Consider the following 72,089-nt stretch of genomic DNA (forward strand, 5'->3'; position numbering starts at 1 on the left):
ACATAATCATAGTTACACTGTACAATAAATAATGAAAGTAGACAGAGCTTGACTCTCAAATTCCTTTGCAAAGTAGTTGCTAGGTGATGGATTCTTTAATCCTCTATATTCATACATACCAGCACACCCTCCCACACCCCAAAATCCATACTCCAACCTCTCTATCTCTCCCCCTGAGAATACAGATTATGTTCTACTTCACTAATATTGATCAAGTGGATGGTATTTCAAATTCTAAAGACCATATGTAAAATGATTTGCCATTTCTCTTGACTTTGTGGAGTAATTGTGTTTGTGTCACACTGCTTCAGATTCTAGAATATGAATAGGAAAACAATCTTGTTTATTTACTTTTGTCATGAGTTTCACACAGTAATCTTCTTATTTTATAGACAGAGAAAGAAACATAAAAAAGTAAATAGGCCACATGTTTTAATATATCTGCTTTGCTTGTGGCTCAGGCAAATTATTGAGGCCATCAAAGCGTAATGCCAATGCCACTTTCCTGTTTGCCACACCCCCTCCCTATAAGGAATTGATGACATTCCAACAGGCGGGGGTTGATGACCTCCTCATTTGTGAATGACGCTTCCGCGAGCTCAGCGTTCAGTTGAGCAACTAATGTGAGTGTTGAAGTATCCCAACCTAGCCTAGAAATAAGAAGAACACTTTCCCAAATGGATCCCCGTGGAATTAAGCTCTTGTTGTTTTCCTATGTATTTATTAGCTTTATATTTATTACACTGCAAACTAAAGAAGGTAAGCGAAGTACTACTTTTACAAATATAATTTCTCCTCTTGCAACAAGTCTATCCTCCTATGCCCAGGTTGTGGGACCACGAGGAAGTTGAACGTATAAAAGCGCAGCGCAAGAACACACTGATACAATAACGCAACTTGTAGAAATGTTTGGTTTTTGTTGTTGCATTTTGACCACAAAGTTAAAAAAAAACAAAAAACATTCGATTATCAGCTGTCTATCCCTGATCACTTTATCAACATGAGGTTGGAATTTTGAATTTACAGATTGTCTCTAGATCAATAAGGTTGCAGTATGACATTGTATGAACATATTAAATATAGCACAGACTCTTAGACAAAAAAAAGACTATGCTACTTTGCCATAGTTGTCCTACACTGAAATAAAATGATCAGATACTTTTCCCCAAAAAAATATTAAGTGGAGATTTCTTTCGATATTTTTTCAAAAGGAATTAAAAAACGATTTCACACTTGTCAGTGCAAGGTAGCCTAACAACTACATATGGGAGACGGATAATTATCTGCATGGCTGGGCTGAACATTCATGTCTGTTACTACTTAGTGCACGCTGAATGATAGAATATACTAACTTTATCATCTATTTCATCAAGTTAATAACTACACCCTAAGCTTCCTTTTTATTTTTAAGTCACTGAGATATGCCTATGTTTAAGTCTCAATTTAGGAAGTGTAAGGGAATACAAAGTTAAATGGAGTAAATATTAGAGTGGCAATTATAATACCAAGAAGCAAATGAACTTCAAAGTGTACTTGTCCCAGCTCTCTCTGTTACAGCAATCACATTAAGACAAGATTACATCAAAAATAGTCTGATGGGTGACAATATTAGTTTATCACTTGTGAATTATATATTATCACTTGTGTATGATGTCCAGCAATAAGAAACAATGCCCTTTGCGACTGCACACCTCATGTAGCCTAGCCCATATGTTTTAATAAGCTTTGTATCACAACTAAAGTGGCCAAATACCATCTTAAAATGAAGCACATTAATCTGCTTTACATGGGGTGTAGAGCCTAACTGGCATATATTAGCAGCGCACGAGTTTCAAGTTTGGGGAAGATACCATAAAAATGCACCCTTTTATAATAATAGTATTACATGCATAATTGCATTTGCGGTCACGTTTGATAATGGTGTTTTCTGCTAATGGAACATTTGCGCTTATAGCCTACTACCATGTGCGCATTGCTGCGCTTCACTAAGTAAAGTGGTTGAATTAGACTTAATTTGGACTTTTTCCCTTGTGCAGAGGTGCTGTTGGATATGAGGGCATCAGGGAGTGAGCTAGGCTGGCTGACCGGGCCATATGAACAAGGAGACAAGCAAGGGGTAAGTATCCATCCACTCTTTTCTATGCCCTGTTCCTGTACTCTTCTCTTTGGGGAAGTAGGGCTGGAGTAGCACATGATATGCCATGTCTCACCTTCACACTACTTTCACAACTCTTATTTGCCAGTATCTGCCTTTACAACTTGGTGCTCAAGTACAAATGTTAGTCATTGTAATGTCAAGTTAAATATGTGAAAGGGTCATATTATTCTAATGGGGGTTGGGTTTTAGTGCGTATCATGTCTGGACTCTCCAAGGGAGAGACAGACTGGAGAGAATGGCAGTTATAGCAAGCGTGGTAGAGAATACTTGTGGTTTTAAGTCCCTCGCTTCAGAAATGTATGTAAGGGTGCAATTAACTTAAGTTTGGAGCATATGGTACCTTTTGGGGAAAATTTGATGTAGCGAGTTAAGTTATCTGTCGTTTCCCATAAGTAGAAAACGGGTTGTCTTTCATCACAGTAAAACAGATTGTTGTTTTTTTTCTTATCGTTTGCTTTTGTGTCATGCGTGCTTGGGCCCAATTTTGTGTCATTAACATTTGAGTGGTCATTCAGTTGCATGCAAATAATTACAAGTTGGTCTCTTTGATGGGTTGATGACTCAAAGGCAAATTTGGGCATGCTGAACATACATAATCCTTAAAATCTTAAAATTCCTCAAAATAGTGTCTTCAATTGTGTACTAACAGTTATGTTGAATTTCACCTGGCACAATCTTGCTGAAGTTCAACTACTGTATAGACCAGGAAGATAAAGTTAATTGAAAGCCTGAATAGTTGTTATTTTACAATATTTTATGTTTTTATAGCACTTAATTGTAGACCAAATTGACACGTATCAAGATAATTATGATATCATGTATTATAATTCAAAATGTTTCTACCACGTTTGAATCACCCATTAAAACATTTTGTAATAGTTTTATGGAGCTTCTTGCTCTTGTGTTGCATGCCTCCGTTTTATATGTGATGCCACACAGTCAGCCAACAAAGCACATTCCTTTAATAAATAGCATAGTGGAAACATGCAGAGAACAAACCACAGGCTCAGCCACCCGTGGGGCCAAATGTATTTGAGCCTCCACTATTACGCTGAAGCATGTTAGAAGTAGGGCTGTTGCGGTGACCGTATTACCGCCACACCTGCGGTCACGAGTCATAAAGGCAGTCAAATTCCATATGACCACTTAGTCATGGTAAATAGGCTTCTCTAAATTAAGCATATAGGAGTACCTATTTCTTTGTTAACCGCTCAACACAGAATAGCCGCATGTGCGCACTCCCTCAAATCGCTTAGAGAAAATATATATATTTTTTATACAGGTTTGTTCAATTGTATCCTTCATACTATAAAATAATGCCATGGAATTATAAACAAATCTTGTCTGCTAAATCTACTAGTCTAGCCCACAGCCATTTGGCATAACCACATCAGGACCTAACATAAGGACAACTCGGAGTATGCTATTCTTTTCTTCTGAAATGAACTACATTTCTTCATATCATGCTTCTTTAGAACGGTCCAAAATAAATAAAGGATTTATTGTGAAGGTGTAGGCTATATTACATGGATTTATTCAACTTTGTTGTGTGGAAGCCAGGAGATGCTAAATGTGTTTGTTAATTAACAGTCAATTACCGTGAGACCAACAGGTATTTGCTTGACAATCCCCGGCTGATGAAATTTCGTGACCGCCACAGCCCTAGTTGGAAGACTTCTCACTAAAATGTCTAACTGCTGTGGCAGCAAGAGTTGGATACATGGGTCAACATCTTGCTTAAGATGCCTCATTGTTGACAGGCCTCAGGGGTATTTCAATAGTATTGTAAAAATCAGTGGGCTTCATTCCTTCGCTAAGACCTCTGGACTTTTTTCGCCACTTATGTCTTGATATGTTCCTTTGGGGTCTCCCTCACTTACTTTCCCTTTGCCTCCAGGGTTAAAATTACAGGGGTGCTAGTCACTCCTATAACAAATCAAGGCACCCTCATTAGAATTTAAGATGTCAACATGGGCAGTAGGGAACCCCAATAAGCATTGAACATTTTAACTTTGCTTAAAATGTATCCCACAGAGTAAGTGTTTGACTGAATTCCTGATAGTCTGTCTGTGTGGTTGTTTCAGTGGGAGGTGGTCCAGAGGAGTCTCAACGGCTCACAGTTCTATACCTACTCGGTGTGTAACGTGGGCGAGCGTGAGCAGGACAACTGGCTGCGCACCACCTTCATCCAGCGCCGCCCGTCAGCCTCTAGAGTCTTTGTGGAGCTGCAGTTCATCGTGCGTGACTGCAACTCGTTCGACGGCTCATCGCTTACCTGCAAGGAGACCTTCAACCTGTTCTCCTCTGAGTCGGACGCTGATATCGGCACCAACTTCCGCAAGGGCCAGTTCAAGAAGGTGGCAACCATCGCACCCGACGAGATCACCAGCCGCAATGAGCTGCACATCAACACAGAGACGCGGGTGGTGGAGAGTCTCAGCAGGAAAGGGTTCTACCTTGCCTTCCAAGACATCGGGGCCTGTGTGGCGCTGCTCTCTGTCAGGGTCTACTACAAGACCTGCCCGGCCACTGTCAAAAGCCTGGCAGCCTTCCCCGAAACAGTGGCAGGGGGGGGGGAGAACCAGGCCCTGAGGGAGGTGGCAGGGGCCTGCGTAGAGAATGCTGTGAGCGAGGAGACGCCCCGCATCTACTGCACGGTGGATGGAGAGTGGGTGGTGCCCGTCGGACAGTGCCAATGTAGGCCTGGCTACGAGGCCGTCAACGGCACATGCCGAGGTAAGGTGTATGTTCCTTTGTTGGCTGGTGGTCTGAGAATCTTTCCTCTCTCGCATCATGGATTCTAATGCTGTGTATGTGTGTGGGGGCTTGTGAGTGTGAGTTATGTTTTTTAATTTGTGTTGGCTATAAAAAATGCAAATATTTAAAAGACACAGTAACATAATGATGCTGAGACTCCGATTTTTCACTTGAACATTTTTTTTTTACAATTTCCACAGAATTTTACAAAATACATTTACTTAAAGAACAGCGCAAATGCAAAGTTTGGTAACAGAATGACGGAACAAACAGCACAAACAGCCATTCTGTTCCCAAACTTTGCATCTGCACTGTTCTTCATGTAAATGCATTTATGCTACATTTTTAATGGAAATTGTTCAATGTCATCCTTGTGCATATTTGGCTGGTTTGTTTAACTTTGCAATCATTTGTTTTTGTTTGACATGCATTTTAAAGTGGAAAATCTGATTCTCGGCATCATTCCATAACTGAAAAGTGTTTGCGGTCACCCACTCTTGTTAGTAGCCATTTTTATCAGGACCTTTGGCCCTTGTAAGCTAGTATCCTGCTAATTTATTGTCATTCATTCATTCTCTTATCTTAAATACTCATACATAGTCTTACCTGGGCTTTGTAGTCATGTTGCCACCATGTTGCATTCAAGTCCTCATCAGAGGCCCTCTAGTCTACATCTCCTCAGTCCTGCCAAAATGACAGATGTTGCTCAAAGACTGGAGAGGCAGAAGTCACTCTGAAACTGTACTGGTGGTGTATTGACTTCTGCAAGGTAAGATGAGGGTAGAGAGGTGGAGGAGAGAAAGCCACTCTGGTTATCAATTCAATTTCAATTCAATTTCAGTTCTCTGGCTTTCTTCGTTACATGCATCAGAGAAATTGTCATTCCTTAAGTCATTGGGCATTCCTTCTCTCCCTCTCTCTCTCATATCTGCTGTAAGAGACTAGGTTTCACCATGTGAGTGTTTTTGTGTGTGACTGCAGCAGGGTGAGAGAGAGAGAGAGCATGTTGGCATGCTCAGGCCTGTTAGGAGCTGTTCCGCGATGTGGCAAACTCCCATCACTGGAACATTAAGCATGTTGCTACACCACTGATTCTGGGAGACACACACACACACACACACACACAATCTGTTTCCCCTCCATTGGTAGTGTGTGTGTGTGTGTGTGTGTGTGTGTGTGTGTGTGTGTGTGTGTGTGTGTGTGTGTGAGATTTTTTTTTTTAAGTGAGGAATGGAATGTAAAGGTAGGAGAACAATGAGGTGCAGTGTTGAGCTGTAGGCACTGGCTCCTCTCACCCTCCCCTTCCCATTCTCCACTGCATTCCTCTTCCATTTACTCCCAGATTACTGCAGGTCTGAGGAATTCCCTATGGAAAACTCCTGGCCTGTGTCCCAAATAGGACCCTATTCCCTATATAGTGCACTACTTTTGACCACAGCCCTATACATAGGGAATAGGATGCCATTTGGGACGCACTCCTGCTCCCACCTTACAGAAAAAATGGATTGAGGCTGAATACAGGTTGAATACAGAAAGCTACCGTGTAAGGTGAAAGTGAATGAGCTTGGCATTAGGAGTGGAAACATACACAGATAAAACTGTGCATACAGTACATCAAATGCACACGCAAAGACATACACACACACACACGCACCCTCTTCCCCCCCATGCAGTGTGCTCCAGTTGACTCACTGTTGACATTGACAGTTTTCTTCCTTAAAGGGTAGGTAGCATAAATGTAATCACATGTAACATATGGATTAGCATTAGAATGCGCATCAAAAGTCCCAATGCAAAGTTACACTTCACTTTTCTATTTTTCGAGTTATTACATAAAACTGATCAGAATGCTTATGCTGGAAAAACATTTGCGTGGTGTGACGTAATATGGATAACCTGGCAAGCCAGACTATTCCCTATAATATAAACTCCAACAGAAATAATTTCTAATTAAACAAATCGTTTGCACTCAAATTTTCTGCCTATTTGCAAGCTACTACTTTATGAATGTATTGTTACATATCAGCTTGCAAGGTTGCTAGCCAACTAGCCTACTTACGCTAGGCCTACCAGCCTGCTAACATTACGTTAGCACTGCGTGAGTCGGCCAGTTGCTATCAACACCTAGCTTACAGCTATATTAAAGTAAACCAAAGTGTCCTAAATGCATAACGCCATCTAACCAATTATCAAATAATGTTACCAGTACATGCCGTTATCTTAGCTAGCAAGCAAGCCATCCTGCTAAAGTTTATTTTAGCCTGCTAGCTAGCCAACCACCACATTCAACATAGCTGAGTAGTAAGCCAGACAACAACTAGTCTAGCACAGGCTGGAACCATAGAACACAACAACAAAAATTGCCATCAGATATAAAGTAGAGAGAACAGAGACTTACCAATTGACGCTAAATTAGCTACCTAAGTTAAAGAGCCAATGAGAGGCCTTCAGAGGGAGAGGCCGTTTCACCAGCCGAGGGAGAGTCAGCTAATCCACATTGAATTTAACCGGTTTATCTCCATCACTGCAGACTTTCGCGATGTACCAGTAGGTCGGTAGGAAATAGAGGTTGCAGGCTTCACGCTCGGCACAGCACCTGGTTTCAGTCAGTCTCATTCCAAAACCGAATAAACCGGTCCCGCTTCAAAGCTAGCTTCTCATTTCTGAGTTGTAACTCCGTCCTTGTGGATATTATGGCAATATGTGGGTATTACTGCACTAGCTACGAATGACGGAAAACTACTACATTGCTCGCTTGACTACCACTACTAAACGCACAGGAGAAGAGATCTTTCGCATGAAGTTATATGGTTTCTTTGTAGATTTTCACCAGCAACAACACTTGGTTTGGAATGTAATTACATGCTAGCATAGCGAGTAGCTAATGTTAGCCAGCTGGAACTAGCTAGGTAGCACCGGTTCTCCATATGATGTTGAGAAATAGTGCATTGTGGGTAGTTCTGAAGCTATCCGGAAATAAGTTAAGAAATATGTAAAAATTCTCAAACCACTGTGTGTACACTAAACAAAAATATAAATGCAACATGCAAAAATTTCAAAGATTTTACTGAGTTACAATTCATATAAGGACATTTGTCAATTGAAATTAATTAATTAGGCCCTAATATATGGATTTCACATGACAGGGAATACCTTAAAATAAAAACAGTTTATCTGGTGTGGCCATCATTTGCATCATGCAGCCGGACACATCTTCTTCGCATAGAGTTGATCGGGCTGTTGATTGTGCCCTGTTGAATGTTGTCCCACTCCTCTTCAATGGATTTGTGAACTTGTTTGGTATTGGCAGGAACTAGAACACGCTGTCGTACACGTCGATCCCGAGCATCCCCAACATGCTCAGTGGGTGACATGTCTGCTGAGTATGGAGGCTATGGAAGAACTGGGACGTTTTCAGCTTCCAGGAATTGTGTACAGGTCTTTGCGACATGGGGCTGTGCATTATCGTACTGAAACATATGGTGGCGGATGTATGGCACAACAATGGGCCTCTGGATCACTTCACGGTATCTCTGTGCAATCAAATGGCCTTCGATAAAATGCAATTGTGTTTGTTGTCCATAGCTTATGCCTGCCTATACCATAACCCACCGCCACCATGGGGCACTCTGTTCACGTTGACATCAGCAAACCGCTTTCCCCCACAAAGCCATCTGCCCTGTACAGTTAAAACTGGGATTCATCCGTGAAGAGCACACTTGTCTGGCATACCAGTGGCCATCGAAGGTGAGCATTTGCCCACTGAAGTCAGTTACAATGATAAACTGCAGTCAGGTCAACACCCTGGTCAGGATGACGAGCACTCAGATGAGTTTCCCTGAGATGGTTTCTGACAGTTTTTGCAGAAATTCTTCGGTTGTGCAAACCCACAGTTTCATCAGCTGTCCAGGTGGCTGGTCTCAGATGATCCCGCAGGTGAAGAAGCCAGATGTGGAGGTCCTGGTCTGGCATGGTTAAACCTGGTCAGTGGTTGTGAGGCCAGTTGGACATACTGCCAAATTCTTTAAAATGACAGTGGCTTATAGTAGATAATTGAATATTAATTTATCTGGCAACAGCTCTGATGGACATTCCTGCAGTCAGCATGCCAATTGAAAACTCCCTCAACTTGAGAAATCTGTGACATTGTGTTGTGTGACAAAACTGCACATTTTCGAGTTGCCTTTTATTGTCCCCAGTACAAGGTGCACCCGTGTAATGGTAATGCTGTTCAATTAGCTCACTAACAGGGATGTAAATACATTTGTGCACAAAATGAAGAAATAAGCTTTTTGTGGATATGGAATATTTCTGGGATCTTTTCATTTCAGCTCATGAACCATGAGACCAACACTTTACGTGATACGTTTATATTTTTGTTCAGTATAGTTATAGGTTACCAGATCGTGACTACAACTAAGTCTTTGACCACACCGTGTTGAGTAAAAACTCATGCTTCCTACCCTCTAAGAATGCCTTTCTTTACACATAATCTTTGCTGGCAGAAAGGAACACAAACTTTGTTACCACACAAAGACACACATTTGACCTGGCTGCTCCTTGGATTGTGTCGAGCTGACCGTGCCCACACCCTGTCACCCACATTAAAGGCACATGTACACTCATCCCAGAGCTGGGCAAATATGTCTTAAGGCCAACTTGACCTGCGTTCCAAATGGCATCCTATTCCCTATGAACTGCACTATTTTTGACCAGGGCCATTTGAGACGCACACTCAGTATCTAAATGCTCTTGTTTACACACAGTCTGAATGTTGTTGAGCTCTTTTTTTTGTCTGTGGGAAAAATCCTGAGGGAACCAGTAAATTAGTTCTGTTAAGGTTATTTTCTCCCAAAGGAGGATTTCCCTTTTCCAGTAATCTAGGCCTAGTTTTCCTCTCCCCTAAACTGATGTCGGTGACTAAGTTGAAGCTGCATGACTGTGCCTGCCGTGTGGTGAATGACTTTATGGGTAGTAATTGACTTGGGTGTGTGTGCTTTATGTGCAGTAACTACTGGTTCTGCCTGCGTCTTTGTCTTCCTGCCCTCATTTCTTTTGCTCGTTCTATTTTCTTTTTTCCCTTTCGTAATCTCTTTTATTGCTCCCAGGCTCTACCCCCCTTTCTAATCTCCATTTTCCAACTCTCCTGTAAGTTTTATGATCAAAAGTAACATTATTACTGACTATTCCCTCATGGAACCAGCTACAAGACAACATTTTTCTATTGCTCTCTGGATGATGAAGATATTATTATGGTTGGTCTGTGTGCATCTACTGAATGTGACACCAATTGAATCGCAACATTCCGTTTCACACGACCCAGATGTGACTATTTAGACTTTGTGCTGTTCTGTGTATGCCAGTAAATAAAACAAGTATGTTTTGCTTATTTGACAACTGTCTCCAAAAATAATAAACAGACGCAACATTTGAAAAGTATGCCTGATCTGTGTACCGTAGTTTGGTGGGGATACACATACTGCACATCACAGGAGGCTGCTGAGGGCAGAATCAAATCAAATTTAGCAGATGTTATTGCAGGTGTAGCGAAATGCTTGTGTTCTTAGCTCCAACAGTGCAGTAGTATTGAAAAACTATTCACAACAATACACACATGTAAAAGAACAGAATTAAGAAATATATAAATATTAGATTGAGCAATGTTGGAGTGGCTTTGACTAAAATACAGTATATACATATAAGATGTGAAAACATTATTTAAACAATATTGAAGTGGCCAGTGATTCCAAGTCTATGTATACAGGGCAGCAGGGTTGTGGAAGCCGGCTAGTGATGGCTATTTAACAGTCTGATGGCCCTAAGACGGAAGCTGTTTTTCAGTCTCTCGGTCCCAGCTTTGATGCACCTGTACTGACCTCGCCTTCTGGATGATAGTTGGTGTGAACAGGCCGTGGCTTGGGTAGTTGATGTCCTTGATTATCTTTTTGACCTACCTGTGACATCGGGTGCTGTCTGCGTCCTGGAGGGCAGGTAGTTTGCCCCCGGTGATGTGTTGAGCAGACCGCACAGGAGAGACCTGCGGTTGCGGGCGGTGCAGTTTGCCTTACCAGGCAGTGATACAGCCCGACATTATGCTCTCAATTGTGCATCTGTAATAGTTTGCTGGTCTTAGGGGCCAAGCCAAATTTAGTTGAAGAGGTGCTGTTGCTCCTCCTTCACCACACTGTGTGGGTGGACCATTACAACAAGCCTACAAGCCCTCAGTCCAGCCTCTCTCAGCCTATAGCGGACAGTCTGAGCACTGATGGAGGGATTGTGCATTCCTGGTGTAATTCGGGCAGTTGTTGTTGCCATCCTGTACCGCAGGCGTGATGTTCGGATGTACCGATCCTGTGCAGGTGTTGTTACACGTGGTCTGCCACTGCGAGGACCATCAGCTGTCCGTCCTGTCTCCCTGTAGCGCTGTCTTAGGTGTCTCACAGTACGGACATTGCAATTTATTGCCCTGGCCACATCTGCAGTCCTCATGCCTCCTTGCAGCATGCCTAAGGCACGTTCACGCAGATGAGCACGGACCCTGGGCATCTTTCTTTTGGTGTTTTTCAGAGTCAGTAGAAAGGCCTCTTTGGTGTCCTAAGTTTTCATAAGTGTGACCTTAATTGCCTACCGTCTGTAAGCTGTTAGTGTCTTAACAACTGTTCCACAGGTGCGTGTTCTTTTAATTGTTTATGGGTTATTGAATAAGCATGGGACACAGTGTTTAATCCCTTTATAATGAAGATCTATGACGTTATTTGGATTTTTACAAATTATCTTTGAAAGACAGGGTCCTGAAAAAGGGCTGTTTCTTTTTTTGCTTAGTTTACATATTCCTCTTGTCCAAATGGAATAGGGCAGTGTGCAGTGTGATGGCGATTGCATCGTCTGTGGATCTATTGGGGCGGTAAGTGAAGTGGATCTAAGGTATCAAGGAAGGTAGAGGTGATATGATCCTTAACTAGCCTCTCAAAGCACTTCATGAAAGTTATATTCTTGGTAGTAATGCTGGGGATATCCAAAAGTAATTTCCAGTTGTATGCAATAACACAAAAATCTTTCTGGCCTAATAATGTAAGAAATATCACACAGAAAAATGAAATACTGCTGCTTAGGAGCTAGAAGCAGAGCTGCATATCTGTTGGCACCGTCTCATATCGGCTCATAATAATGGCCGGAATAGAGCAAATGTAATGGCATCAAACACCTGGAAACCATGTATTTCATACTATTCCGCTCCAGTCATTAACACAAGCCCATTCTCCCCAATCAAGGTGCCACCAACCTCCTGTGCTGTACATGCAGCAAAAACAGTTGCCGTTCTTCACATATTGGACAAGAAACGTCCACATTTTGTCCAGATAAAGTGTCAACTGAAATGTAAAAACGTTTTAATGTTCTGAATATGTCTACTGGGATCACAGCATTGATATGACACAGGTGATAGTGAATACTTGACAAAAAGAGAGGATTCACCCCAGTTTACTCCCTAGAGAGTCATTATGAAGAGCGGAACAATTGTTATTTTGGTGCAACATATCAGCAGTGCAGTCTGGTGCTGGAACCAACTTGTTTATTGTAATCAGAAAGAAACATCTCTGGGACTGGTTTGTGACGTTTTGTTCTTTATCAGATGGGGTGCATAGGCCTACAGTGTTACATATACTATTTTCCGCTCCATGGAATCCATAGCTTAAGAGGAGTCATCATTATGGATACTGTGGATTTACTTGGCCTATGATTGCATTGTGTTGATAGTCAAAGAAATCCTCATTAAGGGCTATTTTTGGACTTTCAGCAGATGTTCATATCAGTCTTTCTTTCTTAACCTTTTGAAAATGGGGAGGTTTCAGGAGATTGACTGTGATTACATTGAATGTGTTTCTGTGATCTTGTGCCAAGTTGATATCGACCTCTCAAACTGAGGTTCAGAGCGTGGGCTAGATAATGGAGGGACTCTGAGTAAATTGCCTCATCAGTGTCATGCGCTATCACGGTGAAGCTCCATTTGGAATAAATGTAGGACCCGTCATTATTCCTAAAGAAATTCACGGCATAGTGGCCAATATTTATCTAAATTGTGAATTATAAATATGTTTCACTGATGCTGTTGAATAATGCATTTGAATTGATGGCGCAAGTTTAGCCTTTGCTTTTACATGAATTCAATAGGCCTATAAGGTGTGGTTACAATGTCACATCCTATTGATTTTAGGATCCAGCGGTAGGTACAGTTAAAGGGGCAATCAGCAGTTAAAACTAACAGCCACTCAAGGACATTGAGACTTGTCCTGAAGCCACTCCTGTGTTGTCTTGGCTGTGTGCTTAAGGTTGTTGTCTTGTTCGAAGGTGAATTTTTGCCCCTGTCTGAGGTTCTGACTGCTCTGGAGAAGGTTTTCATCAAGGATCTCTGTTTACTTTGCTCCGTTCATATTTCCCTCGATCCTGACTAGTCTCCCAGTCCCTGCCGCTGAAAAACATCCCCATAGCATGATGCTTCTACCACCGTGCTTCACCGTAGGGATTGTGCCAGGTTTCCTCCAGACGTGACGCTTGGCATTCAGGCCACAGAGTTCAATCTTGGTTTCATCAGACCAGAGAATCTTGTTTCTCATGGTCTGAGAGTTCTTTAGATGCCTTTTGGCAATCTCCAAGCGGGCTGTCATGTGCCTTTTTTGCTGAGGAGTGGCTTCCGTCTGGCCACTCTACCATAAAGGCCTGCTTGGTGGAGTGCTGCAGAGATGGTTGTCCTTCTGGAAGGTTCTCCCAACTCCACAGAGGAACTCTGGAGCTCTTTCAGAGTGACCATCGGGTTCTTGTTCAGCTCCCTGAACATGGCCCTTCTCTCCCGATTGCTCAGTTTGGCCGGGCGGACAGCTCTAGGAAATCTTGGTGGTTCCAAACTTCTTCCATTCAAGAATGATGGCAGCCACTGTGTTCTTGGTGACCTTCAATGCTGCAGAATTGTTTTGTTACCCTTCCCCAGATCTGTGCCTCAACACAGTCCTGTCTCGGAGCTCTACGGACAATTCCTTCGACCTCATGGCTTGGTTTTTGCTCTGATATGCACTGTCAACTGTGGGACCTTTTTATATAGGCAGGGGTGTGCCTTTCCAAATTATGTACAATCAATTGAATTTACCACAGGTGGACTCCAAGTTGTAGCAACATCTCAAGGATGATCAATGGAAACAGGATGCACCTGATCTCAATTTTGAGTCTCATATCAAAGGGTCTGAAGCTTCTGTAAATAAGGTTTTTCTTTTCTTTTCTTTTTTTAATACATTTGCAAGCATTTCTAAAAACCTGTTTTCACTTTGTCATTATGGGGTATTTTGTGTAGATTGATTACATTTTTTATTTTTGCCATGTTAGATTAAGGCTGTAAAGTAACAAAATGTGGGGGAAAAGGTCAAGGGGTCTGAATACTTTCTGAAGGCACTGTAAGTGATGTTCTTGGTCCCAATCGATCAACACAAGCCTTTGCGGCCCATTAAACTGAACATGATAAGTACCTCCATATCATTTAGCGCTGTTTTTGTTTTAAACTCAAATTTGCTTGTTTTCGCTTTGTCGTTATGGGGTATTGTGTGTAGATTGAGGAAAATGTTTTATTTAATCCATTTTGGAAGAAGGCTGTAAGAAAATGTGGAAAGGAGGAGGGGTCTGAATACTTTCCGAATGCACTGTATATGGTGCTCTGGTGGTCTTCCTCTAACATCTGTAAAAAATATATTTTCAATGGACGCTCAATAACCTATAGAATGATATTTATAGTTGGCTTCTTCCATTTTTTTCTGTTCAAGACTCACGCTCCCATGATTCCATTCTTCGAAACCACTCCCACCATCACCGCCAAAGTTGCAGCTCCGGCAGCCATTGCTCCCTTCCAAATAGCCTATATTTGTGTATATTATATATTTTCATTAGTTCCAATAGGTCTACAGTGTTGTTGCTTGGACAATTGTTAAGGCTGTCACGAAAGACTAGGATTTTGTCGTGATTTCATAGTAAATGTTGAGTTCTAACAGGACTATATGTTAAGATCGTCTCTAAGATTAAACTGCTGTTATTGTTGCAAACACTATTTCGGATGTAGCACTAGCGTGCTAGCAAACCATCAGACTAACATATAGTTAGCATTCGTTAGCATCTAGATTATAATTTATTTTTGAGTGTAATGCAATGGATTGGTGACAATGACATTTGGATATATTTGGCAAGATATTCATGCAAGCATTATATTATTACAACCCAAAAGTAATGTGAAATGCACTCATAAGTTATGACATAAGCTTTGTCTAGGCTTGCTAGCCATAAGATAACTGCAGACAGGGTGGAGCATTGCATCCTGGGAGGTGAAATGGACTCTGGGAATTGGACTATACTGTAGATGAGGACAATGTAGAAGTAATGGAAAATGAGGTATCGTGCAGTATGACTGACAAAAGCGCTAACTTAAATGTCTATCAAATCTTACAGTAGTGCATATATACCAACAGCATAATAACTGGTTATAAAGTGGTGGAATTGTCCTTTAAACAAAACAAAGAACAATAAACATTTGGTGTCTGTGTTGAATTTGTATGAGTCAAAGACATTTGTCCTATTATTCTACCAGTATCCAGCCATATAAGTACTCCCAGGTGCCACATAGCTCCATTTCCAGGGCAGGTTTTGGGTGCATATTTCCTCTGTATGGCATTCCTGTGCAACGGGGTGGTGGTGGTGGTGGGGCCGTGGAGATTTGTGCATTGTGCTGCTGGTGTGTGAGCTCAGCCCCCCCCCCGGACAGGACGGGCTCCAGCGGAAACCGGACGCCACCTAATCCGCAGCCACTCTCTATTGTTTTCCATTGTTGCCCGCAGTCACTCCTTTTTCACCCCACCGATTATAAGTAATTTTGTTTATTGGTTCATTTGGCCTCTCTTAACAGGAAGTAGACATGTTGTTGGAATTCAGCATGTACTGCCACCTGGATGTCTAGCCTGGACTTTAAGGAAAGACAAAGGAAGTGTGTCCTAGATGACCGTGGTGGCTGTTGTTTGGGCAGTGTAGTTGAAGTACAGGTCACGGGACATCTATTTAGTGTTAGACCTCTGTTAGTTTGTGTGATGGTTGTTTTAATGGCATTGTTAGTTTACAAGCATTTCGCTACACACGCAGTAACATCTGCTAATCACGTGTATGTAACCAATAAAATGTGATTTGATGGCTTCTTTCTTCCTATTTGTACCTCTCTCTCTCCCATTTGCACTACTCCCTGTTCTGTGAGCAGCCCGAGGGAGGAGGAGTGTGAAGAGAAAGGGATTAGGGAATGTATTGTGTTTGTTAAAAACCAGATGCAAGCCTAAGTGGAATTGTAAAACAGATGTAATTCCCTTACATCTGCTCCATTGGTCAGCTAATCCTTTTTACTATTTCCCCACACCTTAACCCGCACACCCCACACCTTGACCCCCACCATCCCCCTCTCTCCACCCCCCTCCTCTCTCTGTGAGCCCCCTGGCTTCATGTTACTACCATACCTCCCCCATCAGAGAGACACTTTGTTCTACTCAACTACTCCTCCACCACCCCCTAATACACCAATGAGACGTTGTCCTGCTCATGCAGCATTAGTGGCAACACGTAGAAATTACAGAGATGCAAAACAACTGAAAATGGGAGCCAAAAATACATTTTAGTCAATAAGCACGCTTCTCATCTGAAAAAGTTCAGAACAGTTCGTGCAAATATTATGACATTTTGTACAGTTTTTGTTAGTTTTGGCTTTCAGCAAGTTTTTTTTTTTTAGCTGTTTGTGCACATAAAAAAATTCTGAAGCTGAAGTCTACGCCCCTTCGTCGGAGATTGGTTAACAGTAGGGATTCTTCAATGGCGTGTTAGTGTTCAACGATAGACAACTCATTTTCACATGCACATTTTTTACTTGAAATACTGCACTTAATGTCTTAGTTAGATGTAGAATTGTGCGACTAAGATCTTGGAAGAAATGTATGCCCGATTTCTTTATTTTTTTTATTAATTCAGACTATTTTGAGGAAGTATATACAGGCTTAATTTTTTAATCGAACCTTTTATTTAACTAGCTAAGTCAGTTTAGAACAAGTTCTTATTTACAATGACGGCCTACCAAAAGGCAAAAGGATTCCTCCGGGGATGGGGGCTGGGATTAAAAATAAAATAAAAATGTAGGACAAAACACACATCACGTCAAGAGACACCACAACACTACATAAACAGCATGGTAGCAACACAACATGGCAGCAGCACAACATGGTACAAACATTATTGGGCACAGACTACAGCACAAAGGGAAAGAATGTAGAGACAACAATACATCACATGAAGCCAGAGGTGTGGACTCGAGTCACATGACTTGGACTCGAGTCACAAATATGATGACTTGCAACTCGACTTTGACTTTAATACCAATGACTCGTGACTTAACTTGGACTTGAGCCTTTTGACACGACCTGACTTGATACCCTCCCCAAGCCCAAATATTAAAAATGATGCGGGTGAATTCAGATGGAGCTCTTGGAAAGATGATACCCAAAATTATTATTTTCGGATATAAAGACGACGCTCTATAAAAAACGGATTGCAGCTTGCAAGACATGCATGGAAAAAATTACAGACAGAGGCGCAACAATTTCCAACTTTGTTCGACGTTTGAAGCTGCACAAAGAACGGTAAGTCGTGGCTAATATAGCCGACAGCTATATAATTTATAACATTACTAGTATAGCATGTAGGCTAACATAACGTTAAATCAATGAGCCTCCACACAGTCAATTAGTGTGGGAACGTGATCATTGCACCCAAGATTGAGCTACAACTGGCAAGGCAGTTGGTAGCCTAAATCCTGCCTGATGTTTCTGCTGTTCCTAAAACCATTGACACACGTTAGCCTACTGTAACCACACAGAGTGTGAGTGTGTGTTAAGGTTGGGAGATTGTGTACAAGCCTACATCGCCCGATTGCGCCCCATAGCGGTCCTCGATAGTTGATCACTAATGGGGGGAGGGGCCTTTCTCATGGCTACCCATGTATTTCCATGGAAATATAACGTTTATTTGGAAAGTAATAAATATATAGATTTTTAAAAGCATTCATGATTTGTGTAAATGTAATATACTAACTATTACTCTTGTTAGAAATATGAAATGGTATTACATTTGGTGAAGAGCACATTATGACTTGTTTAGGACTCAAAACTCAAAGTTTTGGACTTGAGACTTGACTCGGAATTGCCTGTCTTGACTTGGGACTTGTGACTTGTAAAACAATGACTTTGTCCCACCTCTGCACGAAGCAGCCGCAACTGTCAGTAAGAGTGTCCGTGATTGCTATGGCTCTCAAGATGGACAAACCGTACTATTGCCGGTCTTTTAAGGGTGTATGCGAGCTTGTTCACCTAGCCGATTTCAGTTAGGCGCCAGCCGACCCAAAGCATGCGGTAGCCTTTAGCCATTTCCCCTCTCTCACTTCTTGCCCTCTCTCTCTCCTTTGCTCACTCCTGTGTTTGTTTTAGTTGGCTATTGACTCCAGGTAGTCAAGGACAGTTTAACTCACTACTACCCTGAGGCAGACATGACCCTCATGTGCTTTAAAAGCTAAAGAGCCCAGGACTTGAATTCAGCCTTTTTTCTTCTTCTCTAGAGCACCCCCACTTAACTCAAGTCCTTGGGGGATTTTCTGTTGTCCAACCACTGAGTACCCATTCAATCATCCATCGGTCCGTGCATTCATCACGGTCTCCATCTCCATCCATCTTAACTCCGGCTGACAAACCAGCCAATTCCACTTCCAGAATCCACCAGGTCCTGCCAGTCACTCACTATAAATAAACGCCCAGGCTCTTTAGACACAAGACCTCTCAAATGACAACAGGGCCTACCTCCCAGGGGACCCCGAAGGGCAAAAAAGACATTCTCACTTAAGTTTCTCAGTGGTCTGGCTCTTAAAGAGCTTAACAGACTTTTATTTAGTTGAGAAATGCACTGTGTTTTTACTCCCAGTTATGTTCTCTTTGAAAACAACAATGTAGCTCTCTCCCATATTCTTTCCCTGGACTCTATTTGTGGCTGTGACCACCTTCCCTCGCATGCTTTGATTGGCTGCTGGATGAAGGAAGCTCAGCGTCAGCCTCATGCTTCCTGTTGTGTCCAGCAAAGATTAAGCCCCCTCCTCCTCCCCTCTCTCTAGCTCCCTTTAGAACATTATTTTACCCTTCTTCAGTTTCTATTCTTCTTAAACTCAGAAACTGGTGGTCACTGACTCCTGGTCATCACGTATATTGTATTCATTTCCTGTGATGAAAGGCAGTAAATGGGCCTGAACCCTATGGTTCACTGTTGGGTGGTGTATTCTGGAATGACTGTTGATTACAGTCTCTGACTCTTACAGGCTGACTACACCACTCACGTCGCGTGGGCAAGCGTTGCAAAATAAATTTAGACATGCATGTTATTCAATTATTGCACCCACTGCCCCTGTCTGCATTGCTAAGGGCTAAAATTGAAGTCTGTTCTATTTCTGATGCAGATCGCGCTGCAAGTCCTGCCTCTCCCATCTCCTCATTGGTTTATAGAAGCAGGTACCCATGTGCCATCACCTCATTGGTTATACCGACGTGGGAGACTGAAAGACTAACGAGGTCAGTGGCGGTAATGCACCTAATTTATGAAAGTTGCCAATCGCAACATAAAGTCAAAAGAAGAAAACGCCTGGGTGGAGAGATGACTAGAAATGATTCGGTTGACCATTTTATGTGTGGATTAATTGGCAGAGTAGAGATTGTGAATTTCAAGTAAAATAACTCAATGTTTATATCCCAGGAAAAATTAGCTAGCAACAGCAAGCTAGCTAAATAGGACAAATTAGCTAGCAAGTGCAAACTAGCTAGCTAAATTGCCATAAATGCTTTTCGACCTGTCCTCAAATTAATATAATTGGTTCAGATATATAATTGGTTTTGATATTTTAACCTGCGCGTCGTGATCGCTTTTGGTGTGGGGGGACAAAATGCATTTATGCATGATGACGCACGCGTGTAGCCGGTATGGGTTCCGTGTTAATGTATTTGTATTTATTAAGGATCCCAATTAGCTGTTGCCAAGGCAGCAGCTACTCTTCCTAGGGTACAGCAACATTAAGGCAGTTATATACAATTTAAAATGTTACATTTCATAACACTTTTCACAGGCCACTACTCTACTACCAGATATCTACAATACAAAATACATGTGTACGTGTGTGTAGAGTGCTTGCCTTGTGTGTCTGCCTTACACCATCATCCCAGAAACCCTAGATCCACCATAATTTGCATACCGCCCCAACAGATCCACATATGATACAGTCTCTATTGCACTCCACACTGCCCTTTCCCACCTGGACAAAAAGGAATACCTATGTGAGAATGCTATTCATTGACAACAGCTCAGCGTTCAACACCATAGTGCCCTTAAAGCTCATCAATAAGCTAAGGACCCTGGGACTAAACACCTCCCTCTGCAACTGGATCCTGAACTTCCTGACAGGCAGCCCCAGGTGGTAAGGGTAGGTAACAACACATCCGCCACGCTGATCCTCAACACAGGGGCCCCTCAGGGGGGCGTGCTCAGCCCCCTCCTGTACTCCCTGTTCAGTCATGACTGCACGGCCAGGCACAACTCCAACACCATCATTACATTTGCCGATGACACAACAGTGGTAGGTCTGATCACCGACAACAACGAGACAGACTATAGGGAGGAGGTCAGAGACCTGGCCGTGTGGTGCCAGGACAATAACCTCTCCCTCAACATAATCAAAACAAAGAGATGATTGTGGACTACAGGAAAAAGAGGACCGAGCACTCCCCCATTCTCATTGCGGGGCTGCAGTGGAGCAGGTTGAGAGCTTCAAGTTCCTTGGTGTCCACATCACCAACAAACTAACATGGTCCAAGCACACCATGACAGTTGTGAAGCGGGCACGACAAAATCTATTCTCCCTCAGGAGACTGAAAAGATTTGGCTTGGGTCCTCAGATCCTCAATCTTCAAATGGTTCTACAGCTGCACCATCGAGAGCATCCGGACTGGTTATATCACTGCCTGGTATGGCAACTGCTCAGCATTTGACCGCAAGGCCCTACAGATGGTAGTGCGTACGGCCCAGTACATCACTGGGGCCAAACCTCCTGCCATCCAGGACCTCTATACCAGGCGGTGTCAGAGGAAGGCCCTAAAAATGGTCAAAGACTCCAGCCACCCTAGTCATAGACTGTTCTCTCTGCTACCACATGGCAAGCGGTACCGGAGCGCCAAGTCGAGGTCCAAGAGGCTTCTAAACAGCATCTACCCTGAAGCCATAAGACTCCTGAGCATCTAGTCAACTGGCTACCCAGACTATTGGCATTGCCTCCCCCCCTCCCGTCTCCACACCACTGCCACTCTCTGTTGTCATCTATGCATAGTCACTTTAATTAACTCTACCTACATGTACATACTACTTCAACTAACCGGTGCCCCCACACATTGACTCTTTACCAGCACCCCCCTGTATATATTGTTATTTTTTACTGCTGCTCTTAAATAACTTGTTACTTTTCGCATATTCTTATCCATATTTCTTGAAACTGCACTGTTGGTAGGGGCTTGTAAGTAAGCATTTCACTTTAAGTTATACACCTGTTGTATTCGGCGCATGTGCCTAGTAAAATTAGATTTTTTATTTAATTTATGTGTGTCTGTGCCTGTGTGTCTCTCTTCACAGTCCCCGTTTTTCCATAAGGAGTATTTGTATAAAAAATGTTTTAATCTGATTTTACTGTTCACATCAGTTACCTGATGTTCCATGTAGCCATGGCTCTATTTAGTACTGTACGCCTCCCATAGTCTGCTCTTGACTTGGGGATTGTGAAGAGACCTTTGGTGACACATCTTGTGGGGCATCTATGGGTGTCTGAGCTGTGTGCTATGTGTTTAAACAAACAGCTCAGTGCATTCAACATGTCAACATTTCTTAGAAAAACAAGTAGCGATGAAGTCATTCTTTCCTCCACTTTGAGCCATTCGAGATTTACGTGAATATTATTGTTAGCTCTTCGTGTACATTGCTGTAATCTCCCCGCAGCCATGACCAGATGCATCGCAGCCGTTCTCATTCCCCCACCATTGCTGCCGCACAGAAATAGCCTAGTCCCCTCTATTGTTGCCATGTGACATTTCTACTATTTGCAACAAGTGTTTATTAAAAATAAAAATAAAATGTTGAATGGCTTGACATTCTTCTGCCTGCTGGTTGCTTGTGAAAGAATATGCTAATGAGTTAGCTGGGAGCCTTTTGGTGAGGCTTGAAGGGAAGGGACAGAGGTATTTGTCGATTACCAGTGGGGAGGTCAGAGAAGACGGAGGCCTATGGATTGGGATTCGAGATGGCAGCTGTTTCGTTTGCCCACTCGCAATAGGATTCGATACCCTTCTTTCTTTCTATCCCTCTGCTGCCCTTCTGTTTCTCTGTCCCGCCATGTCTTTTCGACCTTCGAGATCTTGTTAATGAGTAGTCATGAATGTTATAGAATCAGCTGGCAGAGAAAGAGAGGAAAGGGGATGTGAAAGAATGAGTAACAATCCAAAATCTTATCATGCTTCGATTTTTCTCTCAACGAAGAATGCACTACTGTCATTCATGTTCACCATGTCATCCTACTGCCGACAAATGGCAACTGTAACTTGTAGGCCTCAATGAGGCAAAAGACGAATGGAGCGAAGGGAACGTCTCATAGTTACTTGAATAAATGAAATGTGGGTGATTTTCTTTCAGGAGAGTGTGAGGTTACTTGCGTGTTCCAAGTAAACTTCAGCGAAGGCGGTAACTGATCAAAGCTGATATTTCTCTGAGAATAGACATCGGTGTCCTTCTTGACTCGCCCCTGGTGTTACCTTTTGGATGCAGACACTGGAACCATATATCATTGATTCTTTACATATTTCACCTTCTTTCTCAGGTCATTCCTCCATTGCCTGTAATCAATTTCTCTCGCCCCCCCCCCTAATGTCTGATAAAGCAATGATGTCAACCTAGGAAAAGAGAGCTGGCTGAAGAAAGGATGCTATTTGAGATAATTGGAATAAAGACCCATATTGCAGGGCCTGGAAATAGAAGAACCAAAGCAAACAGTGTGTGTGTGAGAGAGGGCAGGGGAAACAGGTGAAGAGAACAGTAATCCTTCCTCTGAAGTCAGATTTGCTCGCCGTGTGTGTGTAGTCATGTAAGGGGATAGAGCACGGACATGACCAGAAGCCATTGGAATGTTTTTGGAGCATTTAAGGGTGGCCTTCTCATTTTCACTTTCCTCCATGAGACCCTCAGAGATTTCACGCCGTCTTACTCTGATTCCAACTACTGTTGGTGCACAGCTTGAGCTTACCTGTATCTCTCTCACTCTATTCTCCCATGTGTGAAATCAGCAGACATCTTATCTAAGCGATACAGTTTCATATTTGCACAGGGGTCTTTTTAAAAGATGGTATGCACATAATGGTTTCACTTATTCATTTTCTCTCTTTCTGATTTCTTTTCCCACTTGATTCTGGCTTGCACTCCTCTGTTTTCTCTCCTCTTCTCGTGGGGTATTGATGGCTGACTTACTGTCCTGGAAATGCGGGAAGACTGGTTGTATTGGTTTAGAGAGAGAGAGCGAGAAAAGGTGGATGGTTTAAAGGTTTAAAGAGTAGTAGTATGGCTGTTGTTTCTGCACCAAACACCCACTCAGATGTAGGAAAACACTGTAATAATCATCTACATAAACACTTGTTTTTTTTCATCCAAATGGGACTCTATTCCCTTTATAGTGCATTACTTTTCATCAGGGTTCATAGGGATCTGGTCAAAAGCAGTACACACCATATAAGGAGTAAAGTGCAATTTGGGATACACACCATGTTTTCCTTGCCATGTTTTAATTTCCCATTTCTTAAGTAGTTCCCTTCAGTTCCTAATGAAAGTCTCCCCTGTGTGTGTTTGTGTTTTCAGAGTGTCAGCCAGGCTTCTTCAAAGCCTTCGTGCCCAGCGACACGTGCAAACTATGTCCTGCTAACACCCAGCTGCTGGGCTCCGGGGCGCTGCTCTGCCCATGTGCAGAAGGCTTCTACCGCGCTCCTGACGACCCGGCAATAGGGCCCTGCTCAGGTTAGGAGGAGGAAGATGTCCATTTTAGGAAAATGACTTTAATGTGCACTGTCACCATTGGTGGATCCCACACTGACAACTAATGAGAGTTTTTATTGCGCTCATAGTGCTCTCTTAACCAAAATAATGGCATAATGACACTAAATAGAAAATCACAGAATGCTACAGTGGTTGACATAATGATGACATTAATCATACATCGTGAACTAACATACTATGCATCCATTTTCCTGCTCCTGTTGCCTTAGGCCTGCCCTCAGCGCCGCAAGAACTGGTCGCCACGACCACCCAGCTGGCCGCGGGCAAGCTGCATCTGTCATGGAGCCCGCCGGAGGACACGGGCGGCCGTAGTGACATCACCTACAGTGTGGAGTGTAGATGCTGTGATGGCGCCACGTGCCAGCCGTGCGGGGAGAAGGTGCGCCTCGAGCCAGCCAGCTTGGGCCTGATGCACACCTGGGTGGCGGTGAGCGAGCTGGAGCCCCACCTCAACTACACTTTCACCGTGGAGGCCCACAGCGGAGTGTCGCTGTTTGCCAGCCAGGTGGCACCGCGCTCCAACAGGCCCCCGTCCACAAGCACATTGACCACTGCCCTGCACTACACAGGTGAGTCACCATCAGTGTTGGGATTTATTACCTGAAAAAGTAATATATTACGTATTACTCATTACATTTACTTTACAGTATTACTTTGTGTTACTTTTATGAATCTAGGTGAAAGCTATGATCCCTTATTGTTGTCACCTGTTAAACCCACTTCAATCAGTGTAGATGAAGGGTAGGAGACAGGTTAAAGAAGGATTTTTAAGACAATTGACACATGGATTGTGTATGTGTGCCATTCAGAGGGTGAATGGGCAAGACAAAATATTTAAGTGCCTTTTGAATAGTTTATGGTAGTAGGTGCCAGGCACACCATTTTGAGAACTGCAATGTTGCTGTGTTTTTCACGCTCAAGAGTTTCCCATGTCGATCAAGAACGGTCTACTACCAAAAGGACATCCAGACAACTTCACACTACTGTGAGAAGCATTGGTGTCAACATGGGCCAGCATCCCTGTGGAACCCTTTCGACACCTTGTAAAGTTCATGCCCTGACGAATGAAGTCTGTTTTGAGGGCAACTCAATATTAGGAAGGTGTTTCAAATTCTTGTACCCTCGGTGTATACTCTAAGCAAAACATCTGTACAGATTTCCAATCTTTTCATTCAAAATATTTATCTCGAGCCGCCAGCTCTGTTTATAGACCGCACGTACACTGACCCATAGAGATGTATAGAGGGCCCACTTGCCACAAGACGGGAAAGCCCTCTATGGGCAAAGATCAGAGGTGCGTCCTCTATAAATTTGTATGGACAACAGCTGTCATGCTTTTACTCAAAACAGCCTTTCTCCGCTCGCTCGAGAACTAAATGAGGAAACGAGACAAGTTCGGATCATGGGTTTTGACAAAAATAACTGTAAAAATATTACCCAATTTTTTTTTTTGTTAAGTACCGTTACTTTACGCCATTACTCATAAAGTAATCTGATTGTAAAACATGTTACTTTTGTAACACTTTACCCTCAACACTGGCTACCGTACTTAGGAGTAATGGTAGTAGAAGTAGTAGAAACCTTTTAATTATGCATGATCAAATGGGATCTGAAATGTAGTTATGGCTTTTCATACAAGCATGATAACTAAATACTCTCACACATATTGCAATGAAAGCATTTCAAAAGCTCTTGGTTGGTTGAACCTGTGAAGGATATTGCACAACGTCTCGGTATTGTTGACATCTCCCCTCCTTCCTTCTCCTTAGACCCCCCCAAGGTGACGTCCATGCGTCTGGTCGAGCGAAGCCCCACCAGCCTTTCCCTGTCCTGGGCTGTAGCCCCCCACAGGCCCCTGCCCCGGCCCAGCCGCTACGAACTCAGCTACCGCAAGAAGGTACAGTACCACCCACGCTACCACTAGCGGGTGCATATTTTTGCACTGTTCTATTGTATGTCTTTTGTTACATAAGGACTTAAAAATGTAATGTTTTGATAGTGCACAAAGGAAAGAAAGAGTAAAAGAAAGAAAATGAGTGGGGTTTCATGGAGGATAAACGCCACATAAAGGGAGCAATATCGCATAACAAAATAATTATTATTTTGAGTCCTTACTGAAATCCAGTGAATCAATCATGACTTATCTCATCTTTCAATTCTCTCCCCCCTCGCCAACTCTTCCAGGATGACAATCTGGATGTGACCACGTACACTGTTCTGATTCTGGAGAAGAGCTCTGTGCAGATCAGTGAATTGTCCCCAGCCACGGCCTACCTATTCAGGGTCAAGGCCCTGAGCCCCGAGGGCAGCCCTGGAGGATCCATGGAGGATGAATTTGAGACCCTGCCTGATAGTAAGGACGATGGCCATATGAGGCTAATAAGGAGAAGGGAGAATGATAGGATGCTATTTGAGATGATTGGGACACCGCCCCATACTACAGGGCCTCGAAATGAAAGAACCAGTGTGTGTGTGGGTTTTTTGTTGTTGTCGGGGAGTGTGTGTGTTTTTTGTTTTTTTTTGTCAGTGTGTTACCATTGTGTCTCAGGGTTTGTTGTTGATGTGCCACAGTGCCCCAGGGCAACACGGCGGTCATCTTCGGAGCGGCAGTTGGCGGAGCGGCCATGTTGTTCATTGTGGTGGTCGTCCTGCTCGTACGCAAACGGTTAGCAGCAACCTCCTTTCCCCCCCTCTGCCCCTCGCCCTTTGCTTCTCGCCCCTTTTGTTAAGCACCTCCATAACACTCACCCCTTCACTGGTTTCCTTTCTCATTCTTCTTTACTTTTGCCCTTCTCTCCCCTTCCTTTTGCTACTATCTCTCTGTTTTCCAGCACTCACTAGGGGAGAATTGGCATTGAGTGCAGCTTGTCATTGCTCAATGAGTATACTCTAACAAGTAGTGGCTTTGAATGGAAGCGGGCCCAAGTGGCACATTGTTTTGGAATAAGAGCTGGTCGGCTCTTCTTGTGGCATACTGTAGCAAATCCTTCAGCACAGCAGCACACCGCTATCTGTCCATCGATCCGTCCATCTGTCTTTGACACGGCTTAGGAAACACAGACAGGCTCCAGTCTATCAAAGCTTTCCCTCAGTGAATCGAGGCGGCACACACCAATGACTAGGCGTCTTTTGAAACTAGCTGGAAATGGAAGGATAAAAAGAAAAACGGATCATTCGATTTTGGATGATAATTACTGATGATATTTCTTTTCTGTTATTCAGGAGAAGGAACTCCCATACAAGACAAGAACCAGAAGATACTTACTTCTCTAGCTCAGGTAGACAAAAGAAAATAAGTACCCCTCTCTCTCTCTACGTATTTGTATCTTTCTTTCACAAATGCCCATCTATTCGTATTCTTCTCCAGAGCAACTGAAGCCGCTAAAGACCTATGTGGATCCGCACACGTACGAGGACCCCAACACAGCCATCCTCAAGTTTGCCAGCGAGATCCATCCCAGCCACGTGACCAAGCAGAAAGTCATTGGAGCTGGTGAGTTCAGAACTAAGTTAAAACAATGTACTTAAGGGCTAAGGATGAAGGAGTTGAAGGGTTTTTTCCATCCCCTAAGTCCCAGTTTATATATTCTTTTGGTGTGTTAAGGCTACAACTTGAGCCCTTGAGTGACAGTGGGTAGACCATTCAGATTGGTATTGATGGATTGCGTCTTCGACTTGCATGTTTAGACATAATTCAGTGTGGCAACTCTGCTTGGCTTCGGGGACCAGTGCTTTATCTCAAAATCCACATTAAATAATAATAAGATAAGCAAAAGTAACTGGAGCAGAAAACTGAGTATTTGAGAGGCTATAACCCCTTGAGCCCAAACTCCTATTCTGCAAATGATAGTTTTATTGCAGTGTGACAACATCTGCCATTCTGCTCTTTGAACCCCCAACCCCCACCTCCCCTTCTCCTCCCCAACCGTGCTCTGTCCTCTGTGACAGCTGATTCCCATGCTCCCACACAGGCCGCAAGCCTCCACCAATGAGAGATTAAAATGTTTAATGTAACCTTTGTATAACTAGGCAAGTCAGTTAAGAAGAAATTCTTATTTACAATGACGGCCTATCCCAGCCAAACCCAGACGACGCTGGGCCAATTGTGTGCCGCCCTATGGGACTCCCAATCATGGAGAGAAACACATATTTCTTACGCAATCCCACAATAACACACCTCTGTGAAAGGCCCAGAGCAAAACAGCTCCGGATGCTTCCTTGTTTACTTTCTCCTTACACAATTTCCATAACCCTCAAGAGACACTAAAGGTAGGGCTGGGCGATATGACCTAAAAATCATATCTATTTTTTTTTTTCAAACTTATGGGCGATTCACAATATAATTTTTTTGTTGTATGTTTTCTCTAAGTTTGAACAAAGTGAACAGGCTAGCATCCTCTTCAAACAGTTGGAGACAGAGTGAAGTGATGTGTTCAATACCAATTCAATTTGCTAGCTAACAAGGTAGAACGGTTGAATTGGTATTGAACACATCCCTTCACTCCATCTTCAACTGTTTGAAGAGGATGCTAGCCTGTTCAGATGTTGGAATCAGGTGGCCTACCTTATTTCTCAGAATGAGATACGAGAGAACAAGTTGCCAATTCCTTATGGAATTGTGTTTAATGCTTATTTCACATTCATAAAACAGACTAGACGGCTAGTATATGTCTTTGGCTAAAATGCTGCTAGCGGTATGCGATACTGCAATGCCACGCTCAACAAACTGAGCATGAATTTTTCAGAATCAATGTTCGTTGAGACTCCTGTTTTAGTAGTGTCTGTTCTGCATGCAATTTGAGGAGTTGAGACTTAAAAGGGTATTGTTGGAAAGGTTAACTTCTCTATTACAGTAAAATAATGTGTCCGTGTGTTTGTGTCCATATGATTGATTCAGTTCGACCAAACCTTAAATGCAAATAGTGAGTTGAAACTGCTTGTCAGAGAGGATGAAGTGATCTCTCGTCTTTGTTGTTGTGAGTGGCAGGGGTTGTGTGTGTGTGTGTGTGTGTGTGTGTGTGTGTGTGTGTGTGTGTGTGTGTGTGTGTGTGTGTGTGTGTGTGTGTGTGTGTGTGTGTGTGTGTGTGTGTGTGTGTGTGTGTGTGTGTGTGTGTGTGTGTGTGTGTGTGTGTGTGTGTGTGTGTGTGTGTGTGTGTGTGTGTGTGTGTGAGAGAGAGAATGGGAAGGTGCACAAAAAGAGCAAAGGAGACGAGACCAAAACAACATGAGAACAAGTGAACATAAATGCAAAAAAAAAAAAGGGGGGGATTCTGCACAAAAACATTTGAACTAATTGAATTTTGATATCGCCCAGCCCTAACTACAAGCCACAACCATATAAAGGATAGGGCTTGAAATATTGCTCAATCTTGTCTTTGGGTTTTAAAACTGTTTTCTTCTGTGCCTCTAGGGGAATTTGGAGAGGTGTTTTGCGGTATTCTGAAAGCGCCAGGGCGGAAGGAAGTGGCAGTGGCCATTAAGACGCTGAAGCCGGGATACTCGGAGAAGCAGAGGCAGGACTTCCTTTCAGAGGCAAGCATCATGGGACAGTTCTCCCACCAGAACATTATTCGCCTGGAGGGAGTCGTCACCAAATGTAAGAAGGCTCTGTTAGTCTACTGGGCGCTACCTGTACCTAGAACAGTATGCTCCTGTCAAACATTCACTTACCCGGTCTATATATCAATTCCATCTGTATACATTTCCTGCCTGTTTTGGGCAGTAGTTAACATTTATTTATTCCCTTTTTTGATTCCAGTCAAACATGCCATGATTGTGACTGAGTATATGGAGAACGGAGCACTGGACAAGTACCTAAAGGTGAGTACAGTACATCGTATGCAAGTTACCTATATAAGTGAAGGACAATGCGTTGCCACTGAGTTACCACAGAAACTTCACATGATGTCTCTCTAACAGTATGTGTGTGTAACCATATGTGTTTCCTCCTCAGGATCACGATGGCGAGTTGCCCTCCTTCCAGCTGGTGGGCATGATGCGTGGCATCGCCGCAGGCATGAAGTATCTTTCCGACATGAGCTACGTTCATCGGGATCTGGCTGCCCGCAACATCCTGGTCAACAATAACCTGGAGTGTAAGGTGTCTGACTTCGGCCTGTCCCGAGTGCTGGAGGACGACCCTGAGGGCACCTACACCACCAGTGTGAGTTATCATTGGATGTTAGAATGGTTGGCTTTACTTAGCCCTTGCTTATGCATTTGCCTTGTAAACACTGTATTTCAGTGTAAACTGCTCACAGAGGACTTTAATTTAATAAAATATAATTGAATTGAGCAAAACTGTATTTTTTGGGCTTTGACCTGAGTGTTGTCCACTTGTTTCCCCTCCAACAGGGTGGTAAGATCCCCATCCGCTGGACAGCCCCAGAGGCCATTGCCTACAGGAAGTTCACCTCGGCCAGCGACGTGTGGAGCTTCGGCATTGTCATGTGGGAGGTCATGGCCTTTGGCGAGCGGCCCTACTGGGACATGAGCAATTGCGAGGTATGCTACAATTCTAATGCTAACCAGGAGTTGGAACCAGTTCAGGGAACAGAACCGAAAACAGTAAAATAACAAACATTTTCAAGGAACGGAAATGAATGTGATCCATACTGTTCCGGTACAGAACCGTTATTTTTAAAGCATGGGAACCGGTTAATAACGTTCTTTAACGTTCCAGGCATTTTGCTCTAGTCCCACAAAAAATGCAACAAAGTGTCTATGCAAAGCCCTCACTCAGAAACTTATTCCAGGATCTGCCTGCAAGCTGAAAATCCTTGTGTGTGTTTAGGCTACCTGCCCTCCAATGTCTGAAGCATAGGCTACTGTACTGACGTTACCATAGGCTACTGTACTGACATTACAAGCGTGATTCAGAAGAGCTAGCTAGCTAGCTCAAGCTTGTTAGCTAGCGAGCTCAAAGGACATTCAACATTCCTCCATAGAAGCCGCTCCTCCTAGGTATAATTCTGTGGACCTAATTCAGATAATGCGTGTCATAACAAGATGCCCAGTGCTTCAAGCCTCCTCAACTCTCTCTTGCTCTCATCCCACCCGCAAAATTTCTGTCACATCCTGCGCCATAGGCTACACTGTCGATCAAACATGTAAACAACTAGCTTGCCTGCTCTATCTGCACTGATTGGTGAAGTAATTTAATGCGCTAGATGTAAAAAAAAAACTGATTTCACAGGTTAAAAAAGAACAGAAAGAAATTATATAAACCAGTATTTTTGGAGGGGGTTCGAACTGAGTCAGAACATTTATTTTGCTGGTTGGAAGAGTTGGGGGGAAAAAATGTGGTTCTGTTCAGAACGAATGATTGTAAAATAATTTTGGTGCTAATTACCTTAACATCTCATTGAGCCTCGTTTCAAGTCTGAGATCTCAAAGTGACCTCTAGCCTCTGATTGTCAGGTAATGAAGGCCATCAACGAGGCGTTCAGGCTGCCGGCGCCCATGGACTGCCCATCAACCGTCTACCAGCTCATGTTGCAGTGCTGGCTGCAGGAACGCTCCAAGAGGCCCCGTTTCCCGGACATTGTCAGCCTGCTGGACAAGCTGCTCAGGAGCCCTGAGTCCCTGAAGGCAATCGCAGATTTCGACCCCCGGTAAGTGTTCTTTAATCTCTAGAAGGGAATTAAACAGCAAAACAGAGTGGAGTGTAAAAAAATGCAGATTTTGTTAAATTCTTGGTAGGATAGTGTGGCAGCATAATGTGTGTCTGAACATGTTTTAAACACATTTACATGTTGGTCATTTAGCGAAATATAAGAGCAATTAGGGTTAAATGCCGTGCTTAAGGGCACGTCAACATATTTTTCACCTCAGGGTTTCGAACCAGCGACCATTCGGTTACTGGCCCAACGCTCTTAACTGCTAGGCTACCTGCCGCCCCACAAAAAACAAAGAGCTGTCAGGTTCCTACCTTAATCAGTTTCTCCATAGCTGCACCAAATGCTTTTTATCTCACCGTTTCCTCGCAGGGTTATTACAGCCTTTTCCTTGTCTTCATTGTCGGCCGGCTGTTGATGATTATTCCTTGCTCTTCTCTACTTTCACTACTCCAGCGTATCCATCCGCCTGCCCAGCACCAGTGGTTCGGATGGCTCACCCTTCAGGTCGGTGTCCGAGTGGCTGGAGTCCATCAAGATGAGCCAGTACAGTGAGAACTTCACCTGTGCCGGAGTGTTCACCATGGACCAGGTGCTGCAGATGAAGAACGAGTGAGTAGTGTTTTTTTAAGCATTTAATTTTATTTTGGGGGGACATTGTCTGTTGCTAGATGAGATGTTCACCATAAAAAATATCTAATCTGAGAAACTATTGATTGCAAATAATCTAAGATTGGTTGAGAGTGTTGGAATAGAATAGAACAAATATATGTATAGAGTATCTGCACAATGGAGAACAACTGGTTCCCAAGCTGGGCCCTTTCTTAGTTTTCCAAAACATGTTATGGATATGACTTCTGCAGAGTATTTTGGGTTTTTGTTCTTGAAAAAGTTGCTTTCAAAGCCAGAGAACAGTTTACGCACAATATAAGCTCTGGCATTTCTACAACTCGAGAAAACAAGTGAGATGGAAGAAATTATGGAGCGAAATAAAGACAGGGCTCATTTGTGGTGGCCTGGTGGTGGCTTGTGGTTTGCCCCCTCTCTTCCTCCCTCTGTCCTTTTTACAATTCTTTCCCTCCTTTGCCCACACCAGCAGCCCAGGGCAGCACTTCTGCAGCAGATCGAGGCTGTGTAGGGCAAAGGCCAATGTGACTTATGCATCATAAAAGGAAAGGAGAAGGAGAAGAAGACAGAACAGCCACTAGAGTAGAAGGGGCAATGTGGAGATAAGGGAAATGAAGGCAAATGTAGTGTAGAACAGTTGTGGATGAGGAGAGGACTTTAGGGCAACACACACCCCAAAAAGATATTCAGACGAAAGCACTGTCCCAAAATATCATATCAGTCTTTCAATAATTACAGTATCTGGGAGTTAGTTAGTCTTCAGACAAAACACATGAAAATGAGCGCTGTGTGGAAACAGGGAAAACGTCTTTGAAGTGTGTGTCATATATTCCCTGGTGAGATTTTCGGTCCCATGCTCGATCTCTTGTCATCTGGTTGCACTCGACCTAGCCAGGAACTATTTACGACACTCCCTCTGCTCGCCAGAGAAGTGATTGATGGGCGAGATGGGAAATCCTCATTAACTAATTAAAAATGTAATTAAACCTGGTAATGAGTGACTTAGATGTGGAACACCTTTGCCAGATTCTGGCACGTGTGGACATGTGAGGGGTTTGCCCTTTCTTGAAAATGTGTAATTGTCCTTCCATCCTCCCAGCTAGTCTCTAGAGGTTATTCTCAATAGGTTGCTATCTTTGCTTTGCTAGTGCCTAGTGTCTGCAGGTTTTAGTTTTTTCCTTTCAATTAATACCTAGGCAACCAAGTGAGGGGAGTTTCTTACTAATTAATTACCTTAATTCATCAATCAAGTACAAGGGTGAAGCAAAAACCCACAGACACTTGGCCCTCCGCGGAATGAGTTTGACACGTGACATGAAAGGAATCTGAACCAAGTCAAGACGTGAATTCCCCCGTTGCTATCCAATGACTCTCTCAATCTCTCTCGTCTTCTGTTTCAAAGGGATATCAAGAACATTGGCGTAAGACTGCCCGGCCACCTGAAGAGAATTGCATATAGCATCCTGGGCTTGAAAGACCAGACCAGCACCCTGAGTGTATTTGCAGTGTGACTCAATACTAGTGGTACAGGAATTTGAATCGGCACTAAAGCGGGCAACACTCTGACTGAATATTGAACTCTGTGTTGGACTGGACTGGAGCGGAGCTGCGGGAACGGCTTTGGACAGGCAGAACCAAACTGAACACGTCGTAGGAACATGGTCCAGCCAAAAGAGACTGACATATTGTACATTCTTAGAGATTTGTAACAGACTTGTTAAGTGATTGCTAATATTTTTGAATTTATACAGCAATAGATGTATTAATTAGACTGTGTATATTATACTGTATATATTTTTTATTATCCATCTCCATTGTACAGATACAGTTCATTGCTCAATCTTTGTTTTATATATTTTGGGGATGCATGCTTCCATCTCTAGCACCCAATATTTAGAAGAGAAAATGAAAAAAGTGACACAACCACTTATACTTAGTTCAACTAATATGATTCTTTGTGTGACGTAGACTGCTGTGCCCTTTTCGGAATGAGTCTGGTGTTGCCGATGCCATTGCAATTCACTGAGTGAAATGCATTCTGGTCGGCGTAATCTCTTGCTAAACTAATGAAAATGGAATCGAAGCAGAGAGTGGACCTGAAAGGGGCTGGCCATAGGTTAACATGGGGCACTGGTATATGCCAGTCTTGAGGTTATTGTCTTAAAGTCCAGGTTGGGCTGTTGTTGGCTACTGTTATGCTTTATGTGGGCTTAATTCAGATGTTAAGCTATCATATGAATTTGAATTGATATAAAAACAGTGTGAAAAGATATGAGGTACTCATCATGTTCAGTTTAACATGCTGTAAAAGCTTGTATTGATTGATTGCAAACAAAGAACATCACTTACAGTGCCTTCGGAAAGTATTCAGACCCCTTGACTTTTCCACATTTTGTTACTTTACAGCCTTATTCTAAAATGTATCAAATATAATTTTTCCTCTACAATAACCCATAATGACAAAACGAAAACCCTTTGGAAACAGGATGCACCGGAGTTCAATTTCGAGTCTCATAAGACCCTGCCTTTCTAAGGTCTTTGAAAGCCAAGTTAACAGATTACCGACCATTTCGAATCTCACCATACCTTCTCAGCTATGCAATCTGGTTTCAGAGCTGGTCATGGGTGCACCTCAGCCAGGCTCAAGGTCCTAAACGGTATCATAACCGCCATCGATAAGAGACATTACTGTGCAGCCGTATTCATCGACCTGGCCAAGGTTTCTCAAATGACTGCCTCACTTGGTTCACCAACTACTTCTCCGATAGAGTTCAGTATGTCAAATCGGAGGGCCTGTTGTCCGGACCTCTGGCAGTCTCTATGGGAGTGCCACAAGGGTTCAATTCTCGGGCTGACTCTCTTCTCTGTATACATCAGTGATGTCGCTCTCGCTGCTGGTGATTCTTTGATCCACCTCTACGCAGACGGCACGATTCTGCATACCTCTGGCCCTTATTTGGACACTGTTAACTAACCTCCAGATGAGCTTCAATGCCATACAAATCTCCTACGGTGGCCTCCAACTGCTCTTTAAATGCAAGTAAAACTAAATGCATGCTCTTCAACCGTTCGCTGCCCGCACCTGCCCGCCCGTCCAGCATCACTACTCTGGACGGTTCTGAATTAGAATATGTGGACAACTACAAATACCTAGGTGTCTGGTTAGACTGTAAACTCTCCTTCCAGACTCACATTAAATATTTCCAATCCAAAATTAAATCTAGAATCGGCTTCCTATTTTGCAACAAAGCATCCTTCACTCATGCTGCCAAACATACCCTCGTAAAACTGACCATCCTACCGATCCTCGACTTCGGCGATGTCATTTACAAAATAGTCTCCAATACTCTACTCAACATATTAGATACAGTCTATCACAGTGCCATCCGTTTTGTCACCAAAGCCCTATATACTGCCCACCACTGTGACCTGTATGCTCTCGTTGGCTGGCCCTCGCTTCATACTCATTGCCAAACCCACTGGCTCCAGGTCATCAACAAGTCTCTGCTAGGTAAAGCCCCGCCTTATCTCAGCTCACTGGTCACCATAGCAGCACCCACCCTTAGCACGCACTCCAGCTGGTATATCTCACTGGTCACCCAGTGAGTACAGAGATTCTTGATGAAAACCTGCTCCAGAGCACTCAGGACCTCAGACTGGGGTGAAGGTTCACCTTCCAGCAGGACAACAAACCTAAGCACACTGCCAAGTCAACGCAGGAGTGGCTTCGGGGCAAGTCTCTGAATGTCTTTGAGTGGCCCAGCCAGAGCTAGAACTTGAAACCGATCAAAACATCTCTGGAGAGACCTGAAAATAGCTTTGCAGCATCGCTCCCCATCCAACCTGACAGATCTTGAGAGGATCTGCAGAGAGGAATGAGAGAAACTCTCCAAATACAGGTGTGCCAAGCTTGTAGAGTCAAACCTAAGAAGACTCGAGGCTGTATTCGCTGCCAAAGGTGCTTCAACAAAATAAATGTGGTATTTAATTTTTTTTTTTAAACATTTGAAATAAATTATATTTGCTATGTCATTATGGGCTATTGTGCTTAGATTAATGATGCAAAAAACTATTTAATCAATTTTAGAAAAAGTTTATTACGTAACAAAAAAGGGGAAAAGTCCAGGGGTTTGAATACTGTCCGAATGCACTGTATATTGTAGCACTTAAATGAGTAACAATTGGGTTAAGTTGTCTCATCTAAAAGATCTAACTTGCCATTGTTATTGTCATTATGCCATAGGAAGATCACATTTTAAATAAAATGATGCAGAAAGAATTATATTAATAATGATGAATTTAATTTGGAAAGGTATTGTCGAGCTTCAAGTCAGGAATACATTGAGTGTGTGCCTTTTTTTCAAAGTTAGTTGAAGATACAAATGCCTAAAAATGTAACATTTCGGAGGGTTAGAAATGCGTTGTGAGATTTCAGACAGTGTAATGTGTAGTTTGATATGCAATTTCAAAGTGACAGTAAAGTAGTATTTAAAAATATTTTTTTTTACAAAAATCAGAACTTGGAAACTATTCTTATTCCGATTGCATTATCCAGATTTCTTATATGGTGTTCAGTAACATTTTTGTGGGATTAAACTATTTGCTTTGACAATGCAGATATACTAGTAAGCTTGGTGTATTATTTTTCCTCTGATTGCATTCCATTGATAGTGGCTGTTTCTGATAATGCCAAGAAAGTATACATTTCCTTCCGTCTTTATTGACCAGCTCATGCATATCCGCATTTTCCCCCCCAGATCTGCTTGTGCTCGTCAACTCACATCAAACAATGACATCAATGGAGTTGGCAAGAGCACAAACAGGTCTGGGACTAGTCTATATCCAAAAGACAGTGTTCATAATGTACCCCAATGCTCTTAAAAGAAGACTGAAAATCAGTTTACTCTCTCTTCACGACTTTAGTTTTTTTATGTAACATTTTGGACTGTCTAATTTCATGAAAATATGATGGTCCTTGTTTCATATGTCTTCTGAACATTATTAGATTACTAAATTTCCATTTGTAAAAGGGATTTTTTTTCCTGGTTTATTGACTTACATTTTTGTCTTTTGTATAATTTGCCTTTTTAAAGCCCCCAATACAGCTGTTTTATCTCAATATCAAATCATTAACTGTGGTTTTCAATTAAATATTTTGTGGGTTTTTTTAAAGAAGAAAAAAATGTATTCTTAACAAAGAGCAATATCTCAACCAAAAATGTTGATAAGAATGTCTGGGAGTGGTGAGGGGAAAACTAGCTGTTAATGGCAGAGATATTTGGAATTCTTATTGGTCTATTAACTAGTTAACTGCCTTGTGATGTCACCAGGCAGGCCAAAACTCCATCCCACCAAAACAGGCAAAAATTTCAGGCGGTCTTTTCAAACAGCTCTTACGCTAAATGGGCATTATCATTTTCAATGTCATAGTATTATTCCAACCACATAGTGTGGAAATTTACACTGAGGATACCAAACATTAGGAACCCCCTTGTGCACTTCAGAACAGCCTCAATTCGTCGGGGCATGGACTCTACAAGGTGTTGAAAGCGTTCCACAGGTTTGATGGCCCATGTTGACTCCAATGCTTCCCACAGTTGTGTCAAGTTGGCTGGATGTCCTTTGGGTGGTGGACCATTCTTGATACACAGGAAACTATTGAGTGTGAAAAACCCAGCGTTGTTGCCATTTTGACACACCGGTGCACCTGGCACTTACTACCATACCCCGTTCAAAGCCACTTAAATATTTTGTCTTACCCATGCACCTTCTGAATGGCACACATACACAATCCATGTCTCAAGGCTTAAAAATTCTTCTTTACCTGTCTCGTCCCCGTTATCTAGATTTAACAAGGGACATCAATAAGGGATCATTGTTCACCTGGTCAGTCTATGACATGGAAGGAGCAGGTGTTCTTAATGTTTTCTCCGTATATATATAAAAATAAAAAAATTAAAAAGGAAAATTACATTTTTGACTACTGGTTCTTTAAGCAGACAAATTAGCAGTTTCTTGATTAAAAGTCAACTCCATTTGATACTTTATTTAAGTCTATTTTTGTACTTTTATTTATTGTAATTTTTACACTGAGCTGGGATTTATTTGTAATTGAAGGTTGTTTTTCAGTCTTAATAAACTTGCCTTTCATTCATATTTGGTACTTATTAGGATACCCATTAGCTCAAATCAAATTTTATTTGTCACATACACATGGTTAGTAGATGTTAATGCGAGTGTAGCGAAATGCTTGTGCTTCTAGTTCCGACAATGCAGTAATAACCAACAAGTAATCTAACTAACAATTCCAAAACTACTGTCTTATACACAGTGTAAGGGGATAAAGAATATGTACATAAGGATATATGAATGAGTGATGGTACAGAGCAGCATAGGCAAGATACAGTAGATGGTATCGAGTACAGTATATACATATGAAATGAGTATGTAAACAAAGTGGCATAGTTAAAGTGGCTAGTGATACATGTATTACATAAGGATACAGTCGATGACATAGAGTACAGTATATACGTATGCATATGAGATGAATAATGTAGGGTAAGTAACATTATATAAGGTAGCATTGTTTAAAGTGGCTAGTGATATATTTATTCAGTTTGTCTGTGATGTGTATGCCGAGGAACTTAAAACTTGCTACCCTCTCCACTACTGTTCCATCGATGTGGATAGGGGGGTGTTCCCTCTGCTGTTTCCTGAAGTCCACAATCATCTCCTTAGTTTTGTTGACGTTGAGTGTGAGGTTATTTTCCTGACACCACACTCCGAGGGCCCTCACGTCCTCCCTGTAGGCCGTCTCGTCGTTGTTGGTAATCAAGCCTACCACTGTTGTGTCGTCCGCAAACTTGATGATTGAGTTGGAGGCGTGTGTGACCACGCAGTCGTGGGTGAACAGGGAGTACAGGAGAGGGCTCAGAACGCACCCTTGTGGGGCCCCAGTGTTGAGGATCAGCGGGGAGGAGATGTTGTTGCCTACCCTCACCACCTGGGGGCGGCCCGTCAGGAAGTCCAGTACCCAGTTGCACAGGGCGGGGTCGAGACCCAGGGTCTCGAGCTTGATGACGAGCTTGGAGGGTACTATGGTGTTGAATGCCGAGCTGTAGTCAATGAACAGCATTCTCACATAGGTATTCCTCTTGTCCAGATGTGTTAGGGCAGTGTGCAGTGTGGTTGAGATTGCATCGTCTGTGGACCTATTTGGGCGGTAAGCAAATTGGAGTGGGTCTAGGGCAGGGGTGTCAAACTCAAATACCCAGTGGGCCAAAATGTAAAACCTGAACAAAGTCACGGGCCAACATTGAACAAATTAACCTTTTAATATGGACCCAAACAAGTTTTGCTTTAACATTGAATATGGAACAAGCATCGCTTGTTACCATACAATATATAATTTAATAGTGGAGACATGCAAAATCGAATTTCAAATGAAAAAACACATCAATGGCATTCATTTATTAAATAAATAAAATTTAAATAAAAATTGTATGCCTCTTTTCTATTTGCAGCCTTCTGATTTAAATACCAAAATAAACTTTTTCCACTGGCTAATAATTTTACAAATAAAATTATAATAAATCAATCAACCATTTAAGCCCATGCCTTGTAGCATGAAAAAGTGCATAAAGAAAACGTTAATTATTGCACACTGGTCTAAACTGATGTGCCCAAGCCAGATACCTGGCATCTCTTCTTGGATGCTAGTTCATCAATGTCTGGGCTCAAGCTCTGAGCTGAAGAAATCCTCAGTATCGAGCGAAGATGTTCATCAGTCAGACGTCTCCTGTGAGTTGTTTTGGTCATCTTCATCGAGGAGAAAAGTTGCTCGCATAGATAAGTGCTGCCGAACATGGAGAGCATCTGAGCAGCTTGGGTGCGGAGCTGAGGCATTGTGTCAGGGATGAACCGTGGAAACTGTGCGGCGCCCACAGCATCATACTTTGACTTCAGCGTGTCGTTGCACTGTCGTTGCACTGTCGTTGTTCAGCGTGTCGTTGCACAGCTCCATTTGGATGTTGGTTGGTGCATTTTCCACATCAACTGCGAAGGGATTACTAAGCAGTTCAAACTTGCATTTCTGGGCATCGAAGTCGGCAAATCGCCGGCTAAACTCAGCGGCGAGAACACTGAGTTTTTCAGCAAACTGTGCGCATGGGAACACGGCGGTAGAGATCTGCGCTTTTATGGATTGGCAGCAGGGAAAATGGCAAGGGTTTCCTTGCAGCATCTGATTCCCCACAGGCACAGTTTAGTTTTGAAGGCCCTCACTGCAGCGTACATGTCTGTGATGATGCGCCCCCGCCCCTGAAGCTGCAGGTTCAGCGCATCGAGATGGCTCGAGATGTCACAGAGAAAGGCCAGCTCACACAGGAACTTTTGCTCCCGGAGCTCTGCTGTATCCTTCCCTTTGGTTTCCAGGAATTGACATATTTCCTCACGCAGCTCGAAACATCTGTTCAGTACTTTTCCTCTGCTTAGCCATCTCACCTCTGTGTGATACGGCACGTCTGCGTATTCCGAACCACACTCCTCCAGAAAAGATTTAAACTGGCGGTGATTTAGACCTTTGGCTCTTATAAAGTTAACTACCTGTGTTACTGTGGTCATAACATGTTCCATCTTTAGGGCTTTGGCACACAGTGCTTCCTGATGTATGATGCAGTGGTAAACAGTTAGCTCACCTGCACAGTTCTCTTCCCGCATCTTCTCCCGAACCATGCCCACCAGTCCACTCTTTTTACCGCACATCGCTGGCGCACCATCTGTCGTTAATCCAACGAGTTTATCCCACGGCAGCTTTATTTCAGTTACACATTTGGAAACCTCCTCAAAGATTTCCTTTCCTGTGGTTGTGCCATGCATTGATTTGAATCCTAATAGCTCCTCCGTAACACACAGATTTGAGTCCACTCCACGGATGAAGACTGACAGCTGAGCAGTATCAGATGCGTCGCAGCTCTCATCCACAGCGAGGGAGAACGCAACAAAATCTTTTCCCTTTTCCATCAGCTGGTCATACAGATTGGTGGCAAGATCACATGTGCGATCAGCTACTGTGTTCCTGCTCAGGCTCACGTTTGAAAATGCTTGTTTTTTCTCTGGGCATACGAGGTCACAAACCTTCATCATGCACTTTTTCATGAACTCTCCCTCATTAAAGGGCCGGGCTGATTTTGCGATCTCTGCTGCCACTATATAACTAGCCTTTACAGCAGCCTCGCTTTGTGATGTGGCTTTTTTAAACATATTCTGTTGTGAAACCAAACTTCTTTTCATCTCCTCTACTTTCTGGCTCCTTTGAGTCATGTCCAGGTCCTTGTATTTGTCATGGTGTTTCGTTTCATAGTGTCGTCTAATGTTGTACTCCTTACTTACAGCCACGTTGACTCCACAAACAAGACAAACAGGTTTGTCTTTTACATATGTAAACAGATATTCTGCCTCCCACTTGTCCAGAAAGCTCCTGTTTTCTGCCTTTCTTTTCGCCATTTTTGGGAAGGGTTAGCTCGCTGACAGTTGTAGCGTCTATGTTGCTATGACTACTGTCACAGAGGAGAGAGCGTTTCTGGGTCCTGTCCTGATTGGCGCGCGAAAACAGCAGAGCATTATGGGATTCGTAGTATTAGTGGTGAATGCGCTGTATAATACCGGCGGGCCAGCTCTAGTAGTAATTTGGTATTGTCTCGCGGGCCAAATATAATTACCCCGCGGGCCAAATTTGGCCCACGGGCCAGAGTTTGACACCCATGGTCTAGGGTGTCAGGTAGGGTGGAGGTGATATGGTCCTTGACTAGTCTCTCAAAGCACTTCATGATGACGGAAGTGAGTGCTACGGGCGGTAGTCGTTTAGCTCAGTTACCTTCGCTTTCTTGGGAACAGGAACAATGGTGGCCCTCTTGAAGCATGTGGGAACAGCAGACTGGTATAGGGATTGATTGAATATGTCCGTAAACACACCGGCCAGCTGGTCTGCGCATGCTCTGAGGGCGCGGCTGGGGATGCCGTCTGGGCCTGCAGCCTTGCGAGGGTTAACACGTTTAAATGTCTTACTCACCTCGGCTGCAGTGAAGGAGAGACCGCATGTTTTCGTTGCAGGCCGTGTCAGTGGCACTGTATTGTCCTCAAAGCGGGCAAAAAAGTTATTTAGTCTGCCTGGGAGCAAGACATCCTGGTCCATGACTGGGCTGGATTTCTTCCTGTAGTCCGTGATTGACTGTAGACCCTGCCACATGCCTCTTGTGTCTGAGCCGTTGAATTGAGATTCTACTTTGTCTCTGTACTGACGCTTAGCTTGTTTGATAGCCTTGCGGAGGGAATAGCTCCACTGTTTGTATTCGGTCATGTTACCAGACACCTTGCCCTGATTAAAAGCAGTGGTTCGCGATTTCAGTTTCACGCGAATGCTGCCATCAATCCACGGTTTCTGGTTAGGGAATGTTTTAATCGTTGCTATGGGAACGACATCTTCAACGCACGTTCTAATGAACTCGCACACCGAATCAGCGTATTCGTCAATATTGTTATCTGACGCAATACGAAACATATCCCAGTCCACGTGATGGAAGCAGTCTTGGAGTGTGGAGTCAGCTTGGTCGGACCAGTGTTGGACAGACCTCAGCGTGGGAGCCTCTTGTTTTAGTTTCTGTCTGTAGGCAGGGATCAACAAAATGGAGTTGTGGTCAGCTTTTCCGAAAGGGGGGCGGGGCAGGGCCTTATATGCGTCGCGGAAGTTAGAGTAACAATGATCCAAGGTCTTTCCACCCCTGGTTGCGCAATCGATATGCTGATAAAATTTAGGGAGTCTTGTTTTCAGATTAGCCTTGTTAAAATCCCCAGCTACAATGAATGCAGCCTCCGGATAAATGGTTTCCAGTTTGCAAAGAGTTAAATAAAGTTCGTTCAGAGCCATCGATGTGTCTGCTTGGGGGGGATATATACGGCTGTGATTATAATCGAAGAGAATTCTCTTGGTAGATAATGCGGTCTACATTTGATTGTAGACCGATGCAAAAGCATCGGCTACTCTTCCTTTGGTCCACATGAAGCATGACATAATACATAGTACAGAACATTACTAGTCGAGGACTGAAATACATTCATTTAAAATGTCACACAGCCTACGTATCAGTACATACAGTGCATTCGGAAAGTATTTAGACCCCTTCACTTTTTCCACATTTTGTTACATTACAGCCTTATTCTAAAATGGATTAATATTTTTCCTCATAAATCTACACACAATATCCCATAATGACAAAGCAAAAACAGGTTTTTAGAAATCTTTGCAAATGCATTAAAAATAAACTGATATCACATTTACTTAAGTATTTAGACCCTTTACTTAGTCTTTTGTTGAAGCACCTGTGGCAGCCTCGAGTCTTCTTGGGTATGACGCTACAAGCTTGGTACTCATGTATTTGGGGAGTTTCTCATTATTTTCTGCAGATCCTTTCAAGCTCTGTCAGGTTGAATGGGGAGCATCGCTGCACAGCTATTTTCAGGTATCTCCAGAGATGTTCTATCGGGTTCAAGTCTAGGCTCTGGCTGGGCCACTCAAGGACATTGAGACCTAAGCCATTCCCTCGTTGTCTTGGCTGTTTGCTTAAGGTCGTCCTGTTGGAAGGTAAACTTTCGCCCCAGTTAGAGGTCCTGAGCGCTCTAGAGCAGGTTTTCATAAAGGATCTCTCCATCTGTACTTTGCTTCGCTCATCTTTCCCTCGATCCTGACTAGTGTCTCAATCCCTGCCGCTGGAAAACATCATCCCAGCATGATGCTGCCACCATGCTTTACCGAAGGGATGGTATTGGCCAGGTAATGAGCGGTGCCTGGTTTCCTCCAGACATGACACTTGGGTTTCAGGCCAAAGTGTTCAATATTGGTTTCATCAGACCAGAGAATTTTATTTCTCATAGTTCTGAGAGTCCTTTAGGTGTTTTTTGGAAAACTCCAAGCGGGCGGTCATGTGATTCTTTTTACTGAGGAGTGGCTTCCGTCTGGCCACTACCATAAAGGCCTGATTGGTGGAGTGCTGCAGAGATGGTTGTCCTTCTGTTAGGTTATTCCATGTCCACAGAGGAACTCTGGAGTTCTGTCAGAGTGACCATCGGGTTCTTGGTCATCTCCCTGACCAAGGCCATTCTCCCCCAATTGCTCAGTTTGGCGTGGCGGCCAGTTCTAGCAAGAGTCTAGGTGGTTCCAAACTTCTTCCATTTAAGAATGATGGAGGCCACTGTGTTCTTGGGGATCTTCAATGCTGCAGACTTTTTTGTTGTTGTATACCCTTCCCCAGATCTGTGCATCGACACAATCCTGTGCTCTATGGACAATTTCTTTCACCTCATGGCTTGGTTTTAGCTCTAACATGAACTGTCAACTGTGGGACCTTATATAGACAGGTGTGTGCCTTTACAAATCAGATCCAATCAATTGAATTTACCACAGGTGGACTCCAAGTTGTAGAAACATCTTAAGGATGATCAATGGAAACAGGATGCACCTGATCTTAATTTGGTGTCTCATAGCAAAAGGTGCTAAGGTGTTATGTAAATAAGGTATTTCTGTTTTTCATTTCTAATACATTTTGCAACATTTTATAAAAATCTGTTTTCGCTTTGTTGTTATGGGTTATTGTGTGTAGGTTGATGAGGATTTTTAAAAACTTGATCCATTTTAAAATAAGGCTGTAACGTAACAAAATGTGGAAAAAGTCAAGGGGTCTGAATACCTCCTGAATGCACTGTACACACTATCTAGACCTAATACATAGTACAGTGCAAATTACAATACAATATATCATTTAATTAATTTCTGTTGACTGATTGACACTCCAAAACACCACTTACCTTAACTTAAGCCTGAAATTTGATTTAATTTTGCATTGTCCACTTGGTGATGTAGTTTACACACAGTACTGAGGATTTTGTTTTTCTGTATCAAAGTTTATTTTTATGTTTTATAGGCTACAGGGGAAGGGATTTTTAAATTAAACCTGGATGTAATTTTAATATGGCTGTTCATAGTATTACACACATTTTGAGTCACAAACATGTGTTTCCTTATATTAAAGAGTTGTGTATTACATAAACTTAATTCCAGTTTTGATAGATATGAATGCAGTTCCTGTGTCAACATACAGTAATTTAAATAATTTGAGTTGGAAAGGGCATTAGATTATCATAGCAAAAAAACGAACAACCCCTGAAATTGTGCTCCTGTGTGGCACAGCGGTCTAAGGCACTGCATCTCAATGTAAGAGGCATCACTACAGTACCTGGTTCGAATACAGGCTGTATCACATCTGGCTGTGATTGGGTGGCTCACAATTTGGGCCAGTGTCGTCCAGGTTTGACAGGGGTAGACCATCATTGTAAATAAGAATTTCTTCTTAACTGACTTGCCTAGATAAATAAAGGTTAAATAAAATACATTTAAATATATATACGTATATATAAAAACAATGATATAAAAGTTAGACTTTATGATTTTGTTTGTTTCAAAAGAGATGATATCTTGATCTGCAATTAAAGGACTTTTAGTTTGGGAAGTCACCAACGTGTAGTATCAGAACTTCTCCCATGAACTTTAAGCTTATGTTAAACTTCATATAATAAGACCAGTCATCATCCATTTACTCAACTGGTAACACTGGCTTTTCGAGATTTCAAATCTGTAATGAGTCATGGTCAACATGCAGATGACAATGAAAACCGCTGTACAATGTATTCTAGCAAGCCAAGACCTGCCCTTTCCTTTAAATTGCACTTGGTGTTGACCAAGCCTCTCCTAATCTCATTCAGGCTGACCTTGTATTGAAAGTCACTTGGGTCTGACACCATCTATTTTAAATGTATCAGCTGGGATTGATTGATGCAGGTAACAAAGCATGTAATGCATTCTATAGATAAGACAAACATACAAGAAAGGGAATGCAAATATTTAGATAGACTTTAGTCTAGCTGGGAAAATGGGCAAACAAAGAACTAACAAGGAAATAGTACAGGTAGACAGAGAGTGGGCACAGTGATAGTCATGTAAGCAACTGTCCTCCAGTCCTCCAGTCTCGGCCTGCAGTGTGTAATCTACGACACTTTGAGGTGAATGTGACACCTAGAAATTCCACCCTTCCAGTGTGTCTCATATGAAGTGGAACCTTTTGTCTATGTTCCCAGAGGGAAAAACAAGAGCAGAACCATAACAAGCTAAATGTTTGTATTCATGTTTGTGTGGTAATCCATGTCAGAATATATGTAAGCCAACAGTTGTTGTATGTCTTGTCAGTTTATTTGTATGTACAGTCATTTCATTTTGCACACCTTTGGTGTGTGTTCGAGCTGGTGTGTGCTTATGTAACAGACGTCACACTGCTTGCTTAGTGAGTACCACTTCCAGCGCCACCGAAAAGTTAACAATTCAGCAGCGCAAGTGGTAAACCTTCAGGCTGAGAAGTGAGTTTCACACATTCCCACAGGGGTGCAACTTTCACTGGGGACTGAAATTGCATTTTTGCCCCCCCCACCACCCCAGTTTTATCATTGGAATGAGATACAAAACAAAGCAACAGTGTGCTTTAGGACCATGCAGCGCCTCTGAGCGGCCGTGTAGACTGTTTGGAGTGTTTATCCGACTGGATAAAAATATATATGTCCCCCCCACTTCTAAAGCCAAAGTTGCGCCCATGTGCTTAATTTACCCCCCAAACTTACTCCACAGCAACCTTAGCGTTGAGCGCATATGCAGATCCAAGGTCCCTAGCACTATTTGTAACACTGCTTGCTTACTGAGTACCACTTCCTCCTAATTCGTCTCACACCAAGACTCAAACTCAGGACCTCTGCTTTACTGGCACACATGACCACCGTCACAAAGCATCTTACCAGTCGGTGCCACTGAATAGTTAGCAATTTGGCAGCGCAAGTGGAGACACTTCAGGCTGAGGAGTAAGTTTCACACATTCCCATGTGCTACACATGCATGCAGTTGTGCACTCACACGTCATACGTGGCTTAGCTGCAGTCCACAATAGCACATGCAGTGATTGTGTTGAAGGCTGTGAGTCAATGCCTGTGTCTGGGACACATGGTAAAAATAAAGTCTGCCCTGTGGATTCTTCTGTTTGTGGGCCGGCTGTGGCTTTTACTCCTCCTTTTTGTGGCTTTGAAGATGTCTCTGTTCTTCTATAAAAGAGAGGGGGAAAGAAACGATCATGCCACTGTTTACATATGACTTCTCTCGTCCATTCTTTTTTTTGTTCTAGGTAGGCTTGCAAAGGGAGGGTATATTAACTTTTGAAGTTTACCAGTAAAATACCAGAATTTGTATAATTTTCAAGTCTTTTGGGGAGTTTTATCACATGACATGTAGAAGCCTTTTTGGTACTGTGTCTGTCATTATCTATGGCTCTCTGTGTGGCCTTATCATATGTACAATGTATTCAATCAGATTGAACAACAAAGCAATAAAACATTATCCTGAATTTAAACCACCAACTTAGTTAATACCATTGGTGTTTAATATGAGGGTTTCAGCATGAAATATCCTTTATATTTTACTATATCAATATGTCTTTGATGTCAATGTTTTTGTGCCAAACTGGTGGCAGTTGTGAAATAAGTCAATAGTTGGAAATAGTTCATTAAAAATAATGCCATTGTTGATGATATGCTTTTTTTCATTAATTAGGCCATTTTCTCTTGAATCATAGGGTCTATCCACTAGAAACTCATGGACAATATTGATACATACAAACAATTAATACTATATATGAATACATTTTTATTTCATGTTTTCAAGTAAAAATGACAAAAATTAACAGATTGCCATAGATTAACTGTTAATTACCAAAATTACAGAATTCTCGGTAGTTTTGTAAACCTAGTTCTGGGTAGCTCTCATTTTTATGTGTGGATTTAAAACCGGCAACACTGTGGAATTTACATTCATGCTAATTTTAGAGATGGGTTCCTGACCAAAAAACACATCCTCCAATTTGGTCTATATTGGTCTTCCTTCGTCTTTCAGTTCTCTTTTTTTCCCCCTTACTCTCAGGCTTTTAAAAATGATTCTCTTCCGAAGTCGTTCCCCCATTTTCCTGCTTTCATTGCGTTGTCATCTATAAAGTCCTCTCAGATATAAAATATTGTAGTGTAATGATGTTGACAAGGTTTTATTTGGTATAATCACGAAATACTCTCACACATATTGCAGTGAAAGCATTTCAATAGCTCTTGGCTGGTTGAACCTGAGAAGGATATTGCACAGCGTCTCGGTATTAGACACCCCCCTCCCCGTTCATGAGATTCTCAGCTTCCGCAATAATCTGAACTACAAAATTACTTTTTACCTATTTTATTGAATACTGTTTGATTACCGTTTATATAATGCCTCCAGAAAGAATTCATACCGATTGACTTATTCCAATTCCACATTGTGTTATTACAGCCTGAATTAAAAATGGATTAAAACAAAATAAATCTCACCTATCTACACACAATACCCTGTAAAGACAAAGGGAAAATATTTAAGACACTTTTGCAAATGTACAGTTGAAGTCAGAAGTTTACACACACCTTAGCAAAATACATTTAAACTCAGTTTCACAATTCCTGACATTTAATCCTAGTAAAAATTCCCGGTCTTCGGTCAGTTAGGATCACCACTTTATTTTAACCATGTGAAATGTCAGAATAATAGTAGAGAGTGATTTATTTCAGCTTTTATTTCTTTCATCACATTCCCAGTGGGTCAGAAGTTTACATACACTCAATTAGTATTTGTTAGTATTGCCTTGAAATTGTTTAGCTTGGGTCAAACGTTTTGGGTAGCCTTCCACAAACTTCCCAGAATAAGTTGTGTGAATTTTGTCCCATTCCTCAAGGCAGAGCTGGTGTAACTGAGTCAGGTTTGTAGGCCTCCTTGCTCGCACACACTTTTTCAGTTCTGCCCACAAATGTTCTATAGGATTTAGGTCAGGGCTTTGTGATGGCCACTCCAATACCTTGACTTTGTTGTCTTTAAGCCATTTTGCCACAACTGTTGAAGTATGCTGGGGGTCATTGTCCATTTGGAAGACCCATTTGCAACCAAGCTTTAACTTCCTGACTGATGTCTTGAGATGTTGCTTCAATATATCAACATAATTTTCATCCCTCATGATGACATCTATTTTGTGAAGTGCACCAGTCCCTCCTGCAGCAAAGCACCCCCACAACATGATGCTGCCACCCCCGTGCTTCATGGTTGGGATAGTGTTCTTCAGCTTGAAAGCCTCCCCCTTTTTCCTCCAAACATATCGATGGTCATTACGGCCAAACAGTTGTATTTTTGTTTCATCAGACCAGAGGACAATTCTCCAAAAAGTACCATCTTTGTCCCCATGTGCAGTTACAAACTGTAGTCTGGCTTTTTTATGGCGGTTTTGGAGCAGTTTCTTCTTCCTTGCTGAGCGGCCTTTCAGGTTATGTTGATATTGGACTCGTTTTACTGTGGATATAGATACTTTTGTACCGGTTTCCTCCAGCATCTTCACAAAGTCCTTTGCTGTTGTTCTGGGATTGATTTTCACTTTTTGCACCAAAGTACGTTCATCTCTAGGAGACAGACTGCGTGTCCTTCCTGAGAGGTATGACGGCTGCGTGGTACCATGGCGTTTATACTTGCTTACTATTGTTTGTACAGATGAACGTGGTACCTTCAGACGTTTGGAAATTGCTCCCAAGGATGAACCAGACTTGTGGTGGTCTACAATTTTTTGGGCTGATTTCTTTTGATTTTCCCATGATGTCAAGGCACTGAGTTTGAAGGTAGGCCTTGGAATACATCCACAGGTACACCTCCAATTGACTCAAATGATGTCAATTAGCCTATCAGAAGCTTCTAAATCCATGACATCATTTTCTGGTATTTTCCAAGCTGTTTAAAGGCACAGTCAACTTACTGTATGTAAACTTCTGACCCACTGGAATTGTGATTACGTGAAATAATCTGTCTGGAAACAAATGTTGGAAAAATTACTTGTGTCATGCACAAAGTAGATGTCCTAACCGACTTGCCAAAACTATAGTTGGTTAACAAGAAATTTGTGGAGTGGTTGAAAAACGAGTTTAATGACTCCAACCTAAGTGTATGTAAACTTCCGACTTCAACTGTATATACATTAAGTATTCACACCCCTTTGCTATGACACTCCAAATTGAACTTGGGTGCATCCAATTTTCTTTGATTATACTTGAGATATTCACTACAACTTGATTGGAGTCCACCTGTGGTCAATTCAATTGTTTGAACTTGATTTGGAATGAAACACACCTGTCTATATAAGGTCCCACACTTGACAGTGCATGTTACAGCAGAAATTAAGGAACTGTACGTAGATCTCCGAAATAGAATTATGAAGGTAGCATCATGCTCCCGGGATGCTGGTAAGGATAGATGGAACAATGAATGGAGTCAAATACATGCAAATCCTTGATGAGAACCTGCTTCAGAGTGCAACCGACCTTAGACTGGGGGGGCAAATATTTATGTTCCAACAGAACAATGCCCAAATCCAGATGTGCAAAGCTGATAAAGACATACCCAAGATGACTCAAACCTGTAATTCCCGCCAAAAGTGCTTCTACAAAGTATTGACTCAGGAGAGAATACTTAAGTAAATTAGATATTTCTGTACTATTTTCAATAAAATATAAAAAATGTCAAACAATGGGTGAAAATGTGGATTTATTTAATACATTTTAAATTTGGGCTGTAACACAAAGTGTACTAAGTCAAGGGGTATGAATATTTTGTCTGTGTGGATTCTCATGGGTGCTTCTTAACAGTAAGAATTTGCTCTGCAAAAGCTTTGAGTTTAACTACACACAGTCTGGGTGGTATAGTTGTACATGTGGGCCCCAGGTTTGGTATAAATAATTCTAAATTTGGATGATGCGTTAAGCCACAATAATATTCACTCCAGTGCTGCTCCCTCCTCTGGATATACGAACCCTCAGGGTTAAACACATTTCACAGAAAACAAAACCGAGAAGCTCATCATTCAATTGCTCTTGGCCCACACAGCAAGACATGTCTTTCCCAACTTTATTGTCCTTTTAGCCAATCTGCTATTCATCCACTGCTATGTTTCCTTGTGTCTACATGTTTTGTGGGCCAGTAATCGTTGGTGCACAACGTGAACACCAGCAGATAATTAGTCCTTAAACCAATTAGGAGGCAGATGGAGCAGGCTTTGTCTTGCCCTGAGGCCTGGCCGTTATCCAGCTCAGGACTAGGCCTTGGCCGAGGTGGTCTCCCCCAGCTCTGGCATCGTTTTAAGAACCAAGTGACATTACTTCATCCCAGTTCTGGATTAATACAATTTCCTGTCAGTGTGGCCTTGGAAAGACCTTGCCAACTTAGCTGCAGGCAAGGCACCATAGTCCAAAAGCCACGTTTTTGAGAACAAGGTGGCCATTTTAGGTTTGTCATCGTGACGTGTGGAGCTTAAAGTGCTACTTGTGGTTTTGGAGAGAAAGGGGAGAGAACAGGATTGGGAGTGGCAGGGGAAAAAAGAGTAGTGAATTCTGCAGACATTGGTTTTCAACATTTTCTGTCCATCCTGCAATCCTGAGTCAATGTTTTGGTTTCATTGTGCTGGGAACAGTAGGAGGCCTAGAACTGCGAGACACAAGGCATTGTGCATGTTTAGGCAGCATCAAGTCAGATGGGATAAAACTCTCCCGTAGCAATCCATGTTGGGAAAGCTACAGACACCTCCCTGTGAAGTATCATATGGTTACTGTGGTGGACACGTATTTGTACACTTTGTTCTTTCAGACAAATGTTTCCCAGTAGTCATATTGTTGTGCTTGGCCTATGTAGGTGAACTCTGAAAAGAGCGCGGTTGTGATTTTAGCAAATGTTAGAAACTCAGGTCTTAATGGACAGTTTTGAATGATGGATTTTCATCATTTAGAAACAACTTATGGCACTTTTTATTACAACTAAATAGTTCATCTTTAACTCAAACATTGACTCAATTGAAATAAATTGCTTATTTACAAGAAATCCCATTTTCTCCAGAGCTTTCACTTCAAAATCTGAAAGCGGGTCAAATCCATCAATGCAATTGTTGGTCGTTATTACTCTGCAAATTAGTCCGCAGTCTGATCAAGCAAATTCCAATGTCATTCTCCACTGATTGCTCTTGTAATCAGGTTCATAGGTTTAATTGATTATCATTCGTGATCTATTTTTCTCCAAGGCAAGTAACAATGCCCTTACACAAACAATTACAAACCTTGCCAATACCTGTGAAACATTCAGAATCTATGCTCTAATGAAGTTATTATCGCCAACAAAGTCTCTAAAAACAGTACACTGTCTCATAATGGTCTCATAACATGAGTCCCTTGTTTACAGTATAATCAGAAGGCTTAGAACCACCTCTTTGTGGTAGTTTTTATAGTATTGTGAAGTGTTGGAACAAGCTCTACATCAGACACCAAATGAAACAAAAAGCCTGCTATAAACATCAGTATTCTACAAAGACATTCTATTGAATCTTTCACATGGTGCTACTCTGCAGATGTCTGTTTATCTGACTTTCCTGAGTTAAAACGACAGTCTCCTAGATTACTGATTTAATTTGTGTTCTTGCCGTCAAACATGTCAACATGCTGGAGACAGGAGAGGAAAGTGGAGAGTCAATACAAGCCTCAGTAATAACACTGACAATAGAAAGTTGTTGATTTAGACCCTGGATTTGAGAATAGCTGTTTATCTACACTCCCTAGAAAGAGGTTTACAGAAGGAGGGGGGTCAAGACAGGTTATGGGAGAGAGGAGAGGGGACATGAGGCGAGTTTAGGGCCAAGCTAGTTCACTCCAGGGAAGGCAATGATTGACACTTCTGGGAATACTCCAGAAGACACATTTTCCCAGCGTATGTTTCATGCAGAAACCTTGACATAAAGTTTGGGGGCGTGTGTACATGTGATTGTGTGTGGTTATTTCATTTTAATTATGGAAATGCTGCACTTGTATCTGAACACCAGTAGAGGTCAGCCTCCTCCTACATACTCTTCTTTCTCTTACATTCAGATCATACATGCTCCCATACTCTGATTTCAATTTAGCCATATCAATTACATTCAAAGTGCTTTATTGGCATGGGAAACATAGATAATAAACAATCAGAAATTAACTGTAAACATTACACTCACAAGTTTCAAAACAGACATTTCAAATGTTATTATTGGCTATGTATTGTCTTGTAACAATGTGCAAAAAAACTCAGAAAAAAAGAAACGTCCTCTCACTGTCAACTGTGTTTATTTTCAGCAAACTTAACATGTAAATATTTGTATGAACATAAGATTCAACAACTGAGACATAAACTGAACAAGTTCCACAGACATGTGACTAACAGAAAGAAATAGAATAATCCAAATCAAATCAAATCAAATCAAATTTTATTTGTCACATACACATGGTTAGCAGATGTTAATGCGAGTGTAGCGAAATGCTTGTGCTTCTAGTTCCGACAATGCAGTAATAACGAGCAAGTAATCTAACTAACAATTCCAAAAAAAAAACTACTGTCTTATACACAGTGTAAGGGGATAAAGAATATGTACATAAGGATATATGAATGAGTGATGGTACAGAGCAGCATAGGCAAGATACAGTAGATGATATCGAGTACAGTATATACATATGAGATAAGTATGTAAACCAAGTGGCATAGTTAAAGTGGCTAGTGATACATGTATTACATAAGGATGCAGTCGATGATATAGAGTACAGTATCAACGTATGCATATGAGATGAACAATGTAGGGTAAGTAACATTATATAAGGTAGCATTGTTTAAAGTGGCTAGTGATATATTTACATAATTTCCCATCAATTCCCATGATTAAAGTGGCTGGAGTAGAGTCAGTGTCATTGACAGTGTGTTGGCAGTAGCCACTCAATGTTAGTGGTGGCTGTTTAACAGTCTGATGGCCTTGAGATAGAAGCTGTTTTTCAGTCTCTCGGTCCCAGCTTTGATGCACCTGTACTGACCTCGCCTTCTGGATGACAGCGGGGTGAACAGGCAGTGGCTCGGGTGGTTGATGTCCTTGATGATCTTTATGGCCTTCCTGTAGCATCGGGTGGTGTAGGTGTCCTGGAGGGCAGGTAGTTTGCCCCCGGTGATGCGTTGTGCAGACCTCACTACCCTCTGGAGAGCCTTACGGTTGAGGGCGGTGCAGTTGCCATACCAGGCGGTGATACAGATCCCTGAAGAAAGGGTGGTCCAAATCAAAAGTAACAGTCAGTATCCGGTGTGGCCACCAGGTGCATTAAGTACTGCAGTGCATCTCCTCATGGACTGCACCAGATTTGCCAGTTCTTGCTGTGAGATGTTACTCCACTCTTCCACCAAGGCACCTGCAAGTTCACTGACATTTCGGGGGGAATGGCCCTAGCCCTCACCCTCCGATCCAACAGGTCCCAGACGTGCTCAATGGGATTGAGATCCGGGCTCTTCGCTGGCCATGGCAGAACACTGGCATTCCTGTCTTGCAGGAAATCACGCACAGACGGAGCAGTATGGCTGGTGGCATTGTCATGCTGGAAGGTCATATCAGGATGAGCCTGCAGGAAGGATGAGCCTGAATGAGGGAGGAGGATGTCTTCCCTGTAATGCACTGCGTTGAGATTGCCTGCAACGACAACAAGCTCAGTCTGATGATGCTGTGACACAGCACCCCAGACCATGACGGACCCTCCACCTCCAAATCGATCCCGCTCCCGAGTACAGGCCTCGGTGTAACGCTCATTCCTTCGACGATAAACGCAAATCCGACCATCACCCCTGGTGAGACAAAACCATGACTCGTCAGTGAAGAGCACTTTTTGCCAGTCATGTCTGGTCCAGCGACGGTGGGTTTGTGCCCATAGGCGAAGTTGTTACCGGTGATGTCTTGTGAGGACCTGCCTTACAACAGGCCTACAAGCCCTCAGTCCAGCCTCTCTCAGCCTATTGCAGAGAGTCTGAGCACTGATGGATTGTGCGTTCCTGGTGTAACTCGGGCAGTTGTTGTTGCCATCCTGTACCTGTCCCGCATGTGTGATGTTCAGATATACGGATCCTGTGCAGGTGTTGTTACATGTGGTCTGTCACTGTGAGGACAATCAGCTGTCCGTCCTGTCTTCCTGTAGCGCTGTCTTAGGTGTCTCACAGTACGGACATTGCAATTTATTGCCCTGGCCACATCTGCAGTCCTCATGCCTCCTTGCAGCATGCCTAAGGCACGTTCACGCAGATGAGCAGGGACCCTGGGCATCTTTCTTTTGGTGTTTTTCAGAGTCAGTAGAAAGGCCTCTTTAGTGTCCTAAATTTTCATACGTGTGACCTTAATTGCCTACTGTCTGTAAGCTGTTAGTGTCTTAACGACCGTTCCACAGGTGCATGTTCATTAATTGTTTATGTTTAATTGAATAAGCATGGGACACAGTGTTTAAACCCTTTACAATGAAGATCTGTGAAGTTATTTTGATTTTTACAAATGATCTTTGAAAGACAGGGTCTGGAAAAAGGGACATTTCCTTTTTTGCTGAGTTTAGTTGAAGTACAAATGGGAAAATGAATAGACTGATAAATATAGCTTGTATTTACAATGCTGTTTGTGCTTCACTGGTTGCCCTTTTCTTGTGGCAACAGGTCACAAATCTTGCTGCTGTGATGGCATAGATATGGGAGTTTATCTTAATTTGATTTTGTTTCAAATTCTTTGTGGGTCTGTCTAATCTGACTGAAATATGTCTCTGTTAGGAAGTGCAGCTCAGTTTTCACCTCATTTTGTGGTCAGTGGGCAGTCTTCTCTCAGGAGCCAGGTCTGCCTACGGTGGACTCTCAATTACAAGGCTAAGCATTCCTTACTTTTAGGTCAGTCACAGTGGTCAGGTATTCTGCCACTGTCTGCTCTCTGTTTAGGGCCAAATACCATTCCAGTTTGCTTTGTTTTTTGGTTAGTTCTTTCCAATGTGTCAAGTAATTTCATTTTTGTTTTCTCATGATTTGGTAGGGTCTAATTATGTTGCTGTCCTGGGACTCTGTGGGGTCTGTTTGTGTTTGTGAAAAGAGCTCCAGGACCAACTTGCTGAAGGGACTCTTCTCTAGGTTCATTTCTCTGTAGGTGATGGCTTTGTTATGGAAGGTTTGACATTTGACTTAGAATTCTAGCAGGGTGAGGCAAGGTGCTGAAAACTGTTATAGTGCCCTCGCCAATTCGTTGATATACTGTATATGTTGAAGAGGGTGGGGCTTAAGCGGCAGCCATGTCTCACCCCATAGCCCTGAGGAAGGAAATCACTGTACATTAATATTATGCTGTATGTTTTCCCCCCCCACACCGCTTTCCATCAATTTATATAGCAGATCCCAAATTGAGTCAAAAGATTTTTTGAAATCAACAAAGCATGAGAAGACTTTGCTTTTGTTTTGTTTGTCAATTAGGGTGTGCAGAGTGAATATGTGGTCTGTCTTACGGCAATTTGGTAAAAAGCCAATTTGACATTTGCCCAGGATGTTGTTTTCACTGAGGAAATGTAGAAGTGTGCTGTTTATGATAATACAGAGGATTTTAACAAAGGTTGCTATTGACACAGATCCCACAATAGTTATTGGGGTCAAATGTGTCTCCACTTTTGTTGATTGGTTCCACATGTTGGGGAAGATGCCAGAGCTGAGGATGATGTTAAAGTATAGCCAATTGGAATTTGTGGTCCGAATATTTTATAATTTAATGTAAGATACTATCAACACCACAGGTCTTTTTAGATTGGAGGCTTTGTATTTTGTCCTGTAGTTTATTCAATGTAATTTGAGAATCCAGTGGGTTCTGAGTCTTTAATAGATGATTCCAAGATTTGTAGTTGTTCATGCATATGTTTTTGATGTTTATTTGTTATAGGGCCAAAAATATTGGAGAAGTGGTTTATCTATACATCTCTATTTTGGATAGACAGCTATTTGTTTCGTTTGTTTAGTGTGTTCCAAATCTCCTTCAAAGCGTCACTGCTTTAATCCTGCTACTTTAAAGGATATATTTTCAGGATCATTTCAGTTAGCTGATCCTAGGATTGCAGGAGATTTTGAGTAATTACTCAATTCATCACAACTAATCTAATCCTCCATCTTCAAATACATGTCATCACACATTCACCTCCTTACCGGATTAGCACACAGCAACGCATAGAGTAAGGGATTGTCATGGGAACAGGATTTTCCCAATGATGAGGATTTGACTGTTTCAGGGGAGAGAGCTCCAGCATGGAGCTCTAGTTAAAACATTGCTAGTGTTGGGATCATTTTGATGTGTTGAGAGACAAAAGTAATGTCGACCGATACACACAAATGCTTGCTGTGTGTGCGCACACCTGAGTTGTGACAGTCCGAGTCAGCAAACCCAATGACAATACATTTCAATTCAGCAGCTTACGCTGTGTCCAAATGAATGTATTTACAGACGGCTGCTATGTCATGTTCATAGGAGAGTGTTTAACATAGTTTGTTGCCAGCCATCTTATCCCCAGAAAGTAATGTATACATAATGTATAGCATGTGCGTCATGTTGGTCTTGTGTTAATTTTGCTCACTACATTTTACAGCTATGCAATATTTAGAGGCAGACTTGTCAGGATCTACAAGATTAGCCTTGTTTAGAGACACCATTTAACTAAAGACTCATCTGGCAGTCAAGGCTACCATCATGGTTGGATGTGTATGATAGCCAGTGGTGGAAAAAGTACTCAATTGTCATACTTGAGGAAAAGTAAAGATACCTTAATAGAAAATTACTAAAGTGAAAGTCACCAAGTAAAATACTACTTGAGTAAAAGTATCTGGTTTTAAATGTACTTAGGTACAGTGGTGTAAAGTACTCAATCATACTTGAGTAAAAGTTACATTAAATTCCTTATATTAGGCAGTGTTGGATGTACTTCAGTATCAAAAGTATGAAACGTGAGAGCCATAAATCCAAAAAGCAAAAAATAAATAAATCCTATAATAGAACCCTATACATAAAAAATATATAATTCGAGCTCATCAAAAGTACATACCTCACTGTAGGAATATGACGACATCATCACGAACTCTATTAGAAATCAGTGTGCCAGGTCATGCCATTGTAACAAGGACACCTACAACTTGTGGATTTTAAACAAATTACCAAAACGCATAAGGCATCCGTGTCCTTGGGCTTGCTCGCATTAAGCTGTCATTACTTGAAGTTGAAGAATTTACGGTTCATCTTCAATAAAAGCTGGTTTTCAAAGTTTCTGGAGTCCAGCCTTGCTCTCCTGGGGCTGAAAACAAATCCTGCAATGTTGAACAGCCATTCACAGGCAGCTGATGCAGGTAAAGGTGTGTTTAACCTCAGAGACAGCTTATAGACTGCCGGGAAGGACTTGAGCAACGCCATATGATCAGCTGAACAGGTTAGGTATCCGTCCAGCTGTTTGGCGCTTTCTTGTGTTTGAGATGTATCCATGGCATCCTCATCTGATGAACTGGTGCCATCACCTAGCTGCAGCAAGAGTTCTTCCAGGTGGTCCTTGATGTAGTCCATTCCTGGAATACAAGGGAGATGACAATAGAAATCATGCAGTTGTGAGCCTACATTAATCCATCCCCCATCTATACAAACCAAGCAAGAAGGCGAGTTCAGCTGGATTGAACCTATGAACAACATAAAAACAGTTGAAGTTTACGTACACCTTAGCCAAATATATTTAAACTTAAGTTCACAATTCCTGACATTTAATCATAGTAAAAATTCCCTGCTTTAGGTCAGTTAGGATCACCACTTTATTTTAAGAATGTGAAATGTCAGAATAATAGAGAGAATGATTTATTTCAGCTTTTATTTCTTTCATCACATTCCCAGTGGTCAGAAGTTTACATACACTCAATTAGTATTTGGTAGCATTGCCTTTAAAATTGTTTAACGTGGGTCAAACGTTTCATGTAGCCTTCCACAAGCTTCCCAGAAGCTTGGGTGAATTTTGGCCCATTCCTCCTGACAGAGCTGGTGTAACTGAGTAGGATTTGTAGGCCTCGTTGCTCACGCAAGCTTTTTCAGTTCTGCCCACAAATTCTATAAGATTTAGGTCAGGGCTTTGTCCATTTGGAAGACCCATTTGCAACCAAACTTTAACTTCCTGACTGAGGTCTTGAGATGTTGCTTCAATATATCCACATAATTTTCCTACCTCATGTTGCCATCTATTTTGTGAAGTGCACCAGTCCCTCCTGCAGCAAAGCACCCCCACAACATGATGCTGCCACCCCCATGCTTCACGGTTGGGATGGTGTTCGTCGGCTTGAAAGCCTCCCCCTTTTCCTCCAAACATAATGATGGTCATTATAGCCAAATAGTTCCATTTTTGTTTCATCAGACCAGAGGACATTTCTCCAAAAAGTACGATCTTTGTCCCCATGTGCAGTTGCAAACCATAGTCTGGCTTTTTAATGGAGGTTTTGGAGCAGTGGCTTCTTCCTTGCTGAGCGGCCTTTCAGGTTATGACGATATAGGACTCATTTTACTGTGGATATAGACACTTTTGTACCGGTTTCCTCCAGCATCTTCACAAAGTCCTTCGCTGTTGTTCTGGCATTTATTTGCACTTTTCACACCAAAGTACATTCATCTCTTGGAGACAGAATCCTTCCTGAGCGGTATGATGGCTGCGTGGTCCCATGGTGTTTATACTTACGTACTATTGTTTGTACAGGTGAACGCGGTACCTTTGGAAATTGCATCCAAGGATGAACCAGACTTGTGGAGGTCTACAATTTTTTTCTGAGGTCTTGGCTGATTTCTTTTGATTTTCACATGATGTCAAGCAAAGAGGCACTGAGTCTGAAGGTAGGCCTTGAAATACATCCACAGGTATGCCTCCAATTGACTCAAATGATGTCAATTAGCCTATCAGAAGCTTCTAAAGCTATGACATAATTTTCTGAAATTTTCCATGTTCTTTTAAAGGCACAGTCAACTTCAAACTTCTGACACACTGGAATTGTGATGCAGTGAATGAAATAATCTGTCTGTAAACAATTGTTGGAAAAATGTCTTGTGTCGTGCACAAAGTAGATGTCCTAACTGACTTGCCAAAACTATAGTTTGTTAACAAGAAATATGTGGAGTGTTTGAAAAACAAGTTTTAATAACTCCAACCCAAGTGTCTGTAAACTTCCGACTTCAACTGTATATAATAATACTGTGTTTCCTAACCCTATACAAAGGGGACCACTAATCATTTCACCTGATTTAACAACAGTAATCAATGGCTGGTTGACTAAATGGATCAATGATAGTGTATGGCTACAACATGTGAAACAGTTGCTAGTCCCCAAGCAAACGGTCAGGAAACACTGAAACAGATTTAGACAACATTCAAGACCTTCAATTATGACAAAATAATGCATAATCCTTACTTACACTGGAATCTCAGTCTGTGCAGAAAACTCTGATGGCCACCTCTCCTTTGCTTCCACTGTCTCGTTGTTTTAATCTTCTCCAAAAACTTGGGAAGTTTTGAAGAAATTAGAGCCGTTGTCTGTTGTTCTCACAATCTTAACCCGGATTTCAAACTCAGAATGGATGTCATTAAGGTCGCCTGTCAACACATCAAAGGTGTGCGATCCTCTCAACCGTTGACAGGGATGCTGGGCATCTGTTTCAGGGTCTATCCAGTGAGCAGGAACACCAGTGAAGTTCTGTCTTCTTGCAGATCAGCAGTCAGTGGTGGTGGCGATGTGGTCAACTCCTCTCATGGCCTCAGTCAACTTCTTATTTTCTTTGGAGGCTTCATCATCCTGGAGCACAGTGTGGGCCTTGATAAGTTCTTTGAGTTAGGCTGCAGATCCTGGACAAACTCTCTGAATGGTTCTTGTTCTACAACAGTAAATGTTTGCAGCCCTTGGACCACATACTTCACCACAGCTTGGTCGATGGATTTTTGAGACACTGTCTTCAGTAATGTGCTCTGCTTGATGATGGAGGGAGTCAGGGGCATGTTTTCTCTTCAGTGTGTTTGCCGCCAGTTCTCCATACTTCTTAAGATGGTGTACATGCTCTCTCTGAAATAAGAAAAGTAAAAGAAAAAGACATTTACTTAGCTAGATAAACCAAATACTTAAGGTATAGGATCCTAATTTTAAAGCTATAAACAACATTAGTTAAGTGAGTTTACCCACCATTTAATATTACAATGAGAAAAAACTGTTAATTGATCTAGCTAGCAGGTTACATCTAACTTAAGTCTACAGTAATTAGCAAGGTAAGAACTACTTTCTCAACCAACACAAGGAATAAGATGGCTAGCTAACTGGGTGTTAGCTAGTTTGTTTGACCAGAGAAAAGGTACTGTACCTGATTGTGATAGAGCCCATTTGCCTGTATGGATGGATTTGCAAATATTTGATCCAGCTGGGAGAAATTTGTGTGTGTGTGTGTGTGTGTGTGTGTGTGTGTGTGTGTGTGTGTGTGTGTGTGCGTGTGCGTGTGCGTGTGCGTGTTGTGCATGTGCCTGTGCCTGTTCCTGTTTCCACCACCGGCTCATCTGATTACCCGGACCCCAGAGGAGACATGCCCAGATTGATTAATCTGTAGATGTTGTTCACAAGCTCTTTTTTGTTTTCATTATAAATCGTTCATTTGAGACGAAAAAGGCTATATTGTAAGAATTCATGAAAATTTGTTTTTAGGTCTTAATTTAAGGTTAGCAGTGTGGTAAAGGTTAGGTTTAAAATCAGATTTTCTGACTTTGTGGCTGTACCAGCTAATGACCACTCTGCAGAGCTGATGAAAAACAGAAAAGCCAGTCAGTCTCTGGAAGATTGCTAATGTAATTTAACTCACCCTGTGTGTATGTCATATCGCTCTCTCTGCATGCATGTACACATGCAAGCACACACACTCTCGCTCACTCTCTGCTTCTCTAGTCTCTCTTCATTTTGTTCTAAACTCCAGTCTCACTTTACCTTTCCACCTGTTTCTAAATGCTTCACCACTCGAGTCTCTCTCTCTCTCACACCTGTAAATTAATAATTGTGGCTGTGTTCAGGCTTTCTGAACTCCTCCAGTAAGGGGGAGGCGGGGATTTGGTCATTAAGATGTGCAGCGGCCATGACTGAAGCCAAATGAGAGTTGACTTCGAGGGGGTGGCGTTTAATGTGGATGTCTTTTTTGTGTATGTGTGTGTTTGTACATGGCAAGAATTTGTACACTCACTCTGACAAAACAGTACACAGTTAGTCACTCACCATTCTAGATAACTTGCCAACTACTATCGCCAATTAACTTCAGCCGGCTAGTGTGCGACTGTGGCAAAATTGGTTTGACATAGGCTAGCCAATCTCTAGGGCTACTTAGGGAACTTCAATAATTTACACAATGTAAATGGGACAACATTATTCAATCTTTTAGTTTGTCTTTTTCAATATTTGTACATGAATTTCTAAAATGTGTAGTTTGAGGTTTTTAAGACATTGACATTTGGAGCTATTGGCATTTTTAAATATTGTTTGATTTACTGATGGTCCCTAAATTGCCCGATAGGGATATATCAAATGTCAAACCAAATTGACCATGAGCATTATGATCAGGTCATATGTAGCTGTGCTCCAAATTGATGATTAATTGGGTGCTGCGAGCTGTGGGCAGGATTGAAATAAACCCTACCCATTTTTTTCCTCTCATCTGACTGACTTTATGACAAATTATCCTATTTACACTTTGTAGTACATTTTTACACTAGAATAAAAGTTTCTGACTCATATCAATGCCACATCGCTTGTTTTCAAAACGAGAAGCTGCTTTTCAGGGGCAATTGCTTTTTAAAACTATAAGGAGGCTATATACCCATTGTCTTATTCCACATTTTTACAATCTGAATTCAAAATTGAATCAATATGTATTTTTCTCACCTATCTACACACAACATCCCATAATGACAAAGTGAACAAAATGTTTTTAGATTTTTCTGGCAAATCTATTGAAAATTAAATTCAGATCTCATTTACATAAGTATTCCCACCCCTGACTCATTATTTTGTAGAAGCACAGCTGTGAGTCTTTCTTGGTAAGTCTCTAAAAGCTTTGCACATCATTTTTTTTTCAAGATCTGCCAGTTGGTGGTTGATCATTGCCATATTCAAGTCTTGCCATAAATTGTCTTGAAAGTCTAAGTAAAAACTGAAACTACGCCACTCAGGAACATTAATGTTGTCTTTGTAAGCAACCAGTGTATTTTTTGCCTTGTGTTTTAGGTTATTGTCCTGCTGAAAGTTTGTCTTCCACTGTCTGTTGGAAAGCAGACTGAATCAGGTTTTCTTCTAGGATTTTGCCTGGGCTTAGCTCTATTCCATTTATTTTTATCCTAAAAAACTCCCTAGTCCTTGCCAATGACAAGTATACCCATAACATGAAGCAGCCACCACCGTGCTTGAAAATATGAAGAGTGGTACTCGGTGATGTGTTGTGTTGTATTTGCCCCAAACATAACACTTTGTACTGCGGACATAAAGATGATTTATTTGCTATGTTTTTTTCCAGTTTTACTTTAGTGATTATTGCAGTACTTATTGCAAACAGGATGCATGATTTGGAATATTTAATTCTGTACAGGTTTCCTTATTTTCACTCTGTCATTTAGGTTAGTATTGTGGATTAACTACAATGTTGTTGATCCAACCTCAGTTCTTCTATCACAGCCATTAAACTCTGCAACTGTTTTAGAGTCACCATTGGCATGGTGAAATCCCTGAGTAGTTTCCTTCCTCTCCGGCAACAGAGTTAGGAAGGACGTCTGTATCTTTATAGTGACTGAGTGTATTGATACACCATCCAAAGTGTAATTAATAACTTCACCATGCTCAAAGAGATATTCAATGTCTGTTTCTTTTTTTTGTGTGGAGTACAGAGATGAGGTAGTCATTCAAAAATCATGTTAAACAAATTATTGCATACAGAAAGTCCATGGAACTTAATATGTGACTTGATAAACACATTTTACTCCTGAGCTTATTTAGGCTTGACTCCTGAGCTTATTTAGGGGGGAAAAAATCACTGGATGATGTCTTTAAAGTTTAGTATTTGGTCCCATATTGCTTGCATGCAAAGACTACATCGACTTGTGACTTTACCAACTTATTGGATGCATTTGTGGTTTGTTTTGGTTGTGTTTTAGATTATGTTTTGCCCAATACAAACTGAATGGTGAACAATGTATTGTGACATTTTGGAGTCACTTTTATTGTAAGGATATATATAACCTGTTACTGAACACTAAACCATTCATGTGGATGCTACCATGATTATGGATAATCGTGAATTAATTGTGAATAATGATGAGTAAGAAGGTTACAGAGGCACCAAAATCATATCCCCGAACAAATGCTAACCTCCCCTGTTATTGGTAATGGTGGGAGACATTCTGAATCATGGCATTAGACGGCATGGCATTGGACAACATGGGTCCCATTATGCCTGGCGAAAACCAAACACTGCCTTCCACAGTAAGAAGCTCATCCCAACGGTCAAGCATGGTGGTGGTAGTGTGATGGTTTTGAGATGCTTTGGTGCCTCAGGACCTGAACAACTTGCCTTAATAGAAGGAACCATGAATTCTGCTCAGGTCATCCGTCTGTGGGCTGAAGCTGAAGCGCAGCTGGGTCATGCAGCAAGACAATGATCCAAAACAATGGCCTAGTCAAAGTCCAGACCTAATCCTAATTGAGATGTTGTGGCAGGACTTGAAACGAGCAGTTCATGCTTGAAAAAACACAAATGTCGCTGAGTTAAAGCAGTACTACATGGAAGAGTGGGCCAAAATTCCTCCACAGCAACGTGAGAGACTGATCTACATGAAGCATTTGGTTGGAGTCATTGCAACTAAAGGTGGCACAACCAGTTATTGAGTGTAAGGGGGCAATTACTTTTTCACACAAGGGCATTGGATGTTGCATAACTGTGTTTATGAAATACGTATGTACTTGTGTTATTTGTTCACTCAGGTTCCCTATCAAAAATATGCAGAAGTGAAGACAATTAGAAAGGGGGGAAATACTTTTTCACAGCACTGTATGACTTCTTCACATGGGGGGGACTAGATACACAAAGGGCTTTCTGTTCTAAATGGTAAAACAGAGATACATAAAAAAATATATATCATAAGGTGACATTCTATACTATAGCCTCATAGGAAACATTTTGATCTAAAATCCAAAATGCTGGAGTATAGATCATATGTGGAAACTCCTTCAAAACAGTTGGAAAAGCATTCCAGGTGAAGCTGGTTGAGAGAATGCCAAGAGTGTGCAAAGCTGTCATCAAGGCAAAGGGTGGCTATTTGAAGAATCTCAAATATAAAATATATTTTGATTTGTTTAACAATTTTTTTGGTTACAACATGATTCCATATGTGTTATTTCATAGTTTTGATTTCTAAACTATTATTCTACAATGTTGAAAATAGTAAAAAATAAAGAAAAACCCTTGAATGAGTAGGTGTGTCCAAACTTTTGACTGGTACAGTATCTCTCTCTCTCTCTCTCTCTCTCTCTCTCTCTCTCAATGCCTTAGAACAGCACATGCTGGGAACACTCCCTCTTTCCCTACCAGTCTCTCTCCCCTGTCTATCTTCCTACCTGCCTCTCACTCTTCTATCAATCCCTCTTTCTCTGGCAACCTGCTCTCTGTTAGTTTATCTTCCTAAATCTCCCCCTCATCGCATCTTTCTCCCTTTCTAGCACCAATCTTTCTCTGTTGCCCCCCAATCCCCTTTCCCTCTCTCAGTGAGCGAGTTCATTAGAAAGTGCATCTGCAATGTTATACCCACAGCAACGATTAAAACATTCCCAAACCAGAAACCGTGGATTGATGGCAGCATTCGTGGGAAACTGAAACCAGGGCAAGGTGACCGGAAACATGACAGAATACAAACAGTGTAGCTATTCCCTCCGCAAGGCAATCAAACAAGCTAAGCGTCAGTATAGAGACAAAGTAGAGTCGCAATTCAACGGCTCAGACACAACAGGTATGTGGCAGAAAACCAGCCCCGTCGCGGACCAGGATGTCTTGCTCCCAGATAGACTAAATAACTTCTTTGCTCGCTTTGAGGACAATACAGTGCCACTGACACGGCCCGCTACCAAAACCTGCGGACTCTCCTTCACCGCAGCCGAAGTGAGTAAAACATTTAAACGTGTTAACCCTCGCAAGGCTGCAGGCCCAGACAGCATCCCCAGCCGTGTCCTCAGAGCATGCGCAGACCAGCTGGCTGGTGTGTTTACGACATATTCAATCAATCCTTATCCCAGTCTGCTGTTCCCACATGCTTCAAGAGAGCCACCATTGTTCCTGTTCCCAAGAAAGCTAAGGTAACTGAGCTAAACGACTACCGCCCCGTAGCACTCACTTCCGTCATCATGAAGTGCTTTGAGAGACTAGTCAAGGACCATATCACCTCCACCCTACCTGACACCCACTCCAATTTGCTTACCGCCCCAATAGGTCCACAGACGACGCAATCGCAACCACACTGCACACCTCCCTAACCCATCTGGACAAGAGGAATACCTATGTGAGAATGCTGTTCATCGACTACAGCTCAGCATTTAACACCATAGTACCCTACAAACTCGTCATCAAGCTCGAGTCCCTGGGTCTCGACCCCGCCCTGGTACGGCAACTGCTCTGCCCACAACCGTAAGGCTCTCCAGAGGGTAGCGAGGTCTGCACAACGCATCACCAGGGGCAAACTACCTGCCCTCCAGGACACCTACACCACCCGATGTCACAGGAAGGCCATAAAGATCATCAAGGACAACAACCACCCGAGCCACTGCCTGTTCACCCCGCTATCATCCAAATCAAATCAAATCAAATCAAATTTGTCACATACACATGGTTAGCAGATGTTAATGCGAGTGTAGCGAAATGCTTGTGCTTCTAGTTCCGACAATGCAGTAATAACGAACAAGTAATCTAACTAACAATTCCAAAAAAACTACTGTCTTATACACAGTGTAAGGGGATAAAGAATATGTACATAAGGATATATGAATGAGTGATGGTACAGAGCAGCATAGGCAAGATACAGTAGATGATATCGAGTACAGTATATACATATGAGATGAGTATGTAAACCAAGTGGCATAGTTAAAGTGGCTAGTGATACATGTATTACATAAGGATGCAATCGATGATATAGAGTACAGTATCTACGTATGCATATGAGATGAATAATGTAGGGTAAGTAACATTCTATAAGGTAGCATTGTTTAAAGTGGCTAGTGATATATTTACATCATTTCCCATCAATTCCCATGATTAAAGTGGCTGGAGTAGAGTCAGTGTCATTGACAGTGTGTTGGCAGTAGCCACTCAATGTTAGTGGTGGCTGTTTAACAGTCTGATGGCCTTGAGATAGAAGCTGTTTTTCAGTCTCTCGGTCCCAGCTTTGATGCACCTGTACTGACCTCGCCTTCTGGATGACAGCGGGGTGAACAGGCAGTGGCTCGGGTGGTTGATGTCCTTGATGATCTTTATGGCCTTCCTGTAGCATCGGGTGGTGTAGGTGTCCTGGAGGGCAGGTAGTTTGCCCCGGTGATGCGTTGTGCAGACCTCACTACCCTCTGGAGAGCCTTACGGTTGAGGGTGGTGCAGTTGCCATACCAGGCGGTGATACAGCCCGCCAGGATGCTCTCGATTGTGCATCTGTAGAAGTTTGTGAGTGCTTTTGGTGACAAGCCGAATTTCTTCAGCCTCCTGAGGTTGAAGAGGCGCTGCTGCGCCTTCCTCACGATGCTGTCTGTGTGAGTGGACCAATTCAGTTTGTCTGTGATGTGTATGCCGAGGAACTTAAAACTTGCTACCCTCTCCACTACTGTCCCATCGATGTGGATGGGGGTGTTCCCTCTGCTGTTTCCTGAAGTCCACAATCATCTCCTTAGTTTTGTTGACGTTGAGTGTGAGGTTATTTTCCTGACACCACACTCCGAGGGCCCTCACCTCCTCCCTGTAGGCCGTCTCGTCGTTGTTGGTAATCAAGCCTACCACTGTTGTGTCGTCCGCAAACTTGATGATTGAGTTGGAGGCGTGCGTGGCCACGCAGTCGTGGGTGAACAGGGAGTACAGGAGAGGGCTCAGAACGCACCCTTGTGGGGCCCCAGTGTTGAGGATCAGCGGGGAGGAGATGTTGTTGCCTACCCTCACCACCTGGGGGCGGCCCGTCAGGCTAGGTCAGTACAGGTGCATCAAAGCAGGGACCGAGAGACTGAAAAACAGATTCTATCTCAAGGCCATCAGACTGTTAAACAGCCACCACTAACATTGAGTGGCTGCTGCCAACATACTGACTCTACTCCAGCCACTTCAATAATGGAAATTGATGTAAAAAAATGTATCACTAGCCACTTTAAACAATGCCACTTAATATAATGTTTACATACCCTACATTACTCATCTCAGATGTATATGTATATACTGTACTCTATATCATCTACTGCATCTTGCCATCTTTATGTAATACATGTATCACTAGCCACTTTAAACTATGCCACTTTTATGTTTACATACCCTACATTACTCATCTCATATGTATACACTGTATTCGATACCATCTACTGCATCTTGCCTATGCCGTTCTGTACCATCACTCATTCATATATCTTTATGTACATATTCTTTATCCCTTTACACTTGTGTGTATAAGGTAGTAGTTGTGGAATTGTTAGGTTAGATTAATTGTTGGTTATTAGTGCATTGTCAGAACTAGAAGCACAAGCATTTCGCTACACTCGCATTAACATCGGCTAACCATGTGTATGTGACAAATAAAATTTAATTTGCTCTCTCTCTCCCCATCCCTGTCTCTCTCTCATATATTTCTCTCTCCCCTCTCTCTAACTCTTTTTCACTGCCTCATATCTCTCTCTCTCTAGAATAGAATCCCAAACAGACATGGCTCCTGACTGGTGCCACGGTCACTCTCTTGTGGGGAGGTGGTGAATTTTTGGGCCGGATTTAGACAATTATCAGTGGACTTTAGGATTTACACAGATAGGATGGAATATGATGTGTCACTGTGAGCCGTAAATCGGATAATTGGAATCACTTTTCCGTGACCTTAAAGGACAGAGCAAGAGGCCATACAGAGCTTCACTTTTATTGCTCTCGATTCATCATTTATTTTTGGCTTCTCCTTGTGAATTAAGGAGTCTTGAAGCTGAGAACACCAAGTCAATTGGTTAATTAATTGCAGACTGTTTGCAACACTGTCAGAGGACAATGTGATTTATCAGGCAAAGCATCATTAACATTGAACAGCGGCTCAAAGAGACTCAAATCAAGAACATTCTCCATTGATGTCCTATATCCCATGTAGATATTAATAGCTACTGTGCCCTCCCAACCAATGTCAACTAATCCCCAGTGCAAAGGTCAGCCCTCCGCCAGCCCTCCGCCGACGGCTTTGTTTCCAGACACATTCTTTCCACCTTACCTCTTCTCACCATATCGGAAGTAAAGAAAACATCACCAGCTCCGGAGGTCTATGTCACTGGCCTTCTAGGCATCGCCGAACTGGATCATTACCACCAACCCCGGACTGTCTTGTCTCATTACGCACACCTGGTTCCCATTCCCCCTGATTAGTATGTGCCCTCTGTTCCCCATTGTCCTTGTTGATTATTGATCCAATGTGACAACAGCAAGTCATTATTGTAAGATATGATATTGAAATGGGTAGATGAAAAGTGTAGCCTACATACTAAGTTACTAGTTACATCATTTAGATATGAGCCTCTAAGCAGTATCGGTTAAAATTAGTTACCTCCAGTTTTATAATTAGTTTAAATGTACTCGTGTCCTTGTGCTCCTAGACCTTAGTGCTGCTTTTGATATCATTGATCACCACATTCTTTTGGAGAGATTGGAAACCCAAATTGGTCTACACGGACAAGTTCTGGCCTGGTTTAGATCTTATCTGTCAGAAAGATATCAGTTTGTCTCTGTGAATGGTTTGTCCTCTGACAAATCAATTGTACATTTCGGTGTTCCTCAAGGTTCCGTTTTAGGACCACTATTGTTTTCACTATATATTTTACCTCTTGGGGATGTCATTCGAAAACATAATGCTAACTTTCACTGCTATGCGGATGACACACAGCTGTACATTTCAATGAAACATGGTGAAGCCCCAAAATTGCCCTCGCTAGAAGCATGTGTTTCAGACATAAGGAAGTGGATGGCTGCAAACTTTCTACTTTTAAACTCGGACAAAACAGAGATGCTTGCTCTAGGTCCCAAGAAACAAAGAGATCTTCTGTTGAATCTGACAATTAATCTTAATGGTTGTACAGTCGTCTCAAATAAAACCGTGAAGGACATCGGTGTTACTCTGGACCCTGATCTCTCTTTTGAAGAACATATCAAGACCATTTCAAGGACAGCTTTTTTCCATCTACGTAACATTGCAAAAATCAGAAACTTTCTGTCCAAAAATGATGCAGAAAAATTAATCCATGCTTTTGTCACTTCTAGGTTAGACTACTGCAATGCTCTACTTTCCGGCTACCCGGATAAAGCACTAAATAAACTTCAGTTAGTGCTAAATACGGCTGCTAGAATCCTGACTAGAACCAAAAAATTTGATCATATTACTCCAGTGCTAGCCTCCCTACACTGGCTTCCTGTCAAAGCAAGGGCTGATTTCAAAGTTTTACTGCTAACCTACAAAGCATTACATGCGCTTGCTCCTACCTATCTCTCTGATTTGGTCCTGCCGTACATACCTACACGTACGCTACGGTCACAAGACGCAGGCCTCCTAATTGTCCCAAGATTTCTAAGCAAACAGCTGGAGGCAGGGCTTTCTCCTGTAGAGCTCCATTTTTATGGAACGGTCTGCCTACCCATGTCAGAGACGCAAACTCGGTCTCAACCTTTAAGTCTTTACTGAAGACTCATCTCTTCAGTGGGTCATATGATTAAGTGTAGTCTGGCCCAGGAGTGGGAAGGTGAACGGAAAGGCTCTGGAGCAACGAACCGCCCTTGCTGTTTCTGCCTGGCCGGTTCCCCTCTTTCCACTGGGATTCTCTGCCTCTAACCCTATTACAGGGGCTGAGTCACTGGCTTACTGGGGCTCCCTCATACCGTCCCTGGGAGGGGTGCGTCACCTGAGTGGGTTGAGTCACTGATGTGGTCATCCTGTCTGGGTTGGCGCCCCCCCTTGGGTTGTGCCGTGGCGGAGATCTTTGTGGGCTATACTCAGCGTTGTCTCAGGATGGTAAGTTGGTGGTTGAAGATATCCCTCTAGTGGTGTGGGGGCTGTGCTTTGGCAAAGTAGGTGGAGTTATATCCTTCCTGTTTGGCCCTGTCCGGGGGTGTCCTCGGATGGGGCCACAGAGTCTCCTGACCCCTCCTGTCTCATCCTCCAGTATTTATGCTGCAGTAGTTTGTGTCGGGGGGCTAGGGTCAGTTTGTTATATCTGGAGTACTTGTCCTGTCCTATTCGGTGTCCTGTGTGAATTTAAGTGTGCTCTCTCTAATTCTCTCTTTCTCTCTTTCTTTCTCTCTCTCAGAGGACCTGAGCCCTAGGACCATGCCTCAGGACTACCTGACATGATGAATCCTTGCTGTCCCCAGTCCACCTGGCCG

At 42.4% G+C, this 72,089-nt stretch overlaps 1 protein-coding gene across 2 annotated transcripts; it reads left to right on the top strand.

Annotated features, from left to right (window-relative positions):
• Window positions 1-536: 536 nt before the first annotated feature.
• On the top strand, window positions 537-34,838 carry LOC112232575 (ephrin type-A receptor 2). 2 transcript variants are annotated; one of them, XM_024399637.2, is made up of 17 exons: window positions 537-623; window positions 2,037-2,116; window positions 4,243-4,894; window positions 23,942-24,097; window positions 24,346-24,705; window positions 25,906-26,033; window positions 26,321-26,489; window positions 26,708-26,801; window positions 27,359-27,414; window positions 27,504-27,629; window positions 29,547-29,732; window positions 29,895-29,956; window positions 30,090-30,299; window positions 30,491-30,640; window positions 31,556-31,749; window positions 32,209-32,364; window positions 33,782-34,838. In XM_024399637.2, the coding sequence occupies exons 2-17, from the start codon at window positions 2,051-2,053 to the stop codon at window positions 33,888-33,890; spliced, it is 2,874 nt and encodes a 957-aa protein (XP_024255405.1). In that variant the 5' UTR covers window positions 537-623; window positions 2,037-2,050; the 3' UTR covers window positions 33,891-34,838. The 2 variants fall into 2 exon arrangements, with proteins under 2 accessions (XP_024255405.1, XP_024255404.1); XM_024399636.2 differs by having other exon boundaries at window positions 588-759.
• Window positions 34,839-72,089: the final 37,251 nt, after the last annotated feature.

This window comes from Oncorhynchus tshawytscha, linkage group LG16, assembly GCF_018296145.1.
Source record: "Oncorhynchus tshawytscha isolate Ot180627B linkage group LG16, Otsh_v2.0, whole genome shotgun sequence".
NCBI lineage: Eukaryota > Metazoa > Chordata > Actinopteri > Salmoniformes > Salmonidae > Oncorhynchus > Oncorhynchus tshawytscha.

Excerpts from the sequence above, each read along its gene's own strand:
- LOC112232575 (XM_024399636.2), top strand. The coding sequence starts at position 678 with ATGGATCCCCGTGGAATTAAGCTCTTGTTGTTTTCCTATGTATTTATT. Across the intron at positions 4,895-23,941 it reads CGTCAACGGCACATGCCGAG|AGTGTCAGCCAGGCTTCTTC; the intron begins GTAAGGTGTATG and ends TTGTGTTTTCAG. Across the intron at positions 24,706-25,905 it reads CACTGCCCTGCACTACACAG|ACCCCCCCAAGGTGACGTCC; the intron begins GTGAGTCACCAT and ends CCTTCTCCTTAG.